The sequence below is a fragment of the Oryza sativa genome, chromosome 7, assembly GCF_034140825.1.
Source record: "Oryza sativa Japonica Group chromosome 7, ASM3414082v1".
NCBI classification, from domain to species: domain Eukaryota; kingdom Viridiplantae; phylum Streptophyta; class Magnoliopsida; order Poales; family Poaceae; genus Oryza; species Oryza sativa.
The window spans coordinates 5,384,101-5,456,189 of record NC_089041.1 but is presented as its reverse complement, the minus strand read 5'-3'; the positions used below and the strand labels follow the sequence as shown (position 1 = coordinate 5,456,189).

The window sequence follows — 72,089 nt, the reverse complement described above, 5'->3', positions numbered from 1 at the left end:
CACATGCAAGACCCACACACACAACCAAACTTAAAACAAGCAAACTAACACAACGATCTAAGACAACGGTTAGACATGTCACTCTAGTTCTTCCGAGCATCGGAGGTCAATTGAAGGCTCGTTCGGCTCGTCTTCATCATCTTGAGTTGCTACCCACTCAATCTTGGAATGGGTGCGCTTGGATTCTTCTTCTTCATCATCACTTATATTGATGACCGGAGGATCCGCTAGAGCTGGGGTAACTTCTCTCTCCATCACACAAACCTTTGGCGCCAATTGATAGCGAGGGACAAATAGAGCTCTCTTCCTTGCGGTGAGACGAATCCTAGCCTTCTGCGGTGGTGCTTCTCCCTTCAACGTAGCTAGCTCCTTCTCCAAACGATCCACCTTGTCTTCTAGCTTGCAAATCTTACCACGATTCCGGTCTTCACGATCTTGAGCCGCTAACACAGTCTCTGCACGACTTTCATCCATAGCCCACAGCATCTCAACCAAATGCCTTGTGGTAGCATCATTCTCAATTCCTTCAGTCTCAAGATAACTGCCACGGTCACTTCCCTGGGGTTGGCGAGGATGATAGCGATACTCCGTGTCGGCCAACTGATCACTGTAGCGATCACGGAGCTCTCCTATGGCGATCCTTGCCACCTCCTGACATGCATGGATGTAGTTTCTTCCTCCAGCTTCGAACATCACTGAGGGGATATCTTCACTATTACTGTTCAAAGTGACTTTGACTCGGCACTTCTCTTCGTGACGATCATGAGGAATCTGGGCATAAAAAGGGGCAGTCCCAAATCCTATGGCAAAGGACATTGTACGCAACTCCTGGACAAAACCCTCAACACCAAACAGGTACTCAGGCTTGTAGCGCGGCATCTAAAGACAAGTGAAAGGAGGGAGTTAAGATATTTATCCAATTAATAGCACAAGTTTTTGGATTAATTTGAATAAAGTTAGAAAATCAAAGTAAAAGGTAAGTAAATAAAGTAAACCAAGCTTGCAAGATAAGTTGAAATAGTTGGAAACAAGGTTACAATTTTTGTACTTTTGAACAACAGGTTTCAAAAGAAATAAAAGAAAGTTATAAAATCGACATACTAAATTTATTTTATTGCAGCAAGATTAAATAAAACAACATTGTAAAACTTTTGCTGGTAAATGAGCCATTAGTACAGTAATAGATGTACAGTACTAATAACACTGGAATAAATTTTGAATGAGAACCATTAAAAGAGATTATGAAGTGCATGTGCCATTAGTTTGGTTTAATTAAAAGAGAAAGGGAGGAGAACAGTTCTACTTTTCCAATATTTTTAGAGGGCTTCTATGGATAACCATTTGGCATAACCTAGGGTCAAGGGGCTCTGATACCAACTTGTCACGCCCGGAATTTCTATTCAAAATTCTAAACGCTTACATGTGTGTGAACCCTCGTCCAGGAATCAGCCGAGGCACATAATAACAAATTGATAATAGAGTACAATTATTACTCTAATTAATAAGCAAATAAAATGTCATTACAGAGGTAGATAGTTCCTCTCAATCAATAAAGATCTAAGCAGCGGAAAAATAAGATAAACGGCGCAGACGGCTCCACTCCACAGGCAGCTTGACCAGGGCTACACCTAATCCTCCACACCATCAGCTTCACTGTAGAACTCTTCCTCTGATGAATGATTGCAAGGTGAGTATATGACATACTCAGCAAGCCACGCAGCAAATATGCAAGTGTACAGGGTAACAAAGGATGGCATAATAGGGTTTCATTTGCAAAAGCAGTATTTAGCAAACATTTCAGAATTTAATAAAACAGTTAAGTAATAATTAAACAATATTAAATCAACGCTATACAACATACCCTGTTGTATAGGCCCAACCATTCTGAACAACCATCCCGGCTGCACAGTTCTATCCCCAAACCAGGAATGTACCATTCCAAACCAGGAGCTAATCAAATTATTACCAAATATAGCATCATTTACTATGGTGAGAAGTGTGGGACTAATCACGAAAGACATTGTTAGACCCGCCCATAACCGCGGGCACGGCTATTCGAATAGTTTTACTCTGATCAGAGGTGTACCACTGTACCCACAAGACACAACCCCACATCATGTCACCATGTGCCTCAATACCACCACGGTACCTCGGAAAGGAGTTGTGACAATACCCCTTGCATAACACAATCCACTGCAGCGCACCTTCCTGGATCATAATCACTCCCTTAAAAACAAGGCATGGACTCCCCAGCGACCCCCGTGAGCTTATCTCCGCCACTTCTCAGTCTGGTGCCCCGCAATGAACCATGCTATACAAAAGATAAAGCCGTTGCCCACGCTGGCTTGTGGTTGGCACGGTTAATGTTTCACAACCGAAACTCGTGAACCGGTCCTTAATTGTCATGAGCACGACCATCAAAACCATGTGCTCACAACCCACCATTATCAGGTTTTAGTTGGCACATTCATTAATTAACCAATCACGATTAACCATCGTGAACTATCATTAAGCCATCATTAAATAATAGTGAGTCATAAGTTACCCCAATAGTGTGCTAATGTTTCTAAGCAGGGCTAAGCAATTATATCTAATATCTAGTTGAACCAATATACATAGCCCAACTAGTCAAGTTATAATAACCCAAGGTATCAAGGAATAAAGTAATCAAGAACAAAAGGGTTATAACAATGAATAGGTTAATTCCACCCAATGACATTCGAAAATAGATTCAATAGTTGAATAGAAACAATAGCTTTAAACGGGATCAACATGCTCAAAGGGTTGTTTGGGATCTGTGTGACTTGCCTTGCTGGCCTTGGAACTCTTCAAACTCTTCTCCGGCGAAAACGGACTCTCCGGAAACGACGGAATCTAAGCAAAAAAGAGCAAAATCACCAAAACAGCACATAAACAAGCATGAACAGTACATGTGGATATTTTTAACATGTAGATCTCAATTTTAGAAAAAATTAGAGACTTGAACCAACTAAAACGGAGCTAAGATGAATTAGTTATGAATTTTTGAAGATTAAATCGGATTAAAACACTTAAATTGATTTTAATTGAATTATGACGCAATAATGAATTATTTTTGAAAAGGAAAAGGAGGATTATTGCGTCAGCGGGCTAGGGTTTCGGTGGACCGGGCGCACGGGCGACGGTTCACGCGAACGGACGGCCGAGATCGATCCATCCAAAACGGACGGCCGAGATCGATCGGTCTACGACCGGCTCACGGAAGAGGGCGATGATGACGTCAGCGATGACGTCACCACCGGCGGCGGCGGCTCGGCGGCTCGGGCTTGCATGCTCGCCGGCGAACGACGGCACGGCGGCGCGAACGGAAGGCACCAACGGGTAGAGCGCGACGCGGCGAACTCACCGGTGACCAAAAGAGCGGCGGAAGATCAACGGACGGCGACGGCGACGAGGAGGAAGCGGCGGCAAACTTCGGGGCGACGGCGGCGACGGTACTCCGGCGGTCTTCGGCGGCGGCGAAGGAGCGGACGAGAACGGCGGCGACTTGGCGATCACGACGGTGGCCTTCCCGAGCGATGACGACGACCGAGACGGCGGCAGCGCACGGCTGGAGCGACGGCGGCGACGGCGGCGCTAGGTTGCACGGCGCTAGAGCTCTTCCGGCGACGAGAGGCGAAGGCGAGAGTGGCGGCGGGTAGAGGAGACACCGAGGAACCTTTTAAAGGGGCTCGGAGGCGACGGCGAAGGCCCACGGCGGCTGGCGACGAGAAGGAAGGTTTAGGGTTCGGAGGAGAGAGACGAATCCGATTCGAACTCGAATCCAACGATTTCCAAAAAGAATTAGCCGATGATTCCAAAAGAGAAAAGGTAGAGGAGATCCCGGATATTGTTTCCCCTCTATCAATTCGGCCGGAGAAGGAAAAGATCGACCGAATTTGGAAAGGAACGGCGGCGGCGCGAAACTAGGGTTTCGGGCGGCGGCGGCCGGAGGTAGACGACGACCCTAACAGGTGGGCCCCACCTGTCAGCGGGCGGACGCGCGCGCGCGGCGGCGGACTGGGCCGGCTTGGGCCGAGGAGAGAGAGAGCGGTTTTGGGCCGACTTTCGGCCCAAAGCCAAAAGAAGACTTTTTAAAACCTTTTTCAATTTAAATTATTCATGAAATGCAATTCCATTTATTAAAAATACTTCCTTAGCTCAAATAAATCCCAGAAAAATCTAGGAATTATAGAATTAAGCAAAGTATTTAATGAAATTTTATCTGGCCCCATTTTATATTGGAATTTATTAATTAAAATTAGATCTTCTCTTCAAGACTTTTAAAATTATTTCTAAAAATTCCAATTAAACAACAATTTATATATTTTGAATTTTCAGGGTGTGACAGTGAGCCTGCACCCGGATTCAGCGAGCCCGCCGCCGCCAAGCTCGCCACGCCGTCGGCGAGCTTGTCCGCGCCGTCGTGGGGGGAGGAGGATGACGGTGTCGAGCCATCCGCCGCCACCGCTGCTCAACGTTGCTACCAGATCCACCACCACTGCTACTCAACGCCACCGCCAGATCCGCCGCCGCTCCCTGCCGCCACCAGAGCTCGAGCACCGCCGATGGGGAACTCGCGGCGGAGAGGGAAGGGGAGAAGCCGTCTCGCGGCAGAGAGGGGAGGGGAGAAGCCGTCTCGCACCGGAGAGGGGAGGGGAGAAGCTGGCGAGCTCCGCCGTTGAGGGGAGGGATCTCGCCGGCGGGGTGGAGTAGGCGTCGATGGCGTGTGAGAAGGGGAACAGGAGAGAGAAGGGGGAGAGTAAAAAAGAAATGGGGTGGAAGAGGGGTGGAAGAGGACAGTGGGTTCTTATGGTGTTTAGGGGTGCATATATACTTATTTTGGTTGTTATAGGGTCCAAAATATAAAGTTTTAATAGGTTTGATAATAACATACAACACAAAGGCTGACATATAAATAGATAGGGGCTGAAATGCAAAATATGTTTTGGAGTAGTTACCACTGTGGGTTGTGTGACCTTTGTGTGGTTCTATCCTACGTGGCACCTTGAGACCACTGTTGCTTGTGGCTTGCATTGTACATGCCCTAATATCCCCCATGCGCCGGTTGGTCACAGCCCCGGCCACGTGCAAGCTAAATTCTACAGTACATACGTGACAAAATATAAGAAACTATAATGGGATATGACATATTTTCTATAACGAATTTAAACATGCAGAAAAAATATCTCATCTAATTAATCGCAAAATTACTACGAAGTGATGAACGTACTGTCTTTTTCTTACCTCGAGTGCGCTAAAAAATTAGCCCATAAAAGAAAGCGCATAAAAGAAATTAACCCATCCAGTGCGCTCAAAAAGATGAAGTCGGAGTACTACGGGAAAGTATCAGGTGCAATCACCTAATTCGGTGCAATAATGCAACTCTCATTCTACATCGTTGGATCGAGAAATAGACGTCCGAGATTCGTCCACGTCACCCTGAGTTAAAATTTAACTCGCAGATTCACTCATGAGTTAAAATATAATGAGAGTTAAATTTTAACTCATGGTGACGTGGACGAATCTCGAACGTCCATTTGTTAATCCAACGGTATAGGATGAAAGTTGCATTATTGCACCGAATTAGGTGATTGCACCGGATACTTCCCCGGAGTACTACACGCTGGAGTGATACTCTCGCATCGCGTCAGGACTCAGGAAGTCAGGAGTAGTGTAAAACTGTAAAGCAGACGTGCACTCAAAAGAACTTTACAGTGATCAAGCGGTGTAACGGCCAGCTCACATATACTCCATATGACTACGAGTTGCTGGTTGGCTAATGGCTATAGGGGTGAAACTTGGCTAGCCTGGCCTGCAGCGACTCTTTGGAAATCCGCATGAGATGTTCGGGTTGATGCATCATGCATGTGCCCCCTGCCCCCTGGCATGCAGCTGGAGTAGGCTGTGTTTTATTTCAGCACAAAGTTTGGATTTTGGTTGAAATTGGAGATGATATGACTGAAAAGTTATGTGTGTATGACAGGTGTTGATGTGATGGAAAAGGACTGAAGTTTGGATCTAAACTTTAGATCTAAACACAGCCGTACTTTAGTGCTTTGGAGAGAAATAAAAATAATAAAATTAGATGATCAACTGCAGCCAGATACGGATCACAAAGTACATGTCCTTTAATTTGGTTCTTTTTTATCATTTTATGTGCTTATTGCATGCACATGTGATACTAACAATTAAGGCGAGTTTTGCAGTTTCCGATCGAGCTAGTAGCTTGTAGTAACTACTAGTAATTGGGGGGAAACTGTTTTAACAGCTCGAGTGTGACGTCCACCTATTTATTGCATGTCATCTAAATGGCTATGAAAAATTTTCAAAAAAATTGACAAGATAGATCAATATGTAATATATCACTCCACAAACATGCAAGTTCAAATTCAACTTTTACAAGTTGTAACAAAAATAACAAATTTAATTGTAAATATACATATAGTAATTTGAGTTTTGTTTGTTATTTTTGTTACTACTTATAGAAGTTGAATTTGAACTTGCATGTTTGTGGAGTGATATATTACATATTGATCTATCTTGACAATTTTTTTAAAAATTTTTCATAACCATTTAGATGATGTGCAATAAACGGGTAGACGTCCACTCGAGCTATCAGTATCCATCTCCGTAATTGGGCTATAATTTGAGCTAATTTTCAAATCTAGCTTCTCTCTAGTACAGTAAAAAGTAAGGCACAAACAGTAGGAAAGAATAAATTGAAAAGCGAAACTGTTTGAATTGCCTGTGTTTGCTTCTTGCATGTACATCTGGGCCAGTTTAGTTCCCCAAATTTTTTTCCCAAAAACATCACATGAATCTTTGGACACATGCATGAAGCATTAAATATAGATAAAAGGAAAAACTAATTGCACAGTTACGGAGGAAATCGCGAGACGAATCTTTTAAGCCTAATTAGTCCATGATTAGCCATAAGTACTACAGTAATCCACATGTGCTAATGACGGCTTAATTAGTCTCAAAAGATTCGTCTCGTGGTTTCCAGGCGAGTTCTGAAATTAATTTTTTCATTCGTGTCCGAAAACCCCTTTCCACATCCGGTCAAACGTTCGATGTAACATCAAAAAATTTTCTTTTCCCCAACTAAACACACCTGTGAGTACTCTACTGCTGCAGGCTGCCTGCTGTAGCAGTAGCTAGCTAGAGGACAGGATGGAGAGGAAAAGGAGTATGTACTGTAGCGAGACGTCCTACCTCTCGGTCAAAAAGTGCAATTAAGGATGGCCACTCCTATTCTCTCTGCTGTGGTTTCTACTACAGCAATACCTGTCGTGTGTTGTTGCGTGATGATCGATTTTAAGCATTTTTGCGTGTTTATAGACAGGCACTAAAACACCTTAATTAATCTCATCTTAAAACAAGAGGCACAGATACATGCACCCTTTCGGTTGGTGCTCTGCACCATTCTCTCTCCGTGTGCGTGTGTGTGAGAGAGAGGCCGTGTCTCCCTGTGACTGACTAGCTAGCTAGCGCTGAGCAAGAGATTCCGTATATAATTAATTAATGAGATCTTTTACGGTGCTTAGAAGGTACCGTAGGTACCTCTGATCAACTCAAACATCCACTGTTAGGGTGTGTTTAGTTCCACGCAAAAATTGAAAATTTGACTAAAATTAGAAGTTTGAAGAAAAAAGTTGGAAGTTTATGTGTGTAGGAAAGTTTTGATGTGATGGAAAAATTGAAAGTTTGAAGAAAAAGTTAGAAACTAAACCAAACCTTAATCATCAAAGGATAAATTAGAAATAAAATTAACATATAGATGGGTAATTTAGTAATTATTACTATTCTTTAGACATCATAATCAGTCAGTCGATCGGTTGTAGGTCTTGCCTTCCTTCTCACCTATTCATATACTCCTGTGATGGATGATTCAAAACCAGACTTTATACCGTCTTTGTTTAGAAGCAGTCTCCACAATTAATCATCCGTAAATATTGTGAAAATCAGTTAGTCGATCAGTTACGAGACCTAAAGGGAAACCAAAATTTTATATAGATATATATCAGGAAAGATACGCATGCAGATCAATTATTTAGTTCTAATCATGAATTACATGCATAGTTCAATTATCATCCAGTTTTATGGTATTCCCATACTAATGAATTACTTAGTTTCTTCATTTGTTACACGATCAACAATTGGCACTAGCAGATCGATCACCTAGGTGCGAGCTACCGCATGTTGGCACTTGCGGACTGAAGATGGTATGGTCTCTCCGGACTTCGCAGTTCGGCCGTCGGCACGGTTGGAATAATTTTCCAGTTGCTCTTCCCCCTCAATTGAAATATTAGAAACCAAAATTACATATTTAACCTTTTCTAAGTAGTACTTGGCCCTCACTTTTAAATACCTTTGGGTAGGTACCTTTTATTATAGGTTATTAGATTGCAGTCCTTCAACAGATGTGGTGCATTCCAAGCACACTAGAAAGTCTTACTCCATGTACGCACCATGAATGTATTTAATCTATCTATCTATATCTATCTATTATATACTAAAAGTCCATTAAACTTCCTATAAACGCTCCCAAACCGTCAAGTGGCACCCTATGAACACTCTCAAGTCGCCAAGTGGCACCATAATAAATAAGAGAAATATGACCATCTATTTTTACTTAAATTAGTGGACCCATTATTTTGGATGGTTAGATTTACTTAGATCTATTTTATAAGAAAAAAAGAATACGGAACCAACGTACAAACGTACGTAATAGTCGAACGTATGTACGTATGTACTGTACATACTTCCCTTCTGTCCTTCCATATTTTCATTCATGTGTTATTTTCTATTTCATGAGAAAATAAAAACAAAAATACTTTTACAGGAAAAAAAACACAAATAGACCAACTACTAGGTACTATTAAATTGCTACGTGGTACTATTAAATTAGAGAAAGTACTACTAAATCGTTACGTGGTACTATTAAATAAGAGAAAGTGCTAGAAAATCTTAAAAAATACAAAGCAACAAACCATCGATTTCTACTTAAATTGATGGATTCTTATTGTTAGATTTTTTAATAAAAATATCCCAAACCTCTCTACCTCCCTTCCCACCCCCGTGCAGTGTTAAAATCCATTAAACATTTTATAAACACCTCTAAGCTACTATATCACTTAAAGACAATCTTAGAAATTTCAAAAAAAAAGACAATTATATACTAAAGGTTCATGAAACATTCTATAAATACTCTTAATTCGCCAAGTGGTACCTTACAAACGCTCCTAGGTCGCCAAGTGACACTCTAATCCAACCATCGATTTTTATTTAAATCGGTGGATCCATTATTATTGTTTTAGAAGGTTAGTTTTTTTAGAAGAAAAGCACACATTCCGAACCTCCCGTCACGTACGTACCAACGAGCTATGTTCATGAGAAATTATAATCAAAATTATTTTTACATCTCTCTGTGACTCTAAATATCCTACGAATGCTTCTAAACTGCTCCGTGGTGCTATTAAATTAAATAAAATACTAGAAAATCTTAAAAAAGAACAAAACATTTGGCTATCGATTTGTTAGTTTTTTAATAAGAAAAAACCCAAACATCTCTCCCTCCCTCCCATCCCTGTGCGGTGTTAAAATCCATTAAATATCTTATAAATGCCTCTAAGCTGCTATATAACATTCTTAAATTAGAGAAAAATCTTAGAAATTTTGGAAAAAAAAAACACCCAACCATTAGATAATACATAAATCTATGGACACATTATTTTCAATGGATTAATTGGCACATTATTTTAGGTCATTACATATATTTTTCTTTTAAAAAAAGAACACCCTAAACTTTCCTCCCTCCCTCCTTTGCGGCGTACGGTGTTAAAAGTTCATTATACATCTTATAAATGCTCTTAAGATGTTATATCATTCTCTTAAATCAAAGAAAATCCTAATAAAATTCTGACAAGAAAACAAAACATCCGACCATCGGTTTCGATAAAAAACATCTGACACATTATTTTAGTCTGTTAGATTAATCATTTAGAAAAACACCCCAAACTTCCCTCACTCTCTGCCCATGTACAGCGTGCGCCATTCTTTTTTCTCTGTTTTTATCTAAAATTAAAATTATCTATATGGGAACAAAACACAAATGGACCTCCATCTATTAATTATATCATGTTAGGCATCTAACGACTTTCTGCCAACTTAACTAATTTCTCTTGACATGCCTATACAAATTAACATTGATACTTTTAAAATGATGTTTTTAGGACAAAATAAATATTTTTAAGAAAGATGATCATATCGTCCAAATTACACATATGATCTACGAAGTCACTAATCATAGCAGGTATTTATCTAGCAATATTGACAATAGGATGAAAATAAAGGTGTGGTTAGTTGAACAGCATACCGGTAAGTATGTGGGTTGTACCTAAGGATTTTAACAGTGGAACAAACTTGCAGTGGCCTTAGCAATAAATCAAGTCAGTTCCATATAGGAATTAATGGCCATGTCCTTTTTTATTATTTTTTTACTAAACTTGCTACAATACATTGTAAAGTCTTGACGTAGAAAAATCTAGAAACGTATTTGTTATAAGACAATACACTTTAGTGATGATTCGCTAAATACATTATGACCATTACTTCAATATCTCAGGAGAGAAAATTTAGAATGTATGCCTTTACCCCATACTAGGTTATGTGTTCTTATATTTTCATCCCAAATTGCAAAGATCAAATCATTTGATGATTCATATAATGAAACTATCCAAAAGAAAAACAAATGGACATGAAATAAATTGAAAATTGGATACATGTTCCTGGATTTAAAACCAATACTTGATAGAAAAATTCAAACATTTTACAAGGGACGGTTAGAATGAAAAATATATATAATTTTAAAATACAATCAAACAAAAAAATGATATTATTGGATTTCTATTGAGGTTGTAAGATATCCTTTTGGCGAGTTAAAATACCCTAAATTTTATCATAGGAGCCACCTCCATTGTTTCGACACAATATTTTCTCATCAATTCAAAACCACATGATCTCAAGTAATTTTATTTTAGAATTTATATGTTGCAAGGGTAATTATAAAAATATAACCAGCTTTTAAAGCACACAAAATAAATTTAATTTTAGTTTAGAAAAAAATACAAGATATTTTAATAAAAATCCACCCGCACATAAATATTCATAATAAAATTTCACTCACATTATATAAGAAGGTGCCCGCGCATGTGCGCGGGCTACCTTTCTAGTTATGTACTAAAAGTCCACTAAACTTCCTACAAACACTCCTAAGCTGCCACGTGGCACTCCTACAAACTCTCCTAAGTCGCCACATGGCATTATCTAATCTCACAGTTGATTTTTACTTAAATTGGGGGATCCGTTATTTTACACCATTAGATTAGATCTATTATTAAAAAACAATAATTTCCTCATGTTTATAACGTACAACCGCTACAATCGTTCGGCATTCCTACAAACGCTCCTAAGCTGCCACGTGGCACTCCTACAAACTCTCCTAAGTCACCACATGGCATTATCTAATCTCACCATTGATTTTTACTTAAATTGGTGGATCCGTTATTTTACACCATTAGATTAGATCTATTATTAAAAAAAAATAATTTCCTCATGTTTATAACATACAACCGCTGCAATCGTTCTGCCGTACGTACGAGTTTATAAGGTACAAACGGTAATGTTGTTCTTCTGTATAAACATGATTGAAAACAAAAAAAAAATTAAAAGGTTTCCTAATGTTCGCCGGAAGAAAAAAAAACCATCCGCATGTACATAAAAAAAGACGGAAAAAAACATAACGGTCATCACCAAGAAGGCCTAGGGCTTTGACATGCAGCTTGGAATGTAGGATATACATGTCCTTCAATGGTCCAAAGATCAGAATAGGATTTTGCTCCTTTGACAATGTGCAGCAACATTCTAAGGTAGTACACATCTCCTTGGTCAGGACAAACATGTGCTATCCTTCCAATTTTCTTGCGGCAATTTTTTCGTGGAGCCCAATATTTACCATTACCATGCCAAGTAAAGTATTCTGGGAACTTTGCATATGTATATGGAGCAGCCTGAGAGTATTCTCTATTTGCAGCAAACCATGCTGTAAGTTTCGTAACACGATTGCGTGGGTTATCCAAGATCTATTCTAGATTATCATCCTCTATGAATGTAACACTATTCTCTAATGGCATATGTACATGGAGACGCTCAATAGCAGGATCAGTATAGTGAATCTTAAACTGAAGCAAACGCCACGCTGCCTCATTCGGCGCTATACATCTACATTCTAAATAGTCATGAATCTCATTAGTTCCAGCACATGCCCGTTTGCGCTTGAGACCAACCCTCGAACAATCAAAACCCTTAGCAACATATTTGAATAGATACTTTTCCATTCCATCACGATTATCTCTTTCCATATTGACATGCGCCTCATATTTGACTAATAAATCGATATTGTGGGGGACAACATGCCGATTATCAAGAGAAATTTCATTTTTGGCAACAATTATATCATTTTTTTGGCCGAGCATACCTTACATGGCCATTTGGCAGGATTGTTGTTTTATCACAATATTCCTTTGGGTAATTCTTTGAGCATTTACTGTCAACCATGCATGAACAATATGGATTTGCATCACCACAAGGTCCATGCATCATGAATGCCGCAACAGCGTCATAACCAACTCGATCAATGGATGGATCTGGAAGCTGTGCCGATATTAGTCTGTCAATATCAGCAAGTGTCAATGGACCACTCTTATCTAACCACGATATGATGTGAACATGTGGAAGTCCATGCTTCTGAAATTCAATTGTGTACACAACTACATAAAAGGAAAAATTATGTGAGAATGACACATACAAAATATTCTAATATATGAAGTGTGTAGTATGTTGTGTCATGATTCATAAACAATTAAATTATTACCTGTAGTGACAGGGCCAAAAAAATTTCTTCTTTACGATGTCGTTCATGAAGAGGTGCAGCTTAACATGGAATACATGATTAATAATATCAGGCCTATCAGCTGAGTGTTGCCCAGGGATGGTAGCCAAAGCTTGTGTTACCTCTGACCATAAGGATTCTAGATAGGTGAAAGCAGCAAGCTGCTTGAAAGAAGAATGAGCCACGTCGTCGGAAATTGCAAGCACCATCGGATGAGACTGGTAAAACAAAAGGACCGTTGGATCAATATATGAGAATAGAATCCATTGGGTCAATCTGGAGGCTTCGAGACAAAAGGTCACAAATACTCCATCTTTGAGAACTCACATGTCTAGGATATTTAAGGCTCTCATCGGTTGCCATTTTGTTTAAAATGGCTTATTTGGCTTATTAGAAAATTAAAATTAATTTATAAGTAAAACTTTTGTAGATTTATTCGTAGCTGACAGAGCGTGGGGCTCCTCACCGGGAGACCGCGCAGGCCCCCCTTTGCCGGTTCGGCCGGGGGCCCTGGGTGAGATTCTAAGCTCCTAGTCTGTGGAAAGTTCGCGAGAATGGAAAAAGCACAAGACACTGGCGATGTATACAGGTTCGGGCCGCTGAGAAGCGTAATACCCTACTCCTGTGTTCTGGTGGATCTGTGTATGAAGAAGCTACAAAGAGCTGGAGAGCCAGAGAGCTCTTATTCTAAAAACCCTCTTCTCCTTTTTTTTTTCTCGTGGGATCCCCTCTCCAGATCATCCCCCCTTCCGGCCTCTCCCTCTTAAGTGGGCAAGGTCCTCCTTTTATATCTTAAGGGGATACCACATGCACCACTTCTACCTCTCTCTCTTTTTGGGTGGGGGCCCATCCTATCTATAGTAAAACTTGGCTTGCCTTCTCTTGGAAGCTGAAACACTGCCTGTTTTTGAGTGTGGCCACGCGTCCTCGTTCGTCTGACCTCGGGGATCACCCTGTCATCTCTTCATAAATGGGCGGAGATTTGCAACGGCTGCTGCCCGAGTGACCCTTCTGATGGGACGGCCCATACCTACCTCCACTCCGCCGGAAGCAGGTGCAACGTGGGAACACGGTTGTCTTCCGGCGACATAACCAGTGTCAGACCAGTCACAGACCGGTCACCTTTGTCCACCACGTGTCAGTTTAGCAATCTGCATGTTCGCCCTTCTTCATACAACGTCTTGCTTATAATGGTTGGGATAAAGCCTGGCATATATCTGACCAGGACCAACGTGCCATCTCCAGGAGCTAGCACGCTGGCTCCGGCTAGGGACGAGTGCCTAGAGACTCTCATCCTGACGGGACGGGGCGAGGCGTGTGTCAGATCGCCTGTTGCCTCCTAACCCGCAATCTGACCGATCTGTGACCGGTCACAGACCGGATAAACGAGCATGCCATACTGCGCTACATGTGGCGTGACGCGCTCGTCCAAACCGCAATAAATGCGGTTAGGTGAGCCCCGCTATGCTCACCTACCCCATATACGCGGCGCAAAACCCACAAGGGGTCGGGGCGCCTCGGCCCTCGGGGCCGAGACGGGAGCGGTCCGACCCCTCGGGGAGACAAAGAGAAGGGCGGCCGTATCACCCTCGGGCCCGACCCCCCCCCCCCCCCCCGAGGGGGTTAGGCCACGTGGGTGATCGTGTCTGCCTCAAGTCTCTAAGTCATGATACTCCCGGTCCCATGTCACTGACAGTAGCCCCCGGCGTTATGCCAGGGCGATCGCCCTCCTCGAGGGAAGCGGTCGGGCGTGACGCCACTTCCTAAGGCCTGGTGACAGGTGGGGCAGGTCTAAAAATCGGGACAAGCCGGTTCGTTTTTCCTGGAGATATGGTGATGGCGCTTCGGTCGGCGAGCGTAATTAACGCGCGCACGATATGTTCCATCTCGACTGCCACAGCCGCATATCCACCTCATGCACCGCAAACGGGCGAATGGGATTAGTGGAAGCGTGGGCGCGAGAAACGAGGGGGCAAGATAGTGGGCGCGAGAAACGAGGAGCCGGGCACAGCGTTGGCAAGGGTATAAAGTCGCCGAGGAAGAGATTTGCTTCCTTCCTCTCGCCATTATTCCCCTTGTCTTCGCCGCTTGCGCCCTAACTCCTTGTTTCCTGTGCCCTACCTTCGCCACACGCGCTCGCTCTCAAACATCTCTTCTTCCGGCGTCATGGCACGGGGCTCCGCTCCGCTTGACGGTAGCGTGCTGCCGCCTTCCCGCATCGTGAGCGAGAGACAGGCCGGGCTGCCGCGCCGCTTCATGCCGGAATCTGCCACCGGCCGGGAGATAGTCTCGCTGGGCGAGGGATGCCCGGCGCCACGCTACCCGGGGCGGTCCGTCTTCTTCCTCCCTTTTGCTATGGCAGGGCTGGTTCCGCCATTTTCTTCTTTCTTCATGGATGTTCTGGAGTTTTACGATCTCCAGATGGCGCACCTCACCCCCAACGCGGTAATGACATTGGCCATCTTCGCGCACCTGTGCGAGATGTTCATCGGGGTGCGCCCATCCCTTCGGCTGTTCTGGTGGTTCTTCACCGTACAGCCGGTGTCGCCGCCGTCGGTGGTTGGTGGTTGCTACTTCCAGCCGCGGGGGCCGGTGCTGAACCGCTACATTCCCTGCGTCCTCCGCAAGAAGTGGGATGACTGGAAGAGCGACTGGTTCTACACCCCCCTCGCCGACGAAGCGCGCCTCCGACTTCCGAGCCAGCCTCCAGCGCAGGCCTCCAACTGGCGGGCGCCGGTAGATCTGGGAGATGGCTACGACGCCGTCCTCGACCGCCTGGCGGGCCTGCGATCCCAGGGGCTCACAGGGGCCATGGTGTTCGGCGACTATCTTCGTCGCCGGATCGCGCCACTCCAGCGGCGCGCCCGGGGCGCCTGGGAGTACACCGGGTCCGAGGACTGTATGAGGACCCACCGGGGGGTCAAATGGGACAGGGTCCCCGAAGACTTCAAGGTAATGATCCAACGGGTGCTGAATCTCAGCTCCGCGGAGGCATCCCTCATCCCCCAAGGAGTCCTCCCCCTCTGCAGCGATCCAGATCGCGCCAACATCCTGTCCATCATGATGGCGGTCGGGGCCTCAGAGGAACGAGCTCCTAAGGGCCATGACGGTGCGAGCGGGAGACGCAAGGGAGATCAATCTACCCTAGGAGGGGGTTGTGCTTCCGGGCCCCGTGATGGGGGCTCGGGGGGCAGCCGCCCTGCCGACGCCCGAGGGAAGAGGAAGCAAGAGGGTACTTCCTCCCCATCTCCTCCCCGAGGGGGCGGGGCGGCGCGTGTCAGCAGCAGGCGCCCGGAGGGGGCCGCACCGACGCCGCAGCCCGAGGGGGAGCGGAAGAAGAAACGGCTCCGCAAGATGGGGGGGACAGAACCATCCCGGGGAAACCTCATTTCCCCTCCAAGGTGGTCGTTTAACCGACCCCCTCGCAAGTTCGTCCCACGCCCATTGTGGCTGTATTCATTCTTCCAACACAAGTTTTCATTCACCCATCTTGTTTGTCTTCTGGCTTTTCTTCTGCTTCAGCGAGATCCCGTCGCGTCCTTCTTGCCAATTCAAGTCCGGCCAATCTGAGGCCGAAAATGCGGCGACCACGGAGGCTCGGAGGCGGGAATCTGACCGGCGAGAAGCCGCGAATCGCCTACGGGAAGCCGAGGAGGCCGCCCAGGTGGCCGTCCGAGCTCGCCAAGCTGAAGAAGCCGCTCGGGAGGAGGCCAGACTTCGCCAGGCCGAGGCGGCGACGACTTCCGAGGCAGCTCGCGACGAGGTCGCAGGCGCATCGCTTGGGCCCACTCCCTCGGGCGACGCTCAGGACAAGCCAGGTCGGGGGACATCCCTGAGTCCGGCACGTCCATCGGCGGGCCGAGCCGCGCGGCATCCTCACCGAGGCGGCTCTCCCCCACGCCTTCCGCTGCCCCACTGAGCGCAGAGCCTCTTCTGCAGGCCTTGGCCGTCGCTAACACCACGGTGTTGGACGGGTTAAGTGCCCAGATGGAGGCCTTGCAAGCAGAGCGGGTGGAGCTCGACGCCGCATGGGCACGTGTCGAAGAGGGGCGTCGCTCGGTGGAGGCCATGGTGGAGGTGGGCCGTAAGGCACACCGCCGGCACGTCTCAGAGCTCGAAGCCCGTCGGAAGATGCTGGGGGAGATCGCCAGGGAGGTGGAGGAGGAGAGGGGGGCTGCCCTCATCGCCACTACCGTGATGAACGAGGCGCAGGACGACCTCCGCCTTCAATACGGGAGCTAGGAGGCGGAGCTAGGGAAGAAGCTCGACGCCGCCCGGGGGGTCCTTGACGCTGCCGCTGCCCGAGAACGGCGGGCGGCGGAGACCGAGGTGGCATCCCGGCGGCGCGAAGAAACCCTTGAGGCCCGTGCCATGGCGCTGGAAGAGCGTGCCTGCGTCGTGGAGAGGGACCTGGCGGACCGCGAGGCCGCCGTTGCTATTCGGGAGGTCACACTGGCGGTGCACGAAGCCGCCTGTGCCGAAGAAGAGTCCGCACTCCGCCTCCACGAGGATACGCTCACCGAGCGGGAGCGAGCCCTCGAGGAGGCCGAGGCCGCAGCACAGAGGCTAGTGGAGAGCGCGTCCCTCCGCGAAGCTGCGCAAGAGGAACAAGCGCGTCGCAATCTGGAAAGTGCCCGCGCCGAGAGGGCCGCACTGAACCAGCGGGCCGCTGAACTCGAGGCGCAGGCAAGGGAGCTGGATGCAAGGGCGCGTAGCGGCGGGGCAGCCACGGGCGACAGCGACTTAGCCGCCCGCCTCGCAGCTGCCGAACACACCATCGCGGATCTGCAGGGCGCGCTGGATTCGTCCACCGGGGAGGTCGAGGCCCTTCGCCTGGCAGGCGAGATAGGGCCCAGCATGCTTCGCGACGCCGTGTCCCGTTTAGACTGCGCCGGGCGGCAGGCGGGTCTCTGGGGCGGGCGGACTGTGAAGTACGCCGCCAACCAGGGGGGCCTCGCCCAGCGCCTCTCGGAGATGGCCGGGACTCTCCAGCGGCTCCCCGAGGAGCTCGAGGGGACGATTAAGTCATCCTCGAGGGACCTCGCCCGAGGAGCGGTGGAGCTCGTACTGGCGAGTTACCAGGCCAGGGACCCCGACTTCTCCGCATGGACGGCGCTGGACGAGTTCCCTCCCGGGACTGAGGACGGCGCGCGCGCGCAGGTCCGGGATGCCGCCGACCATATCGTCCACAGCTTCGAGGGTTCGGCCCCTCGGCTCGCGTTCGCCCTCAACTCCGACGAGGAGGACGATGACGGCGGTGTGGGCGATAGTGGCGACGAGGCTGGCGACCCGGGTGCATCGGAGTGAGCCCCCAGGCCCCCGCCAATCCTCAGTTTTTTCTTCTTTTCTTTCTTCCAAGGCCTTCGGGCCTCCTTTTTGTATAGATTAACTTAATCTGCAATCAAAATAAAGAAATTTCTGTGTCAATTTCATTTTGCTATGTGTATGAGATGAGGATGATCTGTGCCGTGGTCCTTTTATGTCTTAACTTGATTAAGGGCTCGTGCCCAGGTCCCAGTCCTCAAAAGGCGCGGGTCGGGGCTAGTGCCTGGGGAGATCCACGTGTCGAGACTGGCCAGGCCGGGAGCGTGGTGACCGAGGGTTATGGGTGACCCGATTGTGGGTTTTTGCCGATTTCCCCCCGGAGTTCACCACGCCCCGGGGCACGGCTCGGTTCTGGGCCCCTTTTGGCGATTTTAGCCGACCCGAGCCCCCGAGGGCAGGATTGAGCACAAGTGACCTATTTTAAGTCAAGATTCTTCAAAAGGGAACAACAGCACAGATACAGCCTTTAGGAAATCGAAAATGCTTTTATTGAAATACAGATAGAAGAAAAAATATGCATATGTGGTAGCCCCCGGCCAACCCTGCACGCCTGAAGGGGGTGCGGGGTTGGCCCGAGCCCGAAACCTGACACCCGAACTCCATTAGGGGTAGAAGCGACGAAGGTGTTCAATGTTCCACGGGTTAGGCAGCTCTGTGCCGTCGCCCGTGGCCAGCCGAACGGAGCCCGGCCGGGGGACGCCGATCACTCGATACGGACCCTCCCACATTGGTGAGAGCTTGCTCAATCCAGCACGCGTTTGGACGCGGCGTAGGACGAGGTCGTCGACGCAGAGTGAACGTGCCCGGACGTGGCGCTGATGGTAGCGCCGCAGGCTCTGCTGGTAGCGTGTGGCTCGGAGGGCCGCGCGCCGCCTTCGCTCTTCCAAGTAGTCGAGGTCATCTCTGCGAAGCTGATCTTGATCAGCCTCGCAGTACATGGTGGCCCGAGGGGACTTCAGGGTGAGCTCGAATGGGAGAACCGCCTCCGCGCCGTAGACGAGGAAGAAAGGCGTTTCCCCGGTTGCTCGGCTTGGTGTGGTTCGGTTGGCTCAGAGCACTGCTGGCAACTCCTCGATCCACGAATCGTCGTGCTTCTTGAGGATGTTGAAGGTCTTGGTTTTAAGGCCTTTGAGGATTTCCGCATTGGCGCGCTCCACTTGGCCATTGCTTCTGGGGTGGGCGGGTGAGGCGAAGCAGAGTTTAATGCCCATGTCTTCGCAGTAGTCACCGAAAAGCTCACTAGTGAATTGGGTGCCGTTATCCGTAATAATACGGTTAGGCACCCCAAACCGGGCTGTGATGCCCTTAATGAATTTAAGTGCGGAGTGCTTATCGATCTTGACGACCGGATAAGCCTCGGGCCACTTAGTGAACTTGTCGATCGCGACATACAGATACTCAAACCCGCCCGGGGCCCGCCTAAACGGACCCAGGATATCGAGCCCCCAGACAGCAAACGGCCATGAAAGTGGAATGATCTGCAGTGCCTGGGCCGGCTGATGGATTTGCTTGGCGTGGAACTGACACGCTCTGCATCGCCGGACCAGGTCGACCGCATCATTGAGAGCTGTTGGCCAATAGAAACCTTGACGAAAGGCTTTGCCAACCAAGGTGCGCGAGGCGGAGTGGGCTCCGCATTCGCCTTCATGGATATCAGCAAGAAGCTCGACGCCTTGTTCCCGAGGAATGCACTTCAGGAGGATTCCGTTAGCCGCGCGCCGATAGAGGGTCCCTTCTATCAGCACGTAGCGTTTGGAGATGCGCTGGACGCGTTCACTTCCTTCGCGGTCCTCGGGTAGAGTCTTATCTGTGAGGTATGCTTGGATCTTAACGATCCAAGCAATCAATCTAAGGGAGCTGGGAGCGCTCCCCTCGGGTCCCGAGGCCTGGACTCCGACGGGCCTCGGGGGCCGGTCAGGTGCGTCCGTCTCCCCTAAGGGGTCAGGTCGCGCCGATGGCTGGGCAAGCCTTTCTTCAAAGGCGCCCGGTGGGGTCTGGGCTCGTGAGGAAGCGAGCCGTGAGAGTTCGTCGGCAATCGTGTTATCCCGTCTGGGCACATGCCGAAGCTCTATCCCGTCGAAATGGCGCTCCATACGTCGTACTTGGCGTACGTAAGCATCCATCTGCGGGTCAGAGCACCGGTATTCCTTACAGACCTGGTTAACCACTAGCTGGGAGTCGCCTAACACCAGGAGGCGGCGGATCCCCAGTCCAGCTGCCACCCTGAGTCCCGCAAGGAGTCCCTCGTACTCTGCCATATTATTGGTCGCCCGAAAGTCAAGGCGAACCAGGTATCTGAGGACGTCTCCGCTCGGTGAGGTCAATATGACCCCCGCACCGGCGCCCTGAAGAGACAGGGAGCCGTCGAACTGCATCACCCAGTGGGCGGTGTGAGGCAGCTGCGAGGGGCCCGAGCTGGCCTCGGGGACTGAGACGGGCTCGGGAGCCGGGGTCCACTCTGCCACAAAATCGGCGAGGGCCTGGCTCTTGATAGCGTGACGTGGTTCAAAGTGCAAATCGAACTCAGAAAGTTCAATTGTCCATTTCACCACCCGTCCTGTACCCTCTCGATTATGCAAGATTTGGGCGAGGGGGTAAGACGTAACCACCGTGACCCGATGCGCCTGAAAATAATGGCGCAGTTTCCTCGAAGCCATCATAATAGCGTAAAGCATCTTCTGGACCTGAGGGTATCGGGTCTTGGCGTCCCGGAGGGCCTCACTAACAAAGTAGACGGGCCGCTGCACCTTTCGGTGGGGCCGATCCTCTTCGCCAGGGGTCGCATCCCTGGGGCGCTCTTCGTCCAAGCGGCCTCGCGGGGCGCACTTGTCTTCTGTGCTGACGACCTCGGGGTCGGAGGACGACAGGTGCGGCCTTCCCACAGTGGCCTCAGGGCCGTCCTGGGGGTCGGGGGCTCCTGGCGTCGTCGGACAAGCGGGCAAAGGGTCAACCCCGGTCATCGGGAGCCTTAGGCCACCGTTCGGCTCGGGGGCCTCTTCTCCCTGCTCTCTCCCGGGTCGAGTCGGCACAGGGTTAACCTCGGGGTCAGAGGGCGATAGGTGCGGCCTTCCCGCAGTGGCCCCCGGGCCATCCTGGGGGTCGGGGGCACCTGGCACCGTCTGACAAGCGGGCAGAGGGCCAGCTCCGGTCGTCGGGGGCCTTGGGCCACCGTTCGGCTCGGGAGCCTCTCCTCCCTGCTCTCTCCCGGGCCAAGCCAACACAGGGTGGGGATGCGCGGAATGAGGGTTGTCCTCATCGCGCTCCACAACTAACGCCGCACTAACTACCTGCGGGGTCGCCGCTAAGTAGAGTAGCAAGGGTTCACCTGGCTCCGGGGCGACCAGAACTGGGGGAGAGCTAAGATACGCCTTCAACTGAGTGAGGGCACGTTCAGCTTCCTCCGTCCAGGTAAACGGCCCGGAGCGTTTGAGGAGCTTAAATAAGGGTAGCGCCTTCTCTCCCAGCCTCGATATGAACCGACTTAGGGCGGCCATGCAACCGGTGACGCATTGCACATCCCTAAGCTTGCTGGGGGGGCGCATCCGTTCTATAGCTCGTATCTTCTCGGGGTTGGCCTCAATGCCTCGGGCAGAGACCAAGAACCCGAGAAGCTTGCCCGCAGGTACACCGAACACGTACTTATCGGGGTTCAGCTTTATGCAGGTGGAGCGGAGACTCTCGAAAGTTTCCGCCAGATCTGAAAGTAAAGTTTCTCGGTCGCGGGTCTTCACAACCAAGTCATCGACATAAGCCTCAACATTACGTCCTATTTGGCTACCCAAAGAAATTCGAGTAGTACGTTGAAAAGTAGGACCTGCATTCTTTAACCCGAATGGCATTGTCGTATAACAATAAGTTCCTATGGGGGTAATGAACGCAGTTTTTTCCTCATCCTCCCTAGCCATGCGAATCTGATGGTAACCAGAGTATGCATCTAGAAAACACAAAAGGTCGCACCCCGCTGTGGAGTCGACAATCTGATCTATGCGAGGAAGGGGGTAAGGGTCCTTAGGACATGCCTTGTTAAGGTCGGTGTAGTCGATGCACATCCGAAGCTTGCCGTTCGCCTTGGGAACGACCACCGGGTTCGCCAGCCACTCCGGATGGATGACCTCGCGGATGAATCCGGCCTCCAGAAGTCGCGCCACCTCCTCGCGGATGAAAGCTTGACGTTCCGGGGCCTGCCGGCGCACTTTCTGCCGGACCGGCTTTGCGCCCGGCCGCACGGCGAGACGGTGCTCAATCACCTCCCTAGGGACCCCGGGCATATCCGCCGGTCTCCATGTGAAGATGTCAGCGTTTGCCCGCAGGAAGGAGACGAGCGCGTCTTCCTATTTGCCATCCAGAAGACCACCGATTCGTGTGGTCTTGGACGGGCCGTCGCCCAGGGCAACCTCCTTGACCGGGACCTCGTCGCACGTGACTATCCGCTGCCTCGGGGCGGCGGGGACGGAGGTGCCAAGCCTCTCGTCGCCACCCTCGGGCTTGGACGCAGCGGCGAGGTGGTCCGCGCGCTGCTCCATACAAGCGAGCGCGACTTTGAGGTCGCCATGGACAGAGATGGGGCCACCGGGGCCCGGCATCTTCATCTGGAGGTAGGCGTAATGGACCGCCGCCATGAACTTCACCAACGCGGGCCTCCCTAGGACCGCGTTGTAGGGCAGACTGAGGTCCGCCACATCAAAGTTCACCCGTTCCGTGCGGAAGTTGGCGGATCCACCGAAGGTGACCGGGAGGTCGATATGACCTAGCGGCCAAGTGTGCCCCGGCGTCACACCGATAATCGGCTGGGACGGCCGGAGCACCATCCCCGGGGCCTTGATGGCGTCAAAGGCTGCGGGGGAAAGGATGTTGAGGGCTGCTCCCCCATCAATGAGGACACGCCCCAGCTTCACGTTGCAAACAGTGGGGGAAACCACCATTGCGACCTGTCCTCCTCGGGCAACGCACGGTGGGTGGTCGGTCTGGTCGAAGGTGAGGGCAACCTCTGACCACCGCGCCCGGCGCGTCGCCTCATGAGTAGGGGCCGCGGCCAGAAGCTCTCGCTTCATGGCCTTGAGGCTCCGGCGAGAAACGTGAGCACACGCTCCCCCATCGACAGTGGCAATGGTGGCCCCAGGCTCTTGGAAACCCAGGTCATCATCGCCGTCATCGATGTCCTCGGCGGGGGCCTTCTGTTTGGCCTCTCTTCGCCGATTGCCGGAAGGAACCGCCGGGGACTTGCCCTCTCGGCGCTCCTGCCTCCTCTCCTCCTCCCACTTCCTCGTCCACTCAGCCAAACTTTTGACTGCACGGCAGTCCGCGAGGTCGTGAAGGGAGGTGTTGTGGACGGTGCACCACTTGCCGGTTGGGCGCTCCCTGCTGGGAGCGCTGGCCTCCTTTTTGTCGCTCGCAGGCCTCCCCTTTCGGGTGGCCCGCGAAGCACCCTCGACGGCGAGGACATGACCCTCGTCGTCGGAATGGGCTGACCTTTTCTTCCTCCTCCTGTCACGCCGCCCTGTCCGAGCAGCGGATCCGGGGGCGGCCGAAGCTGCCACACCAGAACCGGAGGGGTTCCAGGTCCATGACTCCTCCTTACGAGCCACTCGGTCCGTGAGCTGAAAAAGCTCCGCGGTAGTCTGGGGCTCCTTGGAGGCGATCTTTTCGAGCATGCGGTTGTGCCGCACACCCCCCCCTAAACGCGTAGATCACCGCGTGTGCAGGGATGCATGGTATGGTGTTGCGGACTTGACAGAACCGCTGAATGTATGAGCGAAGTGACTCATCCCTTCGCTGTACTGCGTGCAAGTCCGCTTCCTCACCTGGACGCGGATATGTGCCTTGAAAGTTCATGGTGAACTGTTGGCACAAGTCCTCCCAAGAGTGGACGGACGCGGGTGGCAAGTTCATTAGCCAACCCCGCGCCTGTCCCTTCAGGGCCATGGGAAAGAAATTCGCCATGACCCTGTCGTCACCCCCGGCGGCCTCGATCCCGGTCGTGTAGACCTGGAGAAACTCGGCGGGGTTGACGCTCCCGTCATATTTTTCGGCGATGGTGGGCCGGAACCTTGGGGGCCAACGGACGTTCCGAAGGCTCGCCACAAAGGCTCTACAGCCGACACCACCAACCGGGGGCACGGAGGGCTGATCCCCGCGTCCGTGTTGAGGTGACACTCCGGACGAGGAGGCGCCCTCCGTTGCGTGGGCAGCACGTCGGCCATTACGCCGGCGCTCGATACTGATGCGGGCATCCGGCCCCCCACGCAGATCTTCCCGGGTCGGAGGCGCTGACGAAGGAGTGGCGGCCGAATGGCGAACAGCGGCCGCCGCTCGCCGCGCCCTCCGTCTTGACGACGCGGAGCCGGTGGTAGCAGTACCAGAGGTCTTGGTGGCGGAGGACCGCCCACCAGCATCTAGGCGCTGCCGCGCCGTCATGACCAAGTTGGCCACGTCGTCCAGCCAACGTTGGGCTGGAGACTCCGGGTCAGGGACAATGAGCGGGTGACGTAGGAGCGCGCCCGCAGCTTGGAGCGCGCCCTGGGGCGTGCTGCCGTCGCCGTAGACGAGGAGGCGACGCTCCCCATCTCGCCGCCCTTCCCCATCACCCGTGGATGTCGAAGTCGCGGATCCTTCGACCCTCTCGAGCGCCTCCTCCCGCCTAGGACTTTGGCGTGGAGGGGGCGGTGGAGTACGAGCTCGATGGCGTGGGTTCGGCTCCCCATCGTCACCGCTAACACTCGGAGAGAGGTTGTGCGCCTTTGCTTGTTCGGCCATTGGGCTGAACAGGAAAAGCTTGGCGCACACGAAAGAATGCGGGAGCTTAGAAAAACACACGCAGAGTCCCCTACCTGGCGCGCCAGATGACAGAGCGTGGGGCTCCTCACCGGGAGACCGTGCAGGCCCCACTTTACCGGTTCGGCCGGGGGCCCTAGGTGAGATTCTAAGCTCCTAGTCTGTGGAAAGTTCGCGAGAATGGAAAAAGCACAAGACACGGGCGATGTATACAGGTTCGGGCCGCTGAGAAGCGTAATACCCTACTCCTGTGTTCTGGTGGATCTGTGTATGAAGAAGCTACAAAGAGCTGGAGAGCCAGAGAGCTCTTATTCTAAAAACCCTCTTCTCCTTTTTTTTTCTCATGGGATCCCCTCTCCAGATCATCCCCCCTTCCGGCCTCTCCCTCTTAAGTGGGCAAGGTCCTCCTTTTATATCTCAAGGGGATACCACATGCACCACTTCTCCCTCTCTCTCTTTTTGGGTGGGGGCCCATCCTATCTATAGTAAAACTTGGCTTGCCTTCTCTTGGAAGCTGAAACACTGCCTGTTTTTTAGTGTGGCCACGCGTCCTCGTTCGTCTGACCTCGGGGATCACCCTGTCATCTCTTCATAAATGGGCGGAGATTTGCAACGGTTGCTGCCCGAGTGACCCTTCTAATGGGACGGCCCATACCTACCTCCACTCCGCCGGAAGCAGCTGCAACGTGGGAACACGGTTGTCTTCCGGCGACATAACCAGTGTCAGACCAGTCACAGACCGGTCACCTTTGTCCACCACGTGTCAGTTTAGCAATCTGCATGTTCGCCCTTCTTCATACAACGTCTTGCTTATAATGGTTGGGATAAAGCCTGGCATATATCTGACCAGGACCAACGTGCCATCTCCAGGAGCTAGCACGCTGGCTCCGGCTAGGGACGAGTGCCTAGAGACTCTCATCCTGACGGGACGGGGCGAGGCGTGTGTCAGATCGCCTGTTGCCTCCTAACCCGCAATCTGACCGATCTGTGACCGGTCACAGACCGGATAAACGAGCGTGCCATACTGCGCTACATGTGGCGTGACGCGCTCGTCCAAACCGCAATAAATGCGGTTAGGTGAGCCCCGTTATGCTCACCTACCCTATATACGCGGCGCAAAACCCACAAGGGGTCGGGGCGCCTCGGCCCTCGGGGCCGAGACGGGAGCGGTCCGACCCCTCGGGGAGACAAAGAGAAGGGCGGCCGTATCACCCTCGGGCCCGCCCCCCCCCCCCCCCCCCCGAGGGGGTTAGGCCACGTGGGTGATCGTGTCTGCCTCAAGTCTCTAAGTCATGATACTCCCGGTCCCATGTCACCGACAGTAGCGACTTAAAAGCCAACATTAACAAAAATTACGTTAAAAGCATTTTAAAATCAACTTCAAAATCAAGTTTAAAAATTCAAATTTTGGCTTATTCTTTGGCTTTTTAGGCCAAACGATGGGGCTGTAAAACACTACTTCGATTAATTGATCGACTGATCAAATAAAGAAAAAAATATTGAATGTAGCCTCACCCGTAAATTTCAAGGTAAAAAATATTGTAGTCCTTCCAGTTCTTCGAGGTAAAGAATATTTTCAGTCATGTGAGGTTAATATTTTTTTTTAAGGTTAATAGTCCTTCCAGTCATGTGAGGCTGCAATACTCCATCAATTTTACCTTGATCAATAAAGAAAAAATATTTAATTTATTCATTTACTTTGTTACCTACATCAATCACAACCTTTCATTTTTAATTTTACCTTTTTTTTCTTAATGGAAATCCATCTCAAGAAATCTGAAAATAGGTAATATTATCTTCATTTTTAAATATATGGTGCCGTTGAATTTTTTATATGTGTTTGATCATTCGGATAATTCAATTAATTTTGCAAACATAAAAAAATAACTCACGCTTAAAAAAAACTTAGATAAATAAATCAAACCGACTCAATTGTAATATATTTTACGATAGAGGCGGTAGTATCCTCACCAAACTGACTCTATTGATTGCCCACTCATATAGATAGGTTATGCCGTAACTTAGAGTTGCGCGAAGCGCAACCGAGTGGCTAGTTTGATGTGAAAGTGATAAACAAATCAGGGCAACCATATTTTCTACATAGAGCAACCGAATCTAAGTAAGTTTGGTATAAATATCTTGGCCCCCCAATATAAGAAGAAGGCAATATAACTCGCTACCCGGCATCTGATGCTTCTGTGATGCCTGAATGGACCATAGTGGATACCTCATTGAATGAAGCTGCTCTATACTTAAGCTGAAATGTCTTGAATCTGTAGTGACTCAGGTGAGATTCTTCCATACAACAATAGGCATCTATGACATAAGCCTGGGTTCCTCTCTTGCAGCTCTCTTGCAGCGCATAGGAGTATTGATGTCATCAGCTCTGTCATGAAGCCTATATGCAAAGTATTCAACCATAGTAGCCTTCTTTCTCTTGATAGCTTGTGATCGAGCACAACGTCGGTATGTGATATTATTTTAATAAACCGTGTCTTCAGGAAGCAACAGCAAGAAAGAGCGGTATAGAGAAAAATGGCTTACCGAAGAAAACCGAGGATGAAGTCAGCTGTCCGGAGCGGACGTGCTGGCAGATGGCAGCCGCTCGACCAGGGCAACAATCGGGAGCCTTGATGGGTGCGGCCAGTGCGCCGGCAGCCTGACCAATAGAGATAGCTGGACGACGACTATAACCAGCGACAACCACCACGGGGCAACCCTACAATCACAGGCGGTGGGTGGGGAAGAACGCAGGTCGGGGAAGAGAAAGGCAGTCGTCGGCGAACTGGTGATCGATGGGGCGGAGGGGTTGGCGTCGATTTCTCCGATGGATTAGGGATTTCTTTTCATAAATTGAGAATTGATGGGTGTGTGCTGTAGAGGGCAAGCAGATGAATTGAGGATTGATGGGTGTGTGATGTGTGGTGGAGAGGGCAAGCATATCGGGTTGGCAAGCGGACGGACAGATGACAGCCACGACAGAGCATCGCATGGCACACGCAGCCGCAGGGGCGTAGCTAGCTGGTAGTCCCGGTGGGCTCGGGACTACCCTAAAATTTGGCCCAAAGACCCCCCACCCCCTAAAAAATTTAGGCCCAAATAGGTTGCTTGGCCCAAATAGCCCAGAAACATTAGGGTTGGAGAGTCCCAGGCACTCAGCGTCTCAGCCAGTTCGCCCAATCGCCCGAGCCCAACGCCGCCAGCCGCCAGCCTCCGCGAGACTGTGACTCCGCGCCGGTGCCCGGTGTCGTCCCCAGCTAGCCGGCTCCCCGCAGTCCGCGCCGACGCTGTGCCATCCCCTCCGGCCTCCCCTCCTTATGCGACTCCCCGCCGGCGAGGCGGCGCCGCCACCGCCGTCCCATCCCCTCCTCGCGAGGCCGCGACTCCGCGTCTCCGTGCCGGCGTCGCCACCGCCGTCCGCGCCAGCGCCACACCGTCCTCCCCTTCGGCCTCCCCGCCGTCCGCGCCGACGCCGCTCCGTGCCGCCGTCTCCCCTCCGTGGCTCAGCCCAGGTAACGAATAGCTTCCTAAATGGCTAAATCGATTTGTGAAGTGTGATTAGAGATTAGTGAGTCTGTGAATAACTGAGTATGCAATTTATAAATTGTTACTGATTAGTGAATATATGATGATCTATTGAATCATTGCTTAGTCACATATACTGAGAAAGACATCTTCTCCAAAGTTAGTGAGGAAGACATTATACAAACTTTCATGACTAAGGCCAAGCGTACACTGCGGTAGTGGCTTTGTAATTTTCTATTTATGTGTAAGATCTATATTGATTGTTGAACTTTCTATGTTGTAATATTTGCACATTTTGAACTTGCTTGTTAAGTAAGCCGCTTATGGACATTGGAAGATATTATTTCTATCACATTTTCACAAAATTTGTATTTGTATATCAGTTTTATGGTGCAAGGAAAATTTTACCACGTGACATGAACGTGTGAACTAGGACTACCTAAAGAAAAATTCCTGGCTACGCCACTGCGCAGCCGGAAGGAACTGTTGCACTATAGCAAAATATTGGTCGCTGGTGAAGCAAGTTACTGTTGGTAGTGGCTTAGGAAAACTAAAGATTTAAACTAAAATTTAATATGATTAAGCACGCGCGCACCCAACACACAGCACAGAAAAAACTCAACTTCCCAGTAATATACCTCCACGTTTACTTTACAAGGACGACATATGCATGTGTGCTAGTCCTACAACTCAAGTACAATTCGTTCCACTTTCTCCGTTTTAATATACGGTCCCATTAATTGTTTGGTATTCATCTTATTCGAAAATTTTAAAGTATACTGTACTTTATGTCAGGTTTTATTTCCCAAATTGTAAATTACTAGCTATTAGCAGTTTTTTTTTAAAAAAAAACTTTTGACCGGGTTTTATTACCAAATTTTGCATTTTTAACCGGTGACCCAAACGTCAGCTTCAAATAGTGTTCTTCCTCCTCACTCCATGCTCCCAGCCACATAATATTTTTACGAAAAGTTCTATATTTTTCTTAATTTTTGTTTGAATTGGAGCAATCTTTTTTTTATTCTCCTTTTTATTACCTCCAGTCAAATTTTGACATACTATCTCATAAAAAGAACAAAAGAAATACTAGTGGGATCCATACGTCAGTGACCAGAAAAAAAAGTATAGACCCATGTGTCAGCACTTCTTTCTATCCCCCTCTCTCTCTTGCTCCTCCACTGCCACCGCCGTTCAAGATTGTAACATCATGATTTTTCACCTCCGTTTAAAAACCTAACTTAAATACAAAATTTATTTTCAAAATTAATTTGGCTCTCATTTGAATTTTGGTTGTGCCACTAAAGATCTCAAATCATTCATCCAAAAGTCCACATACAAAGTCCTAGAATTATTAAAGCAGAAATGCTCAACATCGGGCGACCGGCGTGGGGGAACCCGGATTGGGCGCTCCCCCCTCCCTGACGCGCAGTGTCTCCTCCTGGTCCCACCATGTATATCCACCATATACTCCATTGAAACAAATCACCCACATATTTTGGAAACCCTCTATTAAGGGAATTTGGTTTATTTTTTGTTCCACAAAAAAATGTTTAACCTAGTGTACTTACAATGTTTTACTATGTATAGATCTAATGTTGCAGTGAACAAAAATATTCCATTACAAAAAATCACCCACATATTTTGGAAACCCTCTATTAAGGGAATTCGTTTTATTTTTTTTGTTCCACCAAAAATGTTTCACCTAGTGTACTCACAATGTTTCACTATGTATAGATCTAATGTTGCAGTGAACTGAAACATTCTTTCGCTATTTGCTGAAATATTATTTTCATATAAGGTGAAACAACACCTGATTTAAACGAGTGAAACATTTTCGATCTACTTAGTGAAACAATTCCGATATACCTGATGGAACATCGTGCAACATTTAAAAATAATTCAATAATAAGCTAAAAATTTTTTTCGTCGGAATATATCCATGTGTGGTCTTGCTTTGAAGATTTAATTCCAATGAATTTAATGGTGCAATCGGATCATGATTTGGATAAGTAATTTAAGAGAAAAATCAATTTAAAATAGTTTTGCACGTAAATTGAGCGACATCAGTGCTCGATTTTAACCTCCTCCTATCGGGCGTCCGAGCCGGAGTCGCTTCTTATTAAAGTCCACAGTCCATTTACAGCTATTGTTGAATCCAAATTTCAGTCCTATTCAAATCCCCTTCAATTTCCAGATCCCAAATTCCAGGAAAATAATAATAATAAAAGCATATTCACTTTGGGCTCTAGACTTTCTCCTTCGGGAGTACCTATACATCTTTCGAAAGATTTTTATAATCGTATCACACAGATTTTTAATCTTTGTATTAAAATCCGATAGATATAATAAAAAGCAAAAAGCAATTAAGAAACACCATAATGAACATTAAATTACCATATCCTCAAGAAAAAGACCAAATCCAATACAAAATTTAAAATTTACATGTGAAGATTCAAAAATTACAGTGTAACTTACAAAAGTTACAGTGTACACTGTAACTTACAAGAAAATGCACTGTAAATTTAAGTGAGAAAATCGAGTGAGAAATAAAAAAAATCTTTCGAGTGAGATAAAGTAAAATCGTTCTCCTTTCCTCTCCCTCCCCTAGCCCAGCACCCAGCCACCCAGGCCGACTCATTTTTCTCCCCCTCCCGACTGGCCTAGTCCAGGTCCAGCCCAGCTACTCCTTCCTCCTCCCTGGCAGCCTTCGCGCCTGCCCACCACCTGCTCGACAAAATGGGGCGAGACGCACAATGTCGTGCACAGCCGTGCTCAGTGTCGCGTCGTGCCGCTCCGCGACGAACCCGCGGGATGTGCCTCCACCTTCTCCCCGCGTCCCCCGCTGGTAAAGTGGGCCCAGCCGACGACTTCCTCGCACAGTGCCGGCCACTGTCGCATGCGTCATCACGCGGTCCCACGCAGACGTCGCCCAACCCGTCGTCGTGCGACACCTTGCCCCCCCCCCCCCCCCTCCCCCCGCGTCTCGCTTTTGCCCCAACGTTCGTGCCGTGCCAACGACGCTGCTCCCAGTCCATCACCGCGCCTCCTCGGCTCCTCGTGCTCCATCGCTTAGTATGGTCGAGCACCCACGCCACAAGTGTTCTACCGCCTCACCGTCACCGCGCCGCGTGCGAGGTAGACCCAGTCTACCATGGACCGACCCCCTGGTGTCACTGAATGTGGGCCTTACAAGGAGTCTTGTTCCAGAATATTCCTTTCCAATAAAAGAAACTACTTTTCCTTTAAACAGAAAATCTTTTAAACTTTGAAAATTCATATCTTGCAAACCGTAAATCCGTTCAACTTTCATAATTTTTCTAAAAATGAGATGTACCTAATGGCACCTCTATTTTGCTTTGTTATGGCTATTTTAGTAGCTTTTGTGCTGTTTTACTCTTTTTCACGTATAGTTGCTGAGCCTGAGGATGATCCAGGAGCTGTTTTTCACAAGGAAGAACCATCGCAAGACCAAGGCAAGCCACCTTTGACTATATTGCCTCCTCTCTCTCTCTCACTCAGTGCGCCACACACAAACACCGTGTGCTACGAAACTTCATAGCGCGAGTCACGACTTCCCTCACTCCCAGTTTTTCCATTCCATCGCTCCTCTCTGGCGTCCCCGCTCCCACCCCACGTTCCAACGTCGGTAAAAAAATTGCTCTCCCGGATTTATCGATTTTTCTCTAGCGCCCCTAAGCTATCCTCTCCAAATTTTTTTTTTTGAGAATTACACAGTACAACGCAGACACTCACAACGCACGCGCACTCACCCCTATGAACGCACGCACGCAAACCCTACCCCTATGAGCATCTTCGAAGACTGGGCCGGCAAATCCTGGAGAGATTGACGAAGTCACCACAGGCGCCTCGCTGTCGATGGGTACATCGCCTATCACTGAAAGCACAACGCCGTTAAATCCTGGAAAATTCGCTCCCACGGAGAGTCGAACCCAGGACATAGTTGTTTTCAATCTCAGATTTTTTTGGTTCGATACACCTGCTGGTTCCCACTAAGAGCGAGTAAAAAAATCACTTTGCTTCTCATGCCGCATGTATCCAGTCACGAGTAAAAAAATCACTGCCCGATTAGATTAGGTCCCGTTAAAAGGATTTAACTTTTTGAACAGCGTCCACACGATATCATATTGAGTAGTTAAAAAGTTACTAGCTCCTGTTCAATATGCATTGATCGGCCAGTAAAAAAATTGCTTTCGTGCTTCCGAATGCATCCATCTCTCGTTTCCTGTACTTTCCACTTTATTGGGTTCTCCCGTAGATTTGTTAAGTGAAAAAATTACTCCATGTTCTCTGTCCACTTTATCAGAGTTCCATCTAATAGATTTATCGAGTAAAAAAATTATTGTACCGATTATTTCGACATGGTTAGGGAAAATTATTTAGTTCAAACTACGTACGTAGTGAAAACTTGTAAATTACTGTTGGATCTAAAAATGGACGTTTGAGATTCGTACATGTCACCGTAAGTAAAAAATTTTACTCCTAGTAAAATTTTTACTCATGAGTGAATATGCGAGTAAAACTTTTTTGTAAATGTATGTATGTGTGTGTATATATATATATATAGATATATATATATATATATACATATATATATATATATATATGTGTATATATATATATATGTATATATATATGCAAAATTGCATTGTTTGTAAATGTGAATGCTTAGGTCACGCATTAAACTGTTTGGCCTTGGTTTGCACGTGTAACCAACGTACCCCACCTATTAGTCGCCCTTATAGATGGTAGGATATTGAAATAACATGTCATCGGTAGCTCCACAAATATTGTGCCAGCAACTTACCTTACAGGTTTGATCGCCGAGGTAGTTTGGCTTAGCCCTGCTACGATTGCATTGTCATTTGGGAAATATTCAAAACCCGATGTTCCATATCGGTGTGTTTGTGAAATAAAGCTTGATTGCCAACCTTGATGATAAATAGGCTGAGTCTGTATGGTTTACTATGTATTGTCATTAAGGATTGATTTCTTGGGGAATTCCATCCAAGCATTTTATAGTGCGACTACATGGGTATGCTGGGATACCATTAGAAGAGAATTTAGGTAGTCCATGGTTATGTTGTGTGCCACGAGGAGACGAAGTTTGTGCTTGGAGATTTTAGCCCTTCGTTGCCCTCACCACTATTGTGGCATTTATGGTACCGATAGGTGTAGGAGCATCCTTGTTGTACCCTGAGTAGGCGATGACTAGTGATGCCTTAAGCTTGCCATGTGACTCGACCAATTACGTGGCACGGGATTCTCATGAACTAGCTTTGTAAATAATGGATGACATGTGAATCCCTTTTTTTTTCTTTTCTTGTGATTGACACTAGGGACAAACTGGTTTTTTAATTGCAAAGTCGTATAAGCACCACATATACGCCATGTCAGATGATGACAAGTCAACACATCACGTTAGCTAAAATCGTTCTCGATTTATACTTGGGGGGTGTTTAGATCCCACCCCTAAATTTTATACCCTATCATATCAAACGTTTAAACATCTGCATTGTCGACGTTTGATGTCGCGATTCCGGTATTTGCATAGTATGGGGATTGTTGGTACTAGGATATATGCGAGGTTGTAATAAAAGAGATGGGGACGATGATTTTTATACAGGTTCGGGCCCCTGAATTGTGAAGTAATAACCCTACTCCTGTTGGCCGAAGCCGGTCGTTGCTCTTATTCACCATAATCACACCAATATAATATTTGGGATAGCCTATCTAACTGTTGTCGACATGGCGGTCTGAAGTTCTGACTCGTAGTCGACAACAGAGTAGCCTTCCTCCTCGAATCCGCATCCGGCGAGATCAAAGAAAGCGCTATGTCTCTCCTGACAGTATCCGTAGACACTGTAGGGGACTAGCCATGCTTATCTCTGAAGTCGATATCCGACGTCTTGTCTTGGCGCATGTTGGCTTGTATGTTGATCTTGTGTTTTAATCTATTGTTCTGTGTCCCCTCTCCTCTTAGGGGCCTTGTATTTATACCCATAGGTGTCCCCTTGTCCAAGTAGAACTAGAGAAACCAATATGGATACAATCCGAGTAATCCTTATCATTTCCATGTAGAACTCTATTCATCCTTCTTTATGCGGAACTCCTATATCCGAAGGTTGTTTCTGTATAAGACATGGTATGTTGTGGGTCCTGCTGAGATTTAGTCAACTAATATTAGGTATGTGGTATCCATAACCCTGACATGCATGAAGTATTAAATATATGCTAAAAAATAACTAATTGCACAGATTGCGACTGCTTTGCGAGACAAATCTTTTAAGCCCAATTGCTCCATGATTTGACAATGTTGTGCTACAGTAAACATGTGCTAATGACGGATTAATTAGGCAATAAATTTGTCTCGTGGTTTATTGACGGATACTGTAATTAGTTTTTTTATTAGTGTCCGAACACCCCATATGACATCCTATACAATACTCGATGTGATACGCCAAGACTTTATACCCCTGAATCTAAACACCCCCTTGTGTTAGAAGTAAAGGGTACACCGTATGTCCATTTTTGTGCTTAAGGGAAGCGAATGAAATTCAACAGTAGAGAGGTATGTAAAATGGAAAATTTAAGCGAAAACAAAAATCGCTCGCCACAAGCTTTCGTCCCAAATCAAATATGGACTGCCACGTGAGGAGACCGTTCCCAATCAGATCACTCATCGCCAAAAGTAGTAGAGCTTTTTTTTTTTTGGGCATGTGGTTTTGCGATCGAGGGATGGGAATCAGACTAGGCCTACAGTTAAGGGATTCAAAAATAATTTTTTTATTTTTTTCCATGAATAAGTTCATCTGAGATCCCTTAACTTGTCAACAAATCCGATTTTCATCCTTCAATCGGAAAACTAGATACAACATGTCCCTCAACTATCAAAAGTAGTGCAGATGAGGTCCCTCGGTGGTTTTGGCTGACGTGGCACATACGTGACTAATTTGACTTGGTCATCATATGATGTGGCATTGACGTGACACTTACATGGCAATTTGATCCGGAAAAATAATAAACCTCGTGGGACCCACATGTCAGTTTCACATGGATATTAATAAAAATGATGGGACCCACGTGGGCCTCACATGTCATTCTCAGCCCCCTCTTCTTCCTCCTTTCTCCCCATCTCCCTCTCTTTAACTCTCTCCCCTCTCCTCTCTCGCGATGGAGAGGCAGCGGCGCGCGGCGGCGCGTGGCGGCGGAGGCACGGCTTTGGCAGCTACGGGCGGAAGTGGAAGGGGCAGCGGGAGGTGGCCCTGGCTGCGGCGGCCGGCGGAGATGAGTTGGGTGTCGGTGCTCATGCCACCGCCTCCTTCATTGACCTTGCCGTCGCCGGCGACCTCCCGCCCAAATCCGCCGCCATGCTTCCAGTGGTGACCCACTAGCCATGCTCGCTCCCATCCCCCATGGCTTCCGAGCGCCCGCTGCTCGATGCCTCGCTGCCGCCACCGGCATCGTCGATGCTCCCGCCGACGTAGCCAGAGCCACCCATCCGCGCCGACCGCCTCGTGTTCTCCCTCAAGGTGCCCGACCCCTTCTGCCGGGAGCCCAACCCGTCGGTCGCGTCGCAGCGGGATGTGGAGGAGGAGAAGGGGCGGCGAGGAGTCCCGCACAGTTGTTGTTGGGGAGCCCTCCTCCTCGGCGGCGACGGCGGTGTTGACGGTCGTTATCGACCAGTTTCGACCGTCAATACTACCCAATTAATGAAGACTGGCTATGCTTGCAATACATTATTCCATAAATAAAATATTCTATTCCACTATATGCTTGGAAAACTAACCATGCAGGAGAAGCTATCTAAATGGAGGATAATCGACAGTACAACAATCGATTAATCAAACAGACACTGTCAAGAATCAGACTTGTGGATAGATGGGCTGAGAACTCAGATATGACATGATCAAATAAGCCCAAAATTCCATGTTCTGAGTTAAGTGACAAATAAGGAATCCACCCGCCGAATTGTGGGTTGATTAGGCCTGGCCAGGGTTCGGCCGAACCACCAGCTGGCCTAATCCAGCCTATTTTCCACCGGCAGTTATCTACAGGTATCCTATGACGGTTGGGAGCAATTCTACCGGTAGAAACCGTCATAAGCAATGACACATGGCACAAGGAGGTGAAAGATGCTCTTGAATGCTTGACCATGCCACTTGTCATGAGGAGAGCAAAGATGCTCCTAGGATGATTGGAGCATCTCCACACTCCCAAGGCACCTCATGGGCTATAAATACCCCTCCTCTCATTCATTCCCACACACACCTCAAGAAGAAGATCAAGAGCTCTCTCAAGTATTGTTTAGTAGTTCTAGTGCTAGTGGAGTAGGAAATAGAATAGTCTTCATAGTCCTCGACTCTTCAGGAGATTCCGGGTATGGCTTTAATAGCTTTCCGTATTCCTTTTGTAAGACTTATTGAATTAATAGAATATTCTTCTTTATACAAGTTCGGTATTTTATTCCATTCATATTATTTGAGTACCGACTTTACTTTATACTCAATATAGTCGTGTAACCAGCTTTCCAGATAGGTGTATTGGTGTGTGTTTAGTGTCCGATTATTCGATTGCTCTATGTCGGTTGCAAGGATGTAGGGTAGTATTTAGTAATGTAAGCATGGTGCTTAGATTATTAGATACCATTAATTGGGGTTATATGCTGCGGATGAGAGGTGGGCCGCTGATGGTGACAGCTCAGTACGGGTATTCCTCCTCGCCCGCATATAATCCGGTATGGCTTTAATAGCTTTCCGTATTCCTTTTGTAAGACTTATTGAATTAATAGAATATTCTTCTTTATACAAGTTCGGTATTTTATTCCATTCATATTATTTGAGTACCGACTTTACTTTATACTTGAATCAATATAGTCGTGTAACCAGCTTTCCAGATAGGTGTATTGGTGTGTGTTTAGTGTCCGATTATTCGATTGCTCTATGTCGGTTGCAAGGATGTAGGGTAGTATTTAGTAATGTAAGCATGGTGCTTAGATTATTAGATACCATTAATTGGGGTTATATGCTGCGGATGAGAGGTGGGCCGCTGATGGTGACAGCTCAGTACGGGTATTCCTCCTCGCCCGCATATAATCCTAAGTTAATTTCCTGGGGAGGGTACTCCTCTGTATTTAGCCCCGGTTGTATGGTCATGATGGGCTATCGTAAGGAACTCGGCAGTCAGGGGTGGCTTCTCGAAACACTAAGAGGACACTGGGTATGGGGCATTGGTTGCATGACTGTATAATAGCGAGTATAGACTAAAGATGTATGTATACTAGAAGTACATGAATGATACTTTTCTTATTCGTTCTCCACTTAGCTTAGACTATATTTTAGTGAGAGTAGTTTTTAGTTCTTTCTTCTGTGTGTCACCTTACCCTTTGAACTGAACTTACCCCCGCATAGACCTTGACGTATATAAGTAATATATTAACTATTAGCATAGTATTCTCTTATCATATCTTCCCTTGGGATAAAATAAATACGATACATTGGAATACTCCCGGGTGAAATGCTACAATGGTATATCCGTGCGCTTGCGGATCACATCTGTAACCATAATATACCAGGATTATTTCTAGTGCGACTGCTGGGAATTATATTTCCAGTAGTGTCACTAAGAAATACCAATAGGCGGGGGAGGGGGGTTCGCCGGGAACGCCATACATTACTTCAAAAAGCTAAAAGGCGGTGATGGCGACGGGTGAACGTGGAGGTCGGGAAAGGCGAGGTTGACTTCCGGGATGCCGCCACTTGCCGCTGCTCGTCACCCACTGCGCGTGCTAGCCACTAGAGCGCGAAGCATGCGGGCTCAGCAACAGCGGCAGCTCAGGGCCCGCCCGCCACCGCAGCGAGAGCCACTTCCCGCCGCTCCCTCCTCCGCCGCGCCTCCCCTGCCATGCCTCCGCCGCCGCGCGCCGCTCCCTCCTCTCTCGTCGGCCATCACGCGCCGCTACCTTTCCGTCGCAAGAGAGGAGAGGGGAGAGAGAGTTGAAGAGAGGGAGATGGGGAGAGAGGAGGAAGAAGAGGGGGGCTGAGAATGACATGTGGGCCCCATGTGGGCCCCATCATTTTTTCTATTAATTTCTGTGTGAAATTGACATGCGGGTCCCACGAGGTTTATAATTTTTTCGGATCGAATTGCCACGTAAACGCCAAGTCAATGCCATATTAGATGAAGACCAAGTCAAATTAGACACGTAGGCGCGACGTCAGCCAAAACATCCGAGGGACCTCATCTGCACTGGTTTTGACAGTTAAGGGACCCGTTGTATCTGGTTTTCCGGTTGAAAGATGAAAATCTGATGGAATAAGTTCACTGGAGGTCCCTCAACTTAACAGCGAGATTTTTTTGAGGTCCCTAAACCACAAAACCAGAAATTTTCGCCCCTAAACTCATTCAAACCATTCACCGGAGGTCCCTTAGCAGTATACATTGGTGGTTTCGCTGACGTAGCATTCTAGTCAGCAAAAAAATTAAAAAAAATACGTGGGGCCCACATGTCAGCCGCCCTCTCCTCTTTTCCTCTCATTCTCTTCTCTTCTCTCTTCTCTTCTTCGGTGAGGGGAGGCCAGCGGCGAGCGACAAAAGAGCACGGTAGGCGGGCGGCACGGAGTAGACGGGCAGATGCGGGCGTGATGGTCGGGATGGAGCGGGCGCGGCGACGCGCGGGAAGCACGCGGTTGAGCGTAGGAGCGGAGCAGCGGCAGTTGAGCGCGACAACGGGTGTCGAGAGCACGGGAGTGGAGCAGTGGGCAGCGGGTGGAGCGACGGTGGGTGAGCGTGGGAGTGGAGCGGCGGCGGTCGAGCGCGGCGATGGGCGCTGGGAGCGCAGGAGCAAAGCGGCGGCGGCATGCGAGAGCGGCAGCGGTCGGTGGGTGCCGGGTGAAGCGGTTTGGGAGGGAGGGGGAGGCGGCCGGCGAGCCCATCCGAGCTCGCCCGGCCTGTGCGCGAGCCCACCCCGCCATAGCTTGGTGTGCTGGTGGAGGTCTGCCGCCCCTCTGTCTTGCCCGCGCACGGCTGTCGTGGTGGCCGGCGGTGGCTGCGAGGAAGTCGGCACTGGCGGAGAGGAAGGAGATTGGGATGCCGGCAAGCGCTCGGAGAGGGAGGAGACGGGTGTCGCACCGCTCCTCTCCCTCATCGCCGCGCCACACACGCCACTGCTCTCCTCTCACAGGCCACCACGCCGCGCGCTCTCCCCTCGTCGAGCTCGCCGTCGTACCGACCACCTCCTCTCCACGTCTCCCGCCGCCCGCTGTCGCGCTCGCCCGCCGTCGCCCCGCTAGCGAGGTCGAGGCCGCAGCGGCGCGTGGAGCGGCCGACGAGGGGAGAGGCGACCAGCTACGCCGGTGTTAGATGGGGAAGAGGATGTGTAATATCCCGGCCTAGGGCTTAATAGGATTAATAGAATACTCATATCAACAAGTTGCAACTTCTTTTCCGGAGGCCGATCTCCAAAGAACTCCAGGGTTAAGCGTGCTTGGCCTGGAGCAATGGGAAATTCTTCCCGGGTGCGCACGAGTGAGGACAAAGTGTGCAGAAAAGACTTGTGTTGGTCTATGAGGGTAGTCTATGACCTTTCAAAGCGGCCAAATATAAGCGGGCCCGACCTGATAGAATACTCATATCAACAAGTTGCAACTTCTTTTCCGGAAGCCGATCTGCAAAAACTCCAGGGTTAAGCGTGCTTGGCCTGGAGCAATTTGGGATGGGTGACCGATCGGGAAATTCTTCCCGGCACGAGTGAGGACAAAGAGTGCAGAAAAGACTTGTGTTGGTCCGATCGGGAAATTCTTCCCGGGTGCGCACAAGTGTGGACAAAGTGTGCAAAAAAGACTTGTGTTGGTCTGTGAGGGCAGTCTATGACCTATGAAAGAAGCAGAGCAAGGGGCGAGCGCCACAGCCGCCCCCGCACTCGCCTACCCCTGCCGCTCCTGCCTGCTTCGCCCGCCGCCGACGTCGCTCTCGCCCGCCGTCGCCATGCTCGCCCGCTGCCGCTGGTGCTCTCGCCCGCCGTTGCCCCGCCAGTCTCGGCCCGTCGAAGAAGACGAGAGAAGAGAAGAAAATAAAGGAGAAAAGAGAATAAAGGGGAAGAAAGAAGGGATGTGGGGCCACATTGTTTTCTCTCACTTACATATGGGCCCCATGTACCTTTTTTTAAACAAATTTGCTGACTAGGATTCCACGTCAGCGAAACCACCAATGTATACTGCTAAGGGACCTCCGGTGAATGGTTTGAATAAGTTTAAGGGTGAACATTTTTGGTTTTGTGGTTGAGGGACCTAAAAAATCACGCTGTTAAGTTAAGGGACATTCGCTGAACTTATTCCAAATCGGATTCATTGATAAGTTAAGACACCTCACATGAACTTATTCCTTTTTACATTACTAAAAAGGGCTAGAATGGGCCGTTTAAACGGCCCAACCTACGTAACACCGATTCGTGAGGGAAAATAAATAAGAAAAAGAAAAGGAAAGCTATTCGTGAGGAAAAAAAATAAGAAAAAGAAAAGGAAAGCTGGAAAGAGGAGGGCGGGGAGAGGACTGGGGAGGGCGGGGAGAGGGGAGGGCGTCGCGTGGGTCCCGCTGCCGAATACATAAGCGATGCGAGTTATTACTCCCCGCACCGCAATTCCCCAACTCCGCCGTGCAGTACAGAAGAGAAGAGGAGAGAGGAGGGGTCTCGAAATCAAAGTTGGGAGACCGAGCGCGCTCGATGGAGCCCAACATCGTCCCCGCCTACGGCTGCTCCGGTAACCTCGCCGCCGCCGCCGCCCCGCCGGAGTACCGCTGCGTCACGCGCCTCCGCCACCGCCGCCTCCTCACCTTCCTCTGGCTCCACGGCTTCCGATCCACCTTCGAAGCGTACGTATAGAGGCATCGTCTTCTTTTTCCCGATCGATAGATTGTTCACGAACCGTGGCGTGGCGTGGCTGCATTTGCAGGATGGCGGAGGAGACGAAGGTGCTAGTGTCGTTGCCGCGCCTGGAGCGCCTCATCACCAGCAGCATGTGGGACGACGCCATCGGCTACATCTGCCGCTTCCTGCCGCCGTCCTCCGGCTCCACCGGCCAGCGCCGCCGCCGCGGGTCGCATCTCAGCGAGGAGGCCCAGACCCTCCTCCTCTTCCTCCACATGCACAAGTCCTTCGCCGACGTCGTCGCCGGCAACAAGGCCGGCGCTGCCTGGTCCGACAAGCACCGCCGCCTCTATGCCCAATCTAGCGGCCTCTCCCCCTACAGCCACGCCGCCAGAATCCGCCGCTCCATCCTCTCCTTCGTCTTGTCGGACCGTACCAGGTACTAGCTACGTCTCCTCTCCTCTTCTCATTTGAGATCATCAATCAGCATACACACACTGGACGGTGATTAGCTTTAATTACTCTCTCCGTTTCTAAATATTTTACATCGTTAACTTTTTAGCACATGTTTGACCGTTCGTCTTATTGAACAACTTTTGTGAGATACGTAAAACTATATGTATACATATAAATATATTTAACAATGAATCAAATGATAGGAAAATAATTAATAATTACTTAAATTTTTTGAATAAGACAAACGGTCAAACATATTTTAAAAAAGTCAACGGCGTCAAATATTTAGAAACGGAGGGAGTAATTAATTTGTTCCGCATATGTCCAGGGAGTCCTTGGACTGGGGGCGCGTTAGAGAGCAAGTAGCGCAGATCGTCCGAAGCTTGCTTCATAGTACTCCAGAGCTCGTCGGATTTGTGGACTTGCCGGGAGGCATGGTGAAGCCGCATAACGTGCTTCCCATTGGCTTCGGGTATGTACTACTGATTACTCCACTCACCAAAATTAATTATTCACTTCTGACTGATTTTAATTCCTTTTTTAGTTTCCGATCCAAGCGTCACGTGAGACAGCAAAGCCACCCCCAAGCATCAACTATTGCCAAGCTCTATCTTGAGATGAAGAGATGGTACAGTACAATTATGCTACTATCTTGAGAGTAATCTTGCTTTTGAAGAAAAAAAAATCAAATCTTAGTGATGCTCCATTGTTCTGCCTTTGCTTTTCTTTACCCTCTTGTGACATTCACAAACACTTGCATATGTTGCTTTTTGCAGTCTGCCTTCTTCAGGCCAGCCTCAGGGGTTAAGTCTGGGTGGGTATAATTTCCAACTGTTATTGTAAAACAATGCACCTCTTTTATTAGTTTCACTGTTAATTCTGCACCTGTGACAACCGGTAACCACACATATTTCTACACAGAAGGACTGTCAAATAAGGCGAGGAGCTGGATGGCGGATATCCTTGGTAAAATTAAATAGCGTTCGCTCTATATATGCCATCTCTTTGGTTAATTTCCACTTTAGGCCTTATTCGGTTAATCCTCATGAGGAAGGGGTTAGAGGGGATTGGATCCACTCCAATTCCCCTTCAATCCACTTAGGAAGAGCTTAACCGAACAAGGCCTTATAGGGTTTGATCACCTATTCACACATTTTATGTTATGATGCCATTTGATTTCTATGAACTGTCATAATTAGAATGTACACGATCTGGTCATACTACAGTGTTTGACTTTGAGAAACCACATGTATACAGTATTCATATTCATGTCAACTGTCAAATTGTGTGATCATCAGATTTAAGCTTACGTGCTGGCTGCAAGCGTTCAGAACACCATGAAGGGTATCCACTCCAATCAAGTGAGAAGAAAGGCAAGTTAACAATCGCTTTGTCTACCTAGACACTAATATACTAACACGTCATTTTCTCTCCACTTACTCTATATATCTACTGGCTGTGTGATTTATCGAGTCCTTTTGGTCACATCTAATACTTGCTTGATCCACGTGGGCTCTATATTTTCAACTTTTATCCTCTATTTATACATTGGATTTGTGGAGATGGCAACCGATTGGTTAATTCTTTGCAGAATTAATTAGAATGAATTAATACTTTGCTAAGTTTATGCTTAGGTTACTCCTGCGCTGAGCTATGCTCCCATAATACCTTGTTGATCGTGCTACATCTTCTGTACCCTTTGTCTGTTTTGATTAAAATGCTATGGGACAAACAGCCTTTCATTAAGTTTACTATGCTACTATTCAAGTATTCATATCATACTATACTCCTGTGCAGGAGCCAGCAGCATTTTCAGGATTGATGTTTTCTTTGCATTTTATCAGCATATGGCTACCCGCTGCCATCTGTAATAATTTCTGAACTCATTTGCAGGTTCTCTCGTTGCTGCAATCACACAGACTATGTTTAGCACCATAACAACTGATACTGAAAATTCTGGAATTGCTTCAGCGACAAAAACTGGTAACCTTCAACTTCAATTGTGACAAAGCTCTATGTGCACAATTATTCCCTTGAACTGTTGCACCTGCTGCATGCCAATTCTAACTTCTGAGCTCACTGCAGGTGTTCCTGCCAGTACAGTCTTGCAAACTTTGATTGGCACCATGATAAGTCCTGGAAAAAAATCTGGGATCTCATCAGTGACAAATGCAGGTAAACTAGTTGAACATACTTATTTGTTTTCAAACAAGGGCAATCCTCTATGTTCACAATAAATCCCTAGAAAATGTTGTTAAATGACACAAAATTTTATTAATATGGGCCTATATGCATCAGTGATGCATATTATCTAAAGAATATGCATCAGCGATGATGATATATCTGATCCATGATGGCATTTCATGCCAATCAATGCTTTTGATGTCTCAAGCGGTTGTTGCAAAATTCTGTATTTGTATGCTTTCTTCCTGAAAATTACTAAGTGTCTTGGCATGGTAGTTTCGGATTATGTTTGCACACCATTGCATATTCATGGTCACCTGCACTTGCTCATTTTTTTCTCTATAGGTCCTTCTGAAATTTGTTTTGTTTCTTTTATGTACACGGTAGTTTTAGCATTACATTGCATATGAGATTTTCTAAGATTGTGTGCTACAACTAAGTGATGCACTTTCTTGGTCATCTGCTCATATTTTAACTGTGTCCTGCTAAAAACTATTGGATATCATGAAAAAGTAATGAAAAGCTTATTCACCTATTTGGATGCATTTCCTGTTTAAGAGAACTGAGAACGTTATGCGTAAAATTTCAGACTAGGTAATGCTATTACTTAATCCAGTGATCCTTGTGAGTGTTAATTCTTGGGCAGGCACTGATATGCATTCAAGTCAAGAAGATTGCCATACTGAGAATTATTGCCAGGGTTTCACTCCAAGAAAACATCCAAGGGAAGAAGTGGAACCTGAGGAAGATATTAGCCCTAAAAGGCAACAAACAACTGTGAAGTTTGGTGAAGCAAGTGTGGTAAGATACTAGATTTTTATTTCTTTTCTTTACTATGGTGGGATAAACGAATTAATTTAGGATGTTAACAGTAAAAGACACAAATTTATTAAGGTGCTAGAATAAATTTAGTATCAAATGCATAATTGACTCTCTATAGATCTTTAGATGAAGCATGGTTGTTCTAAGGCAAGTCAACATCCAACAACCGCACAACTGTGGCCTCATAAGTTTATAAGATAGTACTTGAAATTGTATCAATTTCAATATAATAATTTTGTATTAATGCATGTTAGAAATGGTCACTTTGGACTATGCTATGGCATGCGGTCATACCGGTGTCCTTGATTTGTGACAGGACTGTTCTTATGCCATGAATACCAGAGTAATTAAGTTACATTATCACCATTTATTTTGCTGACCATCATACTGGTGTTCTTGATCTGTTATTATGTTGTAGAGTAGCACAACCTACTCTGTCGACTAGTTTCAATTATCAAATGGAGTTTAAAGAACATGATTTCTGTTGGCTAAATTAATATGCATTTTACAAAACGTGAGGAGTGTACAGGAGAGAATTAACATGGGCTATTTTTTATCCTGTATTATGTGACTAATTGAGGTGTGGAATACTTGTTGGAGTGCAGTCATTGATTGGTGTTGCTGAAGCTGAGGGTAAAGCTCGCTTAGTGGAACTCTCCATGTGAATTCGGATGAGCTGCAGCATTGGGGCTGTGCTGGCTGCTTCCTGTGTGAAAAGTAGACAGTCGATGAAGTACTGCCGATTCTGTTGGAACATTAGGTGGTTTTAATCTGCTGCTACTGCTACTGCTACTGCTACCTAGCTGAGGCTTTCATATCTCCTAAAAATAATTATGTTATCCAGCAACTCTAGCTGTTTCTCTAGCTAAGAACTATTCTACTATTAAGTAGACTTGGTCAGACTAAACCACTCTAAGATGAGCGCACGTGCAGTATGTTTGCTTAACTCGTGTAAGACTTATATGTGGCATTACTATATTGTCATTAGTTCCCTATCAAAAAAAAAATATCGTCATTAGTTTTATGCATGGATGAGAGTTCGTTTATGTTATTTGGAACTTTGGAGGCATGCGTGGTGCAACTCGATCCGGCCTGCAGGTTTCTCTTCAAATAAATTTCATCCAGGAAGGCACGGTTCATATTTCAACGTTTCTTGTTCATTGAAAAGTGATAGTACTGACTACTGAGTAATCTGCAGTACACACTAATAATCAAACTCAACCAGTGCACTCTCATCGATTTTCTTAGTTTTTTAATTTTTTTCCTGGCTATCTCATTGAATTACATGTCGCCTCTTGCTGCTTGCCTGCATTGGTTTTTATTTCTGGCGTGAAGTATTTGGTTTTTATTTCCCACGAGCAGCACGAACCTTGAAGCGCATCTGACGGCTAGAAAATCAATAGTTTCTCGAACAATGTACTATTTTTTTCTGGAAGTTAGCGACGAATTGCTGCCACAAGTCTTCCCATGAGGAGATTGAGTGGGACGGGAGGTGGACTAGCCATGAGCGAGCAGGTCCTTTTAACGCAGCCGGCAGATAGTTTGCCAGCGCGTTATCGTCTGCATCCGCAGTATAGAGGATTGTGGAGTAGACTTGCGGAAATTCTTCTGGGTCTGTGCTTCCATCGTATTTCTCGATTGCGCCTGGTTGGAACTTCTCGGGCCATCGCACATCCCGGAGTGCGGGTGTGAATGCTCTGCACTGACTCCCTGGGATGGAAGGCAGCCCGCGGTCATGACGTCGTCGGGGAGGCCGATCCGACGAAGAAGATGACGAAGATGAGGATGAGGAGTCGCTTGGCTCAGGGGCCCGGCTTCTCGAACGACGATTGTGTCCTCGATCTCGACCGGGGTCGGGAGATTGGGAATTTCGATCTCGGCGATTAGCCCCCTGATCTCGTTGGTTGTCGTTATTGATGTCGTTGCGGCGGTCACTAGGGGCCCACCGGTCTCGATCTTCGTTAGGGGCGCCTCCTCGACCATCGTTCCTTCCTCGTCGCGAAGGAGAGCGGTGACGGTGTCGTCAGTGAGTAGTGTTATCCCTGCTGAGAGAAGGAGAACGATGTCGATGACGATCGTTATTGTCGCGATCTCTTCTGTCTCTCCAGCGGTTGTCCAAGTGTTCGCGAAGATCGCATTTCTCGTGACGTGGTGGAGTAGGATCTCGCCTCGGCCGAGGTGATCGGTTTCCGGAAGGTCGTCCTCCGGTGGGGTTTTCTCCCTCCGCGTTGTCGACGGATGGTTCACCGTCTCCTCGGGCGGATCACCTGGCGATGGCTCAACTGCTGCGTCTACAAATACGGCATTGAGGTTGGTCACGGTCTCCCGATTTCTGTGATCGGCAATATATTTTACGGGGTGTGCAAGATCAAGGAGAGATGGTGACGCAGGTGTTTATCCTGGTTCAGGCCCTCAAGATGAGGTAATACCCTATGTTCAGTGTATGTCTTTCTCTGTATCTGAGTGAAAAATGATCCGAGGAGAAGAAGAAGAGAGTCAGGTTGTGGAGATGATCCCCCCTATGTATGTCGCCGACGCCCTTTATATAGAGCTAGAGCCGCCAGCGCCATACATGGCACGGTATCCATTATAATCTGGGTACCTACCATCTATTTACAAGAGATAGGATAGACTTCCTTATCCTTTATCTCCTTCTATGTATACAGATATGCCGCATGGGCCTAGGGCACTGGGCCCACCCCATGCGGTGCGGCCCAAGGCTTGTTGTTGGGTACCTGGGTACCGTGTATCCCACAGGCATTGAGGTTGGTCACGGTCTCCCGCAGTCGCGCCGCCCATTGGTCGACGTCTGGGTTTATCACCGGATCAAAAGGACTTTCACTCAATATCGCATGCAGGGTTCGTAACTGCTGAGCGGGCGTTCTCGCTGCTGCGGACGTACTCGTCTCAGTGTTGCCGACCATGTTTACATCTCGTGGTGACTCCGAAGAGGATTCGTAGTCTTCCAAGAGGTGTAGCACGGACGACTCGTTTGGATTAGTTCCAACATATCCTACGAACCGATCTGATGTTGTCGCTGCATCCTGTTCCTTGGCAACACACAGAGTTTGAACCCGCGGTTGTTGGACGCGATGATGCCGCATTTTGAGGGTCTGAGAAATATCCTACAGCTTGTCAGATCGTGAGATGTAGATTTATGAATTGGGTAGTAGGTGTTCCCATCGGTGAAGTGCGCTGAATCCCACGTTCCCAACAGGCGTAGAGTTCAGCTTTCACATGGAGTATCACCGGGCAGTCCTCGAGAGTGTGCTTGGATGTCCTATGAATAGGACACCAAGATCTCTGCTTTAGGGTGGTCGTCCTTATCGGCTCTGATCTTTTGTATAGAGGACAAAATTCGGCCGCTTGAGGATTCCTTCCAAGTGTTGGGGCCGTCGATGTTCCGTTCTCCACTTGAGTGGGAGGAATTGTCAGCGGGGTGTCGTTTCTCGGAGTCATAACCATGCCTTTCTCGTTCCCGATAATGATTGGGCCAATCGAGATCAGCGTAACGGTGTAGACCGGAAAGACAATGGATCCGACTTGAGTCCACATCAGCAATGTCGAGCAGAGGCTCCTTGATCGACGCCGGTGTTGGTACTGCTGTCAGGAACTCTTGAAGTCATACCGGTAGATCCTTGAGCACCAAGTCCCCCTGCCTGGCGCACCACTATCGACGAGTGATACTCGCGGACCGGATGAATAGAGTATTGGGGTATGTTGCAACGAGGGTATACGTAGTACGACATCAAGCAGACAAAAGACAAGGATTATACTGGTTCAAGCCCCTTGTCAGGTAATAACCCTAATCCAGTTTGTATGGGATTGATGATGATGAGAACATCTTACAAAGAGAGTAGTCGAAATAGATGGTACCGACAAGATCGTAGTCGATGGATTCGACGAGATCTCCTAGCGAGTTGACTCCGTGTACTCCGGCTTCGTAAACTATGGTGGGTGTGTTGGCGATATAATTGGATGCTTTTCACCCCTCCCAGGGGTCCCTTTTATAGCGTGGATCATCTTGACCCCCAAGAAAGATCTAAGGGTATTTGATCTGGTATGGCATAATAGAAACTCTATCCCTTCCGAGTAGGACTTTGGAAATCGCTTGACTTGTAGAGATATTTTTCATAATTTGCGATGGATTCCAAACGATATTCACGGGAACGATCCGTGTACGTGAAGGTATACCTTATCGGTATATTCCATAAGTCGTAGGATAGGAGGTATACTGTTGGTATTTCTTAATGACATTACTAGAAATATACTTCCCAGCAATGGCGTAGAAATACTCTTGGTATATTATGGTTACAGAGTTCATCCGCAAGCGTATGGATATACCATTGTAGCATTTTACCCGAGAGTATTCCAAGAGTATCGTATTTATTTAATCCCGTGGGAAGATCATGGTAGAGAGAACTTGACTAATAATTTATATGTTACTTGTAATAATCATAGTCTAAGCAGGGGTTAAGATAATTCAAGGGTAGAGTGACACACAAGCAGTAAGTTATTCATTCTCACAGCAAAGTATCTAAACTAAGTGGAAAGAAAAGAGAAAGATAATCTATTCCTATACTTCTAGTATACATAGTATACATACATTCTAGTCATATGATATACTAGCTAATACCCTCTATCCGATGCTCTCCTGGTACTTCGAGAAGCCACCCCTGACTACCGAGTTCCTTACGACAGCCCGTCATGACCATACAACCAGGGCTAAATTGCAAAGTAAGGAAATGAGAAAGTGAACAGAAATTGCAAAGTAAGCAAATGAGAACCAGGCTCATCTACCACCACCGCAAATCTCTACCAACCAACAGTTTTCCAAATAGCACGAATATCAACATCCATACCTATCTTTTTCAGCAGCTCCAGAGAGTATTCTCGCGTGTGAGCATACTCCTGGTCACTCAGCATGTAGTTGGCTTGTCTTTCTCGATCATCTACAAGGTCAAGGTCAGTGTCGTTCAGGAGATGTCGCGGAGCTTCAGTGTCCTCCATTGAGATATCAACTGATGAACGAGCGCTAGACTCGTCATGATGGCTTGATGAAGAGCCGGATCCCTTGAACAGACGAGACAATCGCCTCCTCATTCTGCACAATGGAGCAAGAACGGACTAACTCGGAGGGGGTTAGAATAGCAAGAGTTTCATCCACCGGTTAGTTTCACCAAAGCAACTTGTATGGATGCAACTAAGTGTTTGAATTTGAGGGAAACTATCAAAGCTTGGATGAACTTGAGAGCAAACTTTAGAGAGGGAATGAAAATGTGTTGAAATGGGGTGGAGTTCCCTCTCCCGGCCGATTGGCTTAAGTAGTGCACCGACAGCTGCCAAAACTAACTTGTGGGGCCCACTAGCCGTTGTCTCGAAAAAAGGAGACAGCCGACCGTTGTATGGCCGGTTCGGCCAAACCAGTGGGTTCGGTCGAACCCCTGGTAGGCCCAACCGGCCCCACTTTCAGCCGTTGGGTTCCAACGGTTAGTGTGGTCGTGGCACAGTGAATTTTCGTTGAAAATTTTATTTTGGTTTGCTCTAAAAAATTCATTTGAAGAATTTCCTCAAAATTCAAAAATCCTAAATGCAATTTTGAAATTCAAACATGTGTTGATGCAAAAATTAAATTGTTGAAAACTAATATGCAGATAAATACCAATTTACCTGTTGGCGAAGGTCGCGTCATTTTAGGTCCGACGTGCAAGACCATACCTTCTTTCAGTTTAGTGCGCGGATTTCCCACTCATCTCCAAAGGTGATGGAGCGCGCATCTTTGGCTTTTCCTTACACACCTTCTTTGGTTTCGGTGCGGAAGATGGCTTCCTCTGAGCCGGTTGCTCTAGCTTTTTGGCCGGTGTACTTGATTTTACCGGCGTCTTCCAATAGCGGTTCCTGGGCATCGTTGTTTCCTTGTCCAAAAAATTTTGCATGAATTTTACCAGGCTATCCGTCTTGGGTGGCTCCACTTCGACCACTTGAATATTCTGCGGGTTTGGCCCGTACTTTATTCTGACCATGGAGTATTGTTCAGTCCTCGGCTGAAACTCAAACTTTTCCTCCTTCTCGTTGATATGGAAACAGATACTTCCCGTCCCCACATCAATGTTGGCCCCTGCGGTGCTAAGGAACGGACGCCCCAACATGAGTGGCGTTTCCTTCCCTGTGTCCATATCCAGTACCACGAAGTCAACCGGGATGAAGAAATCCCGTATCTTGACTGGCACATCCTCCGCTATCCCTGCCGGGTAACGGACTGACGAGTCAGCCAATTGTAGGCGCATCGGTGTTGGTGCCAACACCGTGAAGTTGAGTTTGTCAAAAACGTCTTTTGGCATGACGCTGACACTGGCTCCTAGGTCGCATAAAGCTTTGTCGAATTGCTGTGCCCCGATCGAGCAAGTGATCATAGGACACCCCGGATCCTTCTTCTTTTCCGGGAGCTTGTGGAGTATAACATTGTTGCATTGCTCCGTCAGCTTGACCACCTCCATTGTTGGGAGCAGTCTTTTGTTGTTGAGAATATCCTTGAGATAATGGGCATATGTTGGCACTTACATAACATCCAACAATGGCACGTTGATGTGAATCTTTTGGATTACTTCAACAAAACGAGCGAACTGCTCGTCCACTGATGGTTTCCTACTCCGTTAAGGAAACGACAGCAATTGTGTGTCGCAGTACTCCTGCGGTACAACCTTCTCTAGCTGAACCTCTTTGTCAGCCGAGTCACTAGATGGCGCTTCTCTGGCGATCCAGTTAGTGCCTGCATGGTTAGGATATGGCGGATCACAAGTGGACTTACCTCCCCTCATTGTGATCGCCTTGACATTTTCAATGGAGGAATCAGGTTGCCCCAGAATCCTCCCAGATTCATTTGCAGGGACTAATGAAGCCAACTGAGCTAATTGGGTTTCTATCATTTTATTGAAGCACAGCTGGTTTTGGAGCGCAGAAGCAAAGCCATCTAGCTTAACATTAATATTCTCTAGGACCTTGTCGTTGGCAGCTAGCTTTTTCCTTAAAGCATCAGTGGTTTTAGCTTGCGCAAAAATGAGATCCTTCAAGAAGGGTTGGTTAGAAAAGTTACCGTTGTTATTTCCTCCTTGATAGTACGGGCGTGGCTGGTTTCACCCCTGACCTTCTTGTGGACGATACCTGTTGTTGTTGTTGCCCATGTAAATTGTCTCCTCACGGGTTTCTGGCAATTGTTCCTAGAATGACCCGTGCCGCCGCAGACCTCATACGTGACGTGTGAGTCCAAGGCCTTGATGGTGCCTTGTGGCCGTTTGTCATGGTCGTCCAAGCATTTCATGAGAAGGTCCAGCTTGTCAGCGAGTAGTTCCGTCTCCTTAATGGTATGCATGCCTCGCTGACGGGTTTGGAGTCGTTCCTCGCTCCAACCCATATAAGAGACCATCTACTCTATTAGATCAACAGCTCCCCGAACCGTCTTAGAGAAGAAAGCTCCTCCAGTTGCCGCGTACAGGTGGTCACGGGACATTGGAGTGAGTCCATTATAGAAATTCTACAGGATCAGCCTGTCGTCCATCCTATGATGAGGACAGGCGGCCACATACTTATGAAGTCATTCCCATGCTTCAGAAATGGACTTGTCCCTCGTCTGCTGGAAACTGGAAATCCTTCCACGAAGTGCATTGGTTTTGTCCATCGGGAAGAACTTCGAGAGGAATGCTGTAGAGCATTTGTCCCAGGTGTTGACAGCAGCACGGTTGGCATAAAACCACTACTTCGCTTTCCCGAGAAGGGAAAACAAAAATAGCCGCAGCCTGACGGCGTCTCGACTGACACCCTTTATGGTGTACGTGCTACAGATCTCTAGGAACTGCTGCAGATGAGCATTGGCATCCTCGTTAGGCTTGCCACAGAACGGGCTAGCCTGCGTGCATCGTGATGAGGCTGGACTTCATATCAAAATCCACGTCTCCCATGTTGATCTGCGCCCTAATGGTCACATTGTCAGCAGAGAGAGCAGCGAACTCGCGAAGGGTCTTGTCAGCCATAGTCTTGAAAGTCGGTGGCGCTGGTATGGCTGATTTCTTTGTCGGTAGAGTTTTTTGCGGAGCAACGACTCGTGGCTTGACGCTCTGGAAGAAAGCTTCTGGATTTTCTTTGAAGTTTTCCAACAAGTTGAAACCAGTCATGGACTACAGGCCTGTTTCCACAACAAAAGTGAAAACAACCAAGGTTAGCCTGCAAAGGATAGTGATTATATAGAGGTAAATATAAAGTATTAGTTCAGGTAATCTCTATTGTGAATCTTCCCCAGCAACGGCGCCAAAAATGCTTGTTGGTATTTCTTATCGACATTACTAGAAATATAGTTCCCAGCAAAGGCGCAAAAATACTCCTGGTATATTATGGTTACAGAGTTTACCCGCAAGCGCACGGATATACCATTGTAGCATTTCACCCGAGAGTATTCCAAGGGTATCGTATTTATTTAATCCCGTGGAAAGATCATGGTAGAGAAAACTTGACTAATAATTTATATGTTACTTGTAATAATCATAGTCTAAGTAGGGGTTAAGATAATTCAAGGGTAGAATGACACACAAGCAGTAAGCTACTCATTCTGACAACAAAGTATCTAAGCTAAGTGGAAAGAAAGGAGAAAGATAATCTATTTCTATACTTCTAGTATACATAGTATACATACATTCTAGTCATCTGATATACTAGCTAATACCCTCTATCCGATACCCTCATGGTATTTCGAGAAGCCACCCCTGACTGCCGAGTTCCTCACGACAGCCCGTCATGGCCATACAACCGAGGTTAAATACGGAGGAATACCCTCCCCAAGAAATTAAATTAGGACTATATACACGCGTAGAGGAATACTCGTACTGAGCAGTCACCATCAGCGTGTAACATCCTGAAAATTCAAGACAATAAAAATCACTAAAATTTTGAACTTTTTAAAACTTTTGCATCATGCTGGTTGTTATGATTGCTATTGCTTGCCAAACCGTAAATGATCACAAAGAAAGTAAAGTAAGGATCTAAAATTTAAGTAATAGATAAATTTACGAGAATATAATATTGATAACTCTACAAATAATTACGCACAAGAAAACAAAGCCAGACAAACGGAAGGTTAATTACTAATTTAAATTATGGATTAAATACTAAATACGTGAACCATGTGTTGCGTGCCATGATGTCTAAATACACATGAAATGATGACCATTTATAATGGAACTTTATCTACAACATAGTTTCACTAGGAGTAATTAATGGGATATTACTAAACTCTAATGGTCTATATAAAGGTAAACCAATTCACATGAAATAATGGTCATATAATTAAATTAAGCTTTATAAAATTTTGTGAGGTTTTAATTAAACAATTAGATTAATATTGTGCCGAGTCTCAATTTACTATTTATAGAATAAATAGATTGAACCTATCCGTGTAAAATATATTGCTATACAACTAAACTTGACCAATCCGCTAATGTATTAATCATGACAATTCGTTATATTAAATTTAATAGTACCCCAAAGTCTTCAAAAATATATAAGTTCACCTTAGGGCCAATAACTCAAATTAATCTAAAAAAAAAAAGAATTCATTTGTGAGATAAATAAATAAGTATGGGTAATATTAATCTAGGGTGAATCCATTGGTTAGAATAACACAAATATTGAGTAAACTTCATTTATGCAAGATTTAGAAATTATAGAATCAAATTTATATGGGAAATAAACTAAAATCGGGATAAATAGGAAAATACACTGTTTATTATGGCGTAGGTGTTTGATGTGGTCCCTAGCCTTCCCCCTCCTCTCCCACCTCTGCCCCTAGCCGCCCCGAGCCGCGCCATCGCCGCCTGCCGCGCGCGCCTCGCGCCCCAAGCCGTCGCGCCGCTGTCCCGCCACCCCGCGCGCCCACGCGCCCCGTCACCGCCCATCCCGTCACCGCGCGTCGCCGCCTCGCGCCCCGAGCCGCCGTGCGCCGTCGCCATCGTCGCCTGCCGCCGCGCCACCGTCGCCATCGCCATCTCATTGCCGCGGCCGCGCCGTCGCCGTCGCGTCCTGCCCCGCGCCGCGCGTGCATCTTATCGCCGCCTCGCGCCGTGCGACACCACTGCCGCGCCGTCGCCATCGAAGTCCCGTCGCCGCGCGCGTCCCATCCCGCTGCCGCGCCTCGCGCCGTCTCGTCGCCTCGCGCCGCGAGCCCGCCGCCTCGCGCCCCGTGCCGTGCTGCTCCCCCGAGCCCCGTGCCGCGCTGCTCCCCCGAGCCCCGTGCCGCCGCTGCTACTGCGCCGCGCCGCCCGTTCCATCGCCTCGCGCCGTCGCCGTTCGGCCGTCGCGTCGCCGCTGCCGCTCCTCGCGCCCCGCGCCCTGCCGCGCCGCGTCGCCGTCACATCGCCGCGTCGAGCCCCGCGCCACGCCACCCCGCCGACGCCATGAGGCCGCCGCCCCTCTTCCCTCTTCCCCATTATCTCTTTCCCCTTCCCTTATATAATCCCCCCCCTAATCCCACTCTTTCCCTCCATCCTCACCTCCTCTCCTCTACCCACTCCACCACGCCGCCGCGTCATCGCATAGAGCCGCCGCGCCGCCACCTTCGAAGCCGCCGCGCCACCACCTTCGAAGCCGCCGCGCCGTCGCCCCGGAGCCGCCGCGCCGTGCGTCGCCGCCTTGCGCCGCCGTCGTCGTCGTCGCCGCCACCGCCGCCGCCGGTGAGCCGTCTTTCTCCCCCCTTCACCTCGCGCCCACCGCCGTCGCCGCCCGGGGAGGCAAAGAGCCGAGAGAGAAAGAGAGAAACCGAGGGAGGGAGAAGCCGAGGAAGAGAGGAAGGAGCCGGGAGGGAGAGAAGAAAGAGAAAAAGAAAAGAGAGGAGAGAAAGAAAAGAAAAGGAAAAGAGAGAAAAAGAGAAAAAGAAAAGGGAAAAGAGAAAAGAAAAGAAAAAGGAAAGGGAGAAAAAGGAAAAGGAAATAAATATGAAATTAGAGGGAGATTAGGGAAGTTTAGAAAATTTAAAATAATTAGAATTTAATTATAGATTAATTATAGTCGTAGAATTGCAAAATTTAATATAAATTATGAATTATTCTTGGTAATTTCTATAAGAAATCAATTCGCGGTAGTAATTTAGATGTAATTAATAGATGAATTCTTATAGGTTAATATAGATTATTTTTGGGTAATCCCTATAAGTAATCGATAATCGATTCACGGTAGAAACTCGGATTTAATTATTAGGGATTTTAGCCGTGTATTATATTTAACCATTTAGTCATAGACTAAATTAAATCATATAATATTTCTAGGATTTCGTCCGATATTTAGCTCGCAATAGAAATCCCTAACCTATTATATGGATATAATGCTCAGGTAGAGTAAATTAAAAACTTATGACAACAAAATATTTATACCCGCAAAATAGTTTAAATCAAAATTGGGTTTGCTGTAGTTCGCAGATAGTAAAGTTAATAAAAAGGAATTATGGGTCCCACCTGTTAGTCACTAGGGTTATGGATTAGATTACGGATGAAAAAAAATCATTTATGAACAGTAGCCTTTTTACAATTTCTCGGATTTATTCAAATTTGAATCTTTACACTAGCATAACTTATTCATTTTAGCTCCAATTTGAGTAAAACTTGAAACCTAAATTCATCTAAATTCATAAGCTTTCCAATGATATATAATTCACTATTTGATAAAATATATTTATAAATATTAAATAATTAATATCAAGATGATGCATAATAGTCAACTTAAAAATATGTTAATAAATAAAATTAGTATTGTACAGTAGAGTAGATGTAATAATATTTGTCTCTAACATGTCTTGCCACTGTAACAACCACACAAACTAATTTTATGTGATGTATCAAATGAATGGATGTATAGGAAAATACTAATACTTATTTAATATTCGATGGCCATATAATTAAATCCATGGCTTATAGGTTATTTAAATCAAGTATAGCCTTATGATTATGTAACTAAAATATAAACACACATAGATGAATCTTTAACCTATTTAGGAGAATCATAACAGAGCTAGATGTGGAGGAATCACTAAGTAAATTAATCGATGCAATACCATATAGAGTAGCATATATACGCCTAAATTGATTACCACTTATTAGTAACCCAATAGAACCAGTGCCTAAACTTGTCGCATCACATATACAATATCACTCATAGAAACTAGCTAATGTATAATTAAACTACAATATATTTAGGAATTCCTTGGAGCATTGGGTAGTACACTTTCTAAATAAGCTCATGTACAGTAGGCGACCAAAATCCTTATACGTTGTTGCACACATATATTGTACATCCCATTATAGTTATACAATTAATTTATCTTTTTCATATATTAAACTGGGGAGTATATAACAAACATGAATAGTAGATAAGTGCTAATTATAAATCTTGACCTCATATGTTCATAGTTCAATTGTAACTCCGGATTGTTCATTAAGAGATAATCTGTAACTATAATATTATAAACCTCCCGAATTTAACATATAGAGCATGGATAATTATTAACCTTTTATAATTTATTGTGACAAGTAAAATATGTTCATAATTAAAGTAAAGCTTCCATCAATAAAATAAATAATACAAATGATTCACTGTAATTATTTGATTGATCCTAAATCCATCCGACAACAGAACCTCTAGTATATGACCATTTTATTTAGATAGATGCATGTGTAGCCATAATCCTTCCATAGCCATTAGCTAGACTAAACCACAAATTAGCCAGATACGTATCTCATTCATACTACATTGGCTAGCTCCTAGATAGACCACCATGACAACAGAAAGATTAAGAAACCTTAGCCCCTAGCGTGATTGGAATCCATTAGCAGACATGAATAGTATATTTTGTTGTGCATATTTGGTTGTTATTTGAATATTGGTTTTTCTTTCGTGTTATAGAATTTATGTATCGGTTAGTCGTGAGGCAACGTCAGCAACCTCCAGGAGGTGAAGGTTGATCAAGAATTATATTAAGAATAAGGACTATCCTGAGCAAGGCAAGTCATCACTATTCCTTGAACATGTTGATCCCAATTGCGAAATTGTTTTGTTTACAAATAAAATTGCATGCAATGATGAACATCCTACTTGTGATTATACCATGTCTTGATTATTGTTTACCCTTAAATCTTTGTAACCATGTTTACATATGAGTCCCTAGTCAACTATGAGAATTGCTTAGAAATGCTATTCTAGAATCATGCATACTCATATTTATCAAATGCTATATGCTTGGGCAATTACCTTTGGGAAGGTAATTGAGATGCGGCATGTGGAGACATGAGCGCCACATTGCCATGATGTTGGTGACATGATTTGTGAAAGGAGAAATAAAATTAAACAACTGTTTTCGACTGGGGCGGACGGAGGATTTGGGTGGTATCTGGAAAAGGCTAGTACCGTCCCCGGTTAATTAAGGACCGAGCCATGAAGTTAAGCATGAAACGACCCCCGTACAACCGCACTTCTCGTATGGGTATAGACCTAGCGGATTAGATAGCCGAGCGGAGGCAGTATCCCTGCATAGATGGTTCACCCCTGAGTGAGGCAGGTGCGCTACGGTGGGACAGCCGTTGAGGTAGGGCCGAGAGGCGTGCCCTACATCGGTGTCGCCATTGGTAGGACTGCCATGAGTGTGTGAGAGAGAGAACTTAACTTGAACCCTAATTTAATATGAGTGTGAGACTTCTCTTTCCCGGGAGCGCCAGAACTCCTCTCACTGCTAGAAACATGGACGCCTAGAGTGCATGAGGATTTAAGTTCATGGAGCGGGTACTGCCAATGCGAGGTTATCGAAAAGCTTTGCCGTGACGCGTCTCATGTGTTGGGACGAGGCTCATGTGTTGGGCAGTCGCGGAGTGTGGGTAAAGTGTACATTCACTGCAGTGTGAGTAAACCAAATCTATTCGAATAGCCGTGCTCGCGGTTATTGAGCACCGGGACATGTATTACACTTGGCTAGACTCTAAATTCTTTAACTTGTGTGGGATGGGATATTGCATGATGATTTTTATGCTGATGGAGCCACTTCCTGAGAGGCGGGAAGGTGGACATCCTCAGAAAACCATGACGATTCAATGGCGGAAAGCTATCCTTGGGATCACAATGGATGGTGGACAGAACCGTCGTTGTTTAAAGTGAACACTGGTACTAAAATTTGATCAGTCGATGCTAGGTTTTAGGCTTGTGAAAAGAATTGTAAAATTAGCTTTATGCAAAAGAACCTGAAGCCATTCCTTGAAATACCCTCTATCATATGCATTGTTGTTGTGGTGGCTTGCTGAGTACGGTTGGTACTCACCCTTGCTATTTATATATCTTTTAGGAGAGTGTTGAAGAGAAGCCCTTGTCGGTACACTTGCGTATCCCACAAGATGATCGGAGTGCGGTCTTGTTCTAGGTCTCGTTCCCCAGTCGACTGCCTGTGGCATGTTAACCGGGCCCTTATATTATTTTGTCTTCCGCTGTTGTTCTCTGATAGTTGTTGGCCTACCTGGCCCTAATGTAAGTATTTAACTCTTTTAGCCTAAATTCATTCGTGATATGTTGTGATCCAACTATGTATGTGTGTACCAACTACTGATCCAGGGATTGGTACGGATAAACACAGAAGATTTCCGATTTCCAAAATCGGGGGTCTACACAGCGGCCCACCTCTCATCCGCAGCATATAACCCCAAATAATGATATCTCGTAATCTAGACACCACTTCTAAACTACATAGAGTAATTGACATAGACAAATATCATCGTCATGACATAGAGTAATTGCATAAACAAATATTATACCCGCACCAAAGTATCTCCCACATAAGCTAGCAGTATATTCAGTATAACACGAACATAATGTAAAGGAGGCATTCATATACTCGGAAAGTATTTCAATACCATAAATGTATAAAGAAGAGTATTCTAAATAAAGTACAAAGCTTACAAAAGAGGAAAGAAGAGCTACTAGATGATAAGGGATGTTACGTCCCGATCTTCCGATAGGTATTGATAAAGTCGATTTGGGAGGAGTCACGACACAACTCGATCCGGCTTCTGAACGAACACGCTACTAAGCCCCGCAATCGCAGCACCACGTCTCCTCTGGTTATCAACCATGCCGAAACCCGGCTGACCTCGCCGAGAAGGCTAATCCCTGCATGCGAATCGAAGAACACAAGCTAGAATAAGATAGATTGCAACACAATTGCATATGAATGATTAAGCACTCGAACTTGGGGTTCCACAAACTGATCTAGCGGCGAAACTGTTCTTGACGGAATAATCTAAGCAAAATCCGACTCTAAACGATGATGGCTACTGAATTAATATGATTAGGGACGTCCTAGGGTCGCCCTAGGGCGCACAACCCCTTGGGCTAAGCCCACGACATAATTACAAGGCCCAAAACTCAAAATTTGATTCGGACTGGATAAGGCATGTGGCTTGTTTTGCAGATCCCTAGCAGCTCGGTAAGAATTTTGGTGTGGGACCAAAACCATATAAAAGTAGACTTCGTAAGCTTTCCAACAAGTACTAATGGGCCTCGAAATTCCTTATAAATCAGCGGCTAGGTCCGTTTGAAGTTGATACTGTCAGGAGTTCGAATCCAAATCCAAAACGTGTACAACTTTATCTCTTGTTTTCTATGGACCAAAAGTGACGTGGTGAGATGAAAGAAGACTTGGAGAAAGTCTTTGTTTTGTCCCCAATCAACTTCTTTAATCTTCCATGCATTCCTTATGCTTGGTCTCTTTTCTTTCGCCCAAGCAAGTACCTCTGCAAACGAAAACACGCAAAACTCATTGTGTAGCAACGTTTGTTCAAATATATAACAAGTAAATCTAATATAGAACATATGAACCTTTGGTTGATTAATATATAAAGTAGCCATGGTTATATCCGAGTTAGTTGTGTCCTCATCATCCTCCCCTTCTTGACTGGAAGCCATCCTCGGTTTCACTTTGTCATGGAGCGTATTGAACTTATCTTTATCTTTCACAACATCCGGTGAGGAACATTTATTGATGGCTATTTGGTTGGATCCTGAAATCTTGGTACTCAAAAAACCACAACACTCCCTTTGTTGCAAACCAACCTGTAACTCATTTAAACAACTAGAGGAACTAGATAGAGAATTACCTATACGTATGCGGTCCTCTAGACAACACATTTCATCATGAAAAGAAGGTATAGTTAAATTCGAACAAATATATACTCGATGCACATTATATTCCTCTTTACTATCATAATTGCCAATAATATGAAAAATCACATCATAAGGACATGGCAATTCAAATCTAGCAAATAGTTTCTTCTCTAAACAGTTGAGTGGACAAAGATCATCAAATTGAATATAACCCCAAGTATTTAAAGAAGATAGCAATTTAAACTTTTCATTCTTGCTAGCAATGTGAATGACATGTTTAAACTCAACACATAGTGGTTCTACTATAGAATTAACATATTCATCCACTAGTTGTGGCATGGATATAAGTGATGCATCGCACAACTCTTCTTTATCACAAGAAAATTGTTTTGTGACAAAGGTATTTCAACAATTATTTCCACTATGGGTTGCTCTAATGTAGCACAAGTAGTGGACATAGTTGGCACATCATAACTATGTATACCTTAGTAGTTGTAGCACCATTATCATTACCTTTTTTCTCATCTTCAGAAATTTTAGGCGCTTGGTCAATTAAACATTCCTCAAGCATGCATGGAGCTATGGATAGGTCTTTTTGCTCTTCTTCTTTCTTCTCTTCCTCCTCATCGTCTTCAACACTGGAGGTGCTGATTTAGCCATCTTCAGTAACAACGTATGCACGTTGACTAGGGCAAACCTTCTACAGATGGCCAAATCCATGGCAGCGGTTGCACTGAATCCTGGGCGTGCGTCCCGTCGAAGCGACAGATGAGCAACTCTTGGTGGATACCTGCGAAGAACCTTTACCTAAATCTGCAAGTCGTGGGGGAGATGGTTTTGGTGCTGCAGAAACTCTGGACGCAATTGGTCGCTTGCTCGTTGGTGGGGGTGCCCAGAAAGAGATGGGCTTGGGAAGCCTCGAAGATGGCTTCGCCCGCGGCGTGTACGTGCTCGCCTTGTTCTTGACCTGTTGATCACGCCTCTGCAATTCCTTCTCTGCAAACATAGCAAACTGAAACAACTGGTTGACAATGTTAAATTCCTTATTATCTACTATGTCCTGAATCTCGCGCCTTAATCTCACGTAAAAGCGACAAATGGAATCCTCAGTTCCCTCCACTATGCTACATCGCATCAATCCCTTTTGTAGCTCACCATAGTAATCATGTACAGATTTATCCCCTTGTTCTAAACGCATCAGTTTCTTGCTTAGATCTCTAAGATAGGATGTAGGAACAAATCTATCACGCATAGCTACCTTAAGTTCTTTCCACGTAGTAGGTAAAACTCCATCATCAGCTAACCCAGCCCACCACATGATAGCAAAATCTTTGAACTCACTACTGGCTTGTCGAACTCTATGTTGGTCAGGCACAAGGTGGGCACTAAACTTTTGCTCTACTGTCATCTCCCAATCAAAGTATTTCTCAGCATCATAATAACCCGAAAAAGATGGTATTTTAAACTTAACCTTAGCATAAGGATCATCGGGCACACAATTATTGTTACCTTGTTGGTGGTGGTGATTTGAAATGCCACCCATACTTGTGCGGTTTACGAAGCCGCTTTTATTGATGGCATCTTGGACAGCCTTTGTAATGGCCTCCGTCATCTCCTTTGCAAAATCCTGGGAAGTCCTCTCATCATCATCGCCTGCCATTGAAAACACCAAAACAGCAAGAAACAGTGAAGGCTATCCCTAATAATCTACTACGCGGGTGTAGTGGTGCCTCTCAACAACTCTCAGGAATATGGAGCACCTTACCAAGCTCTTACAAGTGTCTTACCAGCAATGCTAAGGACGGTACAACCGATGGCTGGTTCGTGACACCTTGAAGGACGTGATGTGGTGATTGCAAGGATCAAAGCTGTGCTGACTAGAAGTATATATGTGGAGCTTGGGAGGCACAATATATATTAGCAAAGGGACGCAATTGTGCTAATCAGAAAATATAAAGTTGAATAATAGTTCAAAGTACTAGTCAATGTGCCGGCGTAGCCTAGACTCAACTCTAGCTCAAGCAAGCACCCAACAATACTAAGGACTAGATATGAATAAATGCAGAACTCTGCACTCTAAAAACATACTCAAAGGATGAATGATTTTTTTCTTTCTTGGTGCAGCTTTTTTTTAAGCACCTTTCTGCCTTTTTTTTCTTTTTTTTAGGTGTGGCTTTTTCTTTCTTTTTTTCTTTGCACCTTTCTGCCTTTTCTTTCTTTATTTATTCTTTTTTTACTTTTTTTTTCAACAAGAACTGACCACTGACCTTGAACAGGGACTCAAATGTAAATATGAATATTACATGGACTCAAACGCAAAGTGTAAACCTAAAATTGGATCATCCCAAAAATGGATTGCTCATATCATCTAGGTTCCGTTTTTATAAAAATATCTCAAATCCGCTACTTAACAATTCTATATAGAGAAAAATACGGGCAGTCACGGATAGATGTGATTTGATCCGGAGTCTCTCCTCACGTGCACAGTACACGCGCACAGTATGGCAACTCCAAAACCATTTGATAAAAATTTCTCTAAATCACAATAATGGAAACCCGATGACGAGACGATTCAATTTTTCAAGGTCCCGGCAACAATCGACGAGATGAAAAACTGGACCCAAAACTGACGTACAGCTCACACACTTGAGTGATGAACCCTAGAGCTAAGTGATGAACAGATGCAATACTCAAAACTAAAAATTAAATCTAAAACTAAACCAACACTCGACGCGACGATGCAATCTAAAATTCAACAAAGCAAAATCTAATAGAATAATGCAACGGCTCAAATTGTCTAGGTAAAGAATAAATATTTTTGTGTGGCGATTTTCTGGTTATGGAAAGATAAATTACCTAACAGGCAACCGCGCTTTGATACCAATTGATGAGGGATATTAGGTCTCGATCTTCCGATAGGTATTGATAAACAGTCGATTTGGGCGGAGTCGCGACACAACTCGATCCGGCTTCTGAACGAACATGCTACTAAGCCCCGCAATCGCAGCACCACGTCTCCTCTAGTTATCAATCGTGCCGAAACCCGGTTGACATCGCCGAGAAGGCTAATCCCTGCATGCGAATCGAAGAACACAAGCTAGAACAAGATAGATTGCAACACAATTGCATATGAATGATTAAGCACTCGAACTTGGGGTTCCACAAACCAATCTAGCAGCGAAACTGTTTTTGACAGAATAATCTAAGCAAAACCCGACTCTAAACGATGACGGCTACTGAATTAATATGATTAAGGACGTCCTAGGGTTGCCCTAGGGCACACACCCCCTTGGGCTAAGCCCACGACACAATTACAAGGCCCAAAACTCAAAATCTGATTCGGACTAGATGTGGCATGTGGTTGTTTTGCAGATCCCCGGCAGCTCGGTAGGAATTTTGGTGTGGGACCAAAACTATCTAATAGTAGACTCTGTAAGCATTCCAACAAGTACTCATGGCCCCGAAATTCCTTATAGATCAGTGGCTAGGTCCGTTTGAAGTTGATACTGTCAGGAGCCGGAATCCGAATCCAAAACGTGTACAACTTTATCTCTTGTCTTCTATAGACCAAAAGTGACGTGGTGAGATGAAAGAAGACTTGGAGAAAGTCTTTGTTTGGTCCCCAATCAACTTCTTTAATCATCCATGCATTCCTTATGCTCAGTTTCTTTTCTTTCGCCCAAGCAAGTACCTCTGCAAACGAAAACACGCAAAACTCATTGTGTAGCAACGTTTGTTCAAATATATAATAAGTAAATCTAATATAGAACATATGAACCTTTGGTTGATTAATACATAAAGTAGCCATGGTTATATCCGAGCTACTTGTATCCTCATCGCTAGAGCCATACCCGAACTCTTCCGAAGGCTTTCGGACTCCTGATTTCTACTCTATTCCTATTCCACTAGCTAGATAACACTAAACTAACTTGAGAGAATATGAGAGAGCTCTTGCTTGAGGTGTGTGGGTGAAGTAGGAAGGTGAGCTTCTTCAATAGGCAGGTAATGACGGTTATGGCGGTTGGAAAGGTCGGTAATACCCTCCAACCGCCATAGGGAGGCAATCCACACCGTCCATCGCCAACCCTGCATCCAGCGGCGGCACGGCGCCGTTCGGCCGAACCAGGGGACGGCCCAATCCAGTCCAATTTTGGCTGGCGGCCTCCTCTTCTGTTGCTCACTGCAGACTTGTGAATTTTGGCCCAATTCATCGTGTCGACTTTGAGTTCTTAACCCATTCATACATAAGTCTGATTCTCGACATTGTCCGATTGATTTATCGTCTGAGTTGATGTCGATTATCCTCCACTTTATGATTATTCTCTGCAAAAGGTAAGCGAACCAAATACTAGTGGAATATTATTATTCTAACATGTATATGCATTGCAAGCATAAATATCAATGAGTAAAATGGATGATTTATCGTAAATTGTTTTCATCCGTGGATCAGAAAAACGCGCGGCACACAACAGTCTTTCCGATTCCACCCTTCTTCCTCCAGATACAGCGTCGTTTAAAAAAGATGGAAAAAGTACGAATTACCCCCCCCCCCCCGAACTATTGTGGTCGTCCGAATAACCCCCTGAACCACAAAACCAGACATTCTTCACCCCCAACAATGTAAACCGGATGAATTACCCCCTCGATCCAATCCGCGGTGGTTTTTGTCTATATGGCATACGCGTGGCAGTCCAGTCAGCATTTCATTTATTAAAAAAAATATGGGACCCACATGTCATATCCTCTCCTACTATTCATCTCTCTCTCCCTCTCTCTCTCCTCTCTATCCCCCTCTCTCTCCCTCTTCTCTCTCCAGCCGGTCGAGCGGTGGGGGCGGAGCGGCGGCAAAGCGGGACGGAGCCGAGGGGCGACGGCGGGGCGGACGGCGGCCGGAGCAGGTGACAGGAGGGGCGGAGCGGCGGCGGATTACACTGCCTCGATTTGTTTCGACCACTTCTAGTGCCGCCGCCCCGACCTCGCCGCCGTCTACGGTCTACCAACCCATGCCGCGCCGCCTCGGCTACAAGACCCTCAAGTGGGTCGTTGCCGACAAGACCCACGGCGACGGCGCCACCCGGAGCCAAGCATGACGACGTGTACCTCGCCGCACTGCTGCAGAAGCCCTGATTCATTGCCATTGCCACTAGAATATTTGATGTTGCTGCTGCTCATTATAGGTGGGAACCTGAAAGAGGGCTGCCACTGACGTGATTACTAATTTAATTGTGGAATAAGCTCAAAGAGAAATGCAATGCCAAGGCCCAAGGGAAGCTGGGATTATGCTCAACAATCAGGATGATACACTGATTTGATTTGGGGATGAAATCAATTTTCGATGACAGGGCGGAGCGGAGCGGTGGCTACAGGCTCAGGCTCGGCACCTTTGACGGCGCCGACACCGCCGCGCGCACGACGCCGCCATGCTCGCGCTCCGCGGCCGCGCCGTGTGCCTCAACTTTGCCAACCCCGCCTGGCTGCTCGCCGTGCCGCCCTTGGCTACCCTCCGCAGCGCCGCCGACGTCTCGAGCAGCGGGAGTCGTCGTCGCTGTCTGTGTTTCCACTCGCCATCGACGCCCTGTCCGCCACATCCGCTCCGCCCCGCTTGTCACCCGCTCCGGCCTCGTCCGTCGCCCATCGCCGTCGTCGCCTTGAGCCCCGTCCGCGCGTCGTCACCCCGCGCCCGCGTGCCCGCGTGCTGCCGCCCTCGCGTCGCCTCCTCGCGCCCCGCCCCGACGAGCTGTGCGTGCCACCGTCCTCACCTCCGTGTGCGTCTCGGCCATGCCGCCGTCCTCGCCACCGCCTCCGGCCCCGTCCGCGTGCGTGTGCGCCGCCGCCCCCGCCTGCTGCAGTGCGCGTGAGAGAGAGAGGGGAAGAGTGAGACAGAGAGTGAGAGAGAGGAGAGAGGAAGAGAGAGGGGAACAGTGGAAGAGAATATGACAGGTGGGTCCCACATTTTTTTATAAATAAAATGCTGACTGGATTGTCACGTGTACGCCACGTAGACGAAAACCACCGTGGATTGAGTCAAGGGGGGTTATTCATCTGGTTTGTATAGTTAGGGGTGAAGAATGTCCGGTTTTATGGTTTAGGTGGGTAATTCAGACGACCGCAATAGTTTGGGGGTAATTCGTACTTTTTCCAAAAAAGATACATGTGTTCCTGTTCCACCCTTCTTCCTTTAGATACAGTGTCGTTTAAAAAGGATACCTGTGGAGAGAACATGAGTGGTGGATAAATTTGGAGAAATCCTCTCCAAGATGTGTTGTTTGGAATGCATTAATCGTGGAAGAAGCTTTGGTATACATCATATGAATGATACGTGTATATGTTTAAATAATGTGAAAATGATGTAAAGATAATGATTTGACATTGTTTATATGTTAAGTTTAAAAATACAACAAAATTGTAATTGATATGCCATGTTTGGATCTTATTTAAAATACTCTAGATTACTACTCCGTAAAAAAAAAGACCAATCCAAACAATGGATTTGGATATGAACGTGTCCAGATTCGTTGTTAGGATTGGGTTTTCTTGGGACGAGGGGTATACTAGTTGCTAGTAGGTAATGATGTCGCATGTTTGCATATGAGTTTATAATACTACTAATTATTAGTGGGTGATGATGTGACACACTTGCATGGTGAGTAGTGAGCTTGCTAGTGGGTGATAATGTGGTACACTTACAGGTGATTTAAAATATTCTAAATAATAATTACTACTCCCTCCATCTACTTTTGATAGACATTTTCAAATCTAAAAAAATTACTTTTGATAGGCATATTTCAATCCAACCATCTATCCTCTTAATGACTTTCTCAGATTTAATACATGACTCTTCATTCTTCCACACAAGATTAGCTACATGGGCATCGAGAAATGTAAATATTAATGAATCGCTTGTTTACGAAGAATAACTAGTAGCATGTTTAAATGGATGATAAGTCATATAATTATTTATCTTTGATTATTGTGCTAAGATGAATATGACTATCATAAATAGATGAAAAGAGTATTAGATAATGATGTGACACACTTACATACAGGGCCGGTCCTGGGCCTAGCGGGTTGTGCGACCACCTAGGGCCCAGGCCGACAAGGGCCCATCATCACCACCCCACCCCCTACCCCCATGCAGGCCCGGCCGGCCGGCATGCCCAATACTGCTGCTGGTCTCGATGTCACGAGGAAACGAGGAGGCAGGGAGGTCCGCGGCATTCGTCAATCTCGAGAATTGATCGAGGCGTCGAGGGTGTGCAGTGCAACGCGACGTTTCGTGTTATCGCTCCTAATATCGCTCTCTGTTTTATCTCACGTCTTAACGCGGACACGCGCCGATGAACCACCAGAACGACGACGGCGCGAGCAAACCGGCGACACCGACGCCCACGCGCCTGCAGCCACGCCTTGCCCTTGCGGCCTTGCTTTCACGACAATCATGATTAACAGAGCAGACTAGATCAAGGTGAGTCTTCTGATCTTATTTGCATCTATTTATTTCGAAAATTAGGTTATAGCTTTGTTTTCTTTTTGTTGTTTAATTAACTTCATAATTTCAGGTCTTAGAAAATAGAGTGTTGCCTAAGAAGCATCTGTCAGGTTCTCCAAAAGGGAACAAAAGAAAATGACAAGAACAGTTCGTTGAATCACATAAATTCTTTTCTGCTTCAATTTCAAATAATGTTGTTTCCTGCGATACTCTTGAGTCTGAAGATGTCAAAGTGGATGGCTCATGGTTTGGCTATATATATACAACCTTGAGAAGAATATCTTGGACAACATTAATCCCCAAATTGTTCTTCAATATTTTGCTTCTAGAGAGTTCCCAAAGAAGTTCTTTTTAAGAAAAACTTGGATATTTGTGGTCTCCTATTTAAGGTAATCGCGCGTTCGTAAAAAATATTTAAGGTAATCACACTACTCTATTTTTCATACTCTTTTACTTGCTAATTATACTATCAATATTTTTTATAGTGAACAAAATGCCATATTGTAATTTGCAACTACTTGATTTATTATTTATTATCATGCTTAAGACAAGTAAAAAATTTCTAACCTTAAGGGCCTATAGCGTCGAGTTTGCCTAGGGCCCTCGAAATGTTAGGACCGGCCCTGCTTACATATTAAGTCTTAGGATTCAGAGTAGAGAAGTTGATGCTTGAAGCAAAGGCAGATGAAGAGGCACCGGGGAAAGTGAAACCTCAGGGCACCTGCCTTTGCTTTTAAGCAGAGTTTACGCTGACCGAACAAATTCTATCAAAGCATTGCACTTACCGAGCAAATTAATGCCGTCCAATACAAAAGTTGCAACTTTCGAACTAGGATTAGGTCCCGTTCTTTTCTCTAACAAGAGTTTGATGAGTATTAAAATTTTCGTGGCATGATTTTCAAACTACTAAACGGTGCGTTTCATGCGAAAACTTTCTATATAAAAGTTACTGTAAAATATCATATTAATCTATTTTTTAAGTTTGCAATAATTAAAACTCAATCAATCATACGTTAATACCAGATCGTTTTACGTAAAAAAAATCTTAATCTTTATCTTCATCTACACCAGAAAAGAATGCCACCTTAGTACTATCAGATATTCAGACGAGCAGCCCTAAAGTCATTTATGAGTCTCAAACAGCACCTTCTCATGCATCTGCATAGTCTCAAACAATAATAGATCACTGCTTGTCTGCTCCTGAATGCTTTCTGCCCTTGCTCGTATGGCATTGGCACCTTTTTAAAAGCTACACAGTACCTGTACTTCTGTTATTGCTCTCTGTATTGTATGTACTCCTACTCTAGTTGGTGCCTTTACTCTACCATGCCATGATGATGCATGCAGTTCAGAAGTGATTGCGTGATAAATGATTCTCATTGTTGTACATGTAGACATGTAGGCTCTGTTTGGAGAAGTAGCCTAGAGTTATTTGGAGAGCTATTTTTTAGCACAAGAAATAGCCCTTCAATGAAATAGCCCTTGAGTTGTTTGGATCCCAGGGCTATTTAGCCTTTAGTGCACTTTCCCAATCATAACTACCCCTTTTCTCTCTCTTTCCACAGGATCTTTTGCGCATTTGTCTTGGTGTGGCCGGCCGTAGTTGTGCAGATGATGGAAAACCTCGCCGGCCGGCGGCGGCTCGGGTGGGGAGAACGAATAACGGCAGTGCTACTGGGGGCCGACGTCGCCGCGGGTGACGGCCGCCGCGCCGGCGAGGAGTGCAGGCGGCGGCGTTGGTGGGGGCCGGCGGCGCGGCGGGCGACGGCCGCTTCGCCGGCGAGGAGTGGAGGCGGCGGTGTTGGTGGGGGCCGGCGGTGCGGAGGGCGACGGCCGCTGCTCCGGCGAGGAGTGGGGACGGCGGCGCTGGTGGGGAGGAGGAATAACGGCGGCGCCTGTGAGGAGTTAGGGCGGCGGCGCTAGTGGGGGCCGGCGGCGCCGCGGGTGACGGCCGCCGTGCCGGCGAGGAGTGCAAGCGGCGGCGGCGGCAAAATACGAGGCCCCTGCGCGCGCGGATAAGGTCGTGCGGAGAGAGAGGGAGGAGCGGGCAGCTTTTTTCCTTTGGGTTTTCTGATCCCATGCGCCTGTGGGAGAGGGAAAAGCCACTTTTTGGTGGGCCCCACCCAAAATAGCTCGAATTAGCACCTCTTGGGTGGGATAGTTTTTTTAGGTGGGCTATTTCCAAATAGCCCTCAAATAGCTCACCCTTTTGGATTTTTTTGAGCTATTTGGGCTATTTGAGGGAGAGCTAAAAAATATCCCTCAGATCCAAACAGGGCCGTAGTTTAATTTATTAGCTACAACCAAAATTTAAATTTTAAAACTTAATTTTAGAGTTGCTTTGAGGTATTCATTTTGTTATTAAACCAGTAAGAACACATAAAAATTTGAAAAAAAGTACGAATTACCCTTTGAACCACAAAACCGGACATTTAATTAAGCCTCGAACAATTGATACCGGACGAATTACCCCCTATTCAATCCTGAGCAGTTTTTATCCTATGTGACATAGATGTGGTGCCGACATGAAAATCTAATTAGCAAAAAGAAATAAAAGAAAAGGCCCACATGTCATATTAAACCACCCCTTTCTCTATGTGTATGCTTGGAGGCGAGTGAACGCGGGCGCAGCGGGGAGAAGGGACCAGTCAGCGGTGAGCGGCGGCGGGCGTCGTGGCTGGGTGGCTCCGTCTGTGGCGAGCGCAGATGGGAGGGGGAAGCGCGTGGCAGCGCCGGCCGTCCCGTGCACACGCTCGTCATGGAGTCCTCTTTCTCTGTGTGCTTGGAGGCGAGCAGATGCGGGTGCGGCAGTGTGACTCTGGCCGACGGCGAGTGGCGGGCGCCGCAGCTGGGTGGCTCCGTCTGCGGCGGCCGCAGATGGGAGGGAAGCATGCAGCAGCGGCTGCCGACCAAATCTGGGGACGTCGTGCTCGTCAACGGAGGACATCGCCGTGTAGGAGACAGGGGTGGGGAAAACGAGCGTGGTGGTCGTTCACGGCGCCGGCGGGGGAGAGTCGCGAGAGGACCTCTGGCGCCGGCGGGGGAGAGTCGCGAGAGGACCTCCGCCGCCAACAGTGGAGAAGGAAGAAGAAGGAGGGTCGCCGAGGGAGCTCGAGATGGCAGCGGGCTCGTCGATTCCTTCCTGTGAACTCCGTCGTGGGCTGCGCCGCACACCCTCAACGCCCGCCGCCGCCCTCGGGGTCCACTCTCCCGACGGCGCCACAGAGATAGATAGATAGATAGATAGATAGATAGATAGATAGATAGATAGATAGATAGATAGATAGATAGAGAGAGAGAGAACGAGGAGGAGAGAGAGACGCCTGCTGTCTCCAATGTCCTCGGCACCGCCCGCCACGCTCTCCCTGGGGATGACTTGTCGCCCGCCGCCTGCCTGAGCCGAGAAGGAGAGAGAGAGAGAGACACACACACACACAGAGGGACGACGATGACGACGTAGCCCGCCTCCTCCAACGCCCTTCTCGGTG

General features: G+C 47.1%; 2 protein-coding genes and 1 non-coding gene across 7 annotated transcripts; 2 read left to right on the top strand and 1 right to left on the bottom strand.

Annotated features, from left to right (window-relative positions):
* Positions 1-12,396: 12,396 nt before the first annotated feature.
* On the bottom strand, positions 12,397-27,934 carry LOC107281496 (uncharacterized). Of its 5 annotated transcripts, XM_066312220.1 has the most exons (4): positions 27,614-27,934; positions 13,301-27,467; positions 12,956-13,191; positions 12,397-12,851 (listed from the first exon to the last, which is right to left on the bottom strand). In XM_066312220.1, exon 2 carries the CDS (start codon positions 23,947-23,949, stop codon positions 22,630-22,632), a length of 1,320 nt encoding a protein of 439 aa, XP_066168317.1. In that variant the 5' UTR covers positions 23,950-27,467; positions 27,614-27,934; the 3' UTR covers positions 12,397-12,851; positions 12,956-13,191; positions 13,301-22,629. The 5 variants fall into 5 exon arrangements, 4 of the variants coding, with proteins under 4 accessions (XP_066168317.1, XP_066168316.1, XP_066168314.1 ...); XR_001547277.3 differs by lacking the exon at positions 13,301-27,467; XM_066312219.1 differs by having other exon boundaries at positions 12,956-27,467.
* Positions 27,935-41,242: 13,308 nt separating this feature from the next.
* LOC9267472 (uncharacterized) lies at positions 41,243-45,967 on the top strand. The gene is made up of 11 exons (XM_015790004.3): positions 41,243-41,482; positions 41,563-41,916; positions 42,262-42,405; positions 42,478-42,561; positions 42,710-42,747; positions 42,855-42,899; positions 43,232-43,306; positions 43,827-43,916; positions 44,019-44,108; positions 44,764-44,918; positions 45,545-45,967. Exons 1-11 carry the CDS (start codon positions 41,334-41,336, stop codon positions 45,602-45,604), a joined length of 1,284 nt encoding a protein of 427 aa, XP_015645490.1. The 5' UTR covers positions 41,243-41,333; the 3' UTR covers positions 45,605-45,967.
* A 6,525-nt stretch (positions 45,968-52,492) lies between these two features.
* Positions 52,493-52,599, top strand: LOC112939767 (small nucleolar RNA R71). Its single transcript, XR_003243637.1, has one exon. It is a non-coding gene; the product is annotated as a small nucleolar RNA R71 (small nucleolar RNA).
* Positions 52,600-72,089: the final 19,490 nt, after the last annotated feature.

Bases quoted from the DNA above. Each gene is read 5' to 3' on its own strand.
- LOC107281496 (XM_066312217.1), bottom strand. From the start codon at position 22,566: ATGCCCGGGGTCCCTAGGGAGGTGATTGAGCACCGTCTCGCCGTGCGG.
- LOC9267472 (XM_015790004.3), top strand. From the start codon at position 41,334: ATGGAGCCCAACATCGTCCCCGCCTACGGCTGCTCCGGTAACCTCGCC. The intron at 41,483-41,562 runs GTACGTATAGAG...CTGCATTTGCAG, and splicing joins TTCCGATCCACCTTCGAAGC to GATGGCGGAGGAGACGAAGG. The intron at 44,919-45,544 runs GTAAGATACTAG...GTTGGAGTGCAG, and splicing joins AGTTTGGTGAAGCAAGTGTG to TCATTGATTGGTGTTGCTGA.